We start from the raw sequence: 72,089 nt of genomic DNA on the forward strand, positions 1-72,089 counted from the left end.
AGCAAGAGTTCAGCAAATATTTATTAATATTTTGAAATACAACAAGGTTAACATTTGATTCAATATTGTATATGTCTCATAATGTAACACAGCAGAAAGAACACAGTTATTGAGTCAGAGAAATATAGATTCAGGTCCTAACTCACCACTTTTGACTTGTGTACAAATTACCTCTCAGAGGACAGATTCCTCAACTGCACATGAAGTTTAAATCTATGCTATACTGTAAATACTTCTCAATAACTCTGGCTTGTAGTGTAATGGTTAAGAACAGTCTGAAGACAGAAAGTAGAATATGGTTCTGGCTCTATCATTTATTTTTTATGTGACTTTGAGCAAGGTGGTTAGCTCTTCTGTATTTTAGTGTCCTAATCTACAAATTGGGCAGTAATAATAGTGCTTGATATACAGGCTTATGGTAAAAACTGAATGTGTTACTATATATAAAGTATTTAGAACTATCATTACCATTACATATTATATTATTATATACAATATATTATTATATTATACATATAATAATATAATATATATTATTACATATATATGATTTTTGCTAGTACTTGTGTTAATATTAATATTACATGTCATTATTTTACTACTGTTATGATACATGCAAAGTGCCCAGCATAGTATCTAGTTTATAGTGTGTACTTCATCAATGATAATTGCTAGTATTGTTATTGTGGCAACTGGCTAAGAGATTGGCTATCTCTTTGTTATCAACAAATAAGTCATTTTAATTTCTATTATAACCTATTTTGTTATTACAAAACAGAGAGTGTTTTACACTCTTATTTTACCTTTATATTTATCCACTAAGTCATCAATTGTCCAAGCTTACATTATTGAATGTAAGCTTGAATATTGAATGTAAAATAGAGTAGTAACATAGGCCTGGTCAACTGATGACTTAGTGGATAAATATAATGGTAAAGTAGGAGTGGAAAACATGTATAATAAAAAATAAGTTATAATAGCAGAAATTAAAATGACTTATTTGTTGAAGATGCCAAAACAATGTCATTTTGTAGATTAGGTCACTACATGTTCGCTGAAATCTTGCTAGGTACATTATTATTTCAAAAAGGTAATAGTGTGATGTTGATTCAGTAAAGTAGCGTATAATATTCTGGGATAAGTTAAATAAAATCAGCGCAAAAATATTGCCTTAATGTGTTTGAGTTCCTATAACCAAATATCGTAAACTGGGTAGCTTATAAACAACAGAAATTTATTTCTTACAGTTTTGGAGGCTAGCATGTTGCTATAATTTGGATATGCTTTGTTGATTCCCACTAAATCTCATGTTAAAATTTGATCCCCAATGTGACAGTGTTGGATGGTAGGGCCTAGTGGGAGGTGTTTGGGTTGTGGAGGCAGACCGCTAATGAATCACTTAGGTGCCCTTCTCAGGGTAATGAGTTATCACTCTCACAAGGCTGGATTGGTTCATACGGGAATGAATTACTTCTAGAGTTTTTATAAACCCAGGACATCCTTTGGGTTTGGTCTCTTTCAGTGTGTGCCTGCTTCACCTTTAATCTTTTGCACCATGTTTTGATGTAAGACAAAAGCCCTCACTAGAAGCTGAGAATATGCTGGTACCATACTTCTTGTATAGCCTGCAGAACCATGAGTTAAATAGAACTCTTTCCTTTATAAATTGCCTAGCCTCAGGTATTTTTTTTCCATTTTTTCACTTTTAATTTTTATGGGTACATAGTAGGTGTATATACTTATGGGTTACAGGAGATGTTTTGATACAGGCATACAATGTAAAATAACCATATAATGGAGAACAACATATCCATCCCCTCAAGCATTTATCCTTTGTGTTACAAACAACCTAACTATACTCTTTTAGTTATTTTTAAATGTACAGTTATCACTGACTGTAGTCACCTTTTTGTTTCTTAATAACAACACAAAACAGACCAAGCCAGAAGTCCAAGTTCAAGATGCCAGCAGATTCAGTGTCTGATGAGTGCTGGCTTCCCAGTTCACAGAAAGCACCATCTTGCTACAACCTCACACAGCGGCAAGAGTGAATAAGCTTTCTGGGGCCTCTTTTATAAGAACACTATTTGCATTCATAAGGAGTCTGCCCTCACGACCTGGGAACCTCCCCAAACGTCACCTTCCTACTGATATAAACTTGTGGGTTAGGATTTTCAACAAGAGTATAAGAGCAACTTGAATTTAGGCGTAGAATATTTTCATCTTCCTCAAAAGTGTCATTTTTCCTTTGTGTGGCAAATTGTCTACCCTCTTCCAAATTCATGGCTTCGGTCATTTTTTTACCACCGTTCTGTCACTGCTTACTTATCTGTCTTTTCTAGAGATTAATATGCATATGATTATTCAGTAGACTTGTTTTATGTCTGGCTTCCTTTGGTCAGCATTCATTTTTTAAAATTAATCTATGTTGCTGCTTGTATCAGTGGTTTGTTCAGTGTTTGTTGCTGGGAATGTGTACATTGTTTAAATAAAACCACCGTTTGTTTAACCATTTACCTATTTTTAGGCATTTGGGTTTTTTTCCAGTTAAGGAATATTATGAATAAAGCCAAAACAAAGTTTTGTACCAGTCTTGTACCACACATATGTCCAGTTATCTAGACGTGTGTTTCCATCTCACTTGGATAAATATCTAGGAGTAGGATTGATTAATTCTATGGTAAGTATACATCTAAATTGATGAGATGTCCCGAATTACATTTTCACCATCAGTGTGTGATTTTCATTTGAGTTTCTTTCTGTAATTTAAATTTTTAGTTTTGATATATGTTTGAATTTATTCTTAATTTTTTTAGCTGTAAAGTATTAAATATATTTATATTTTAGTTATCACTATAAATAACACTTTTATAATCCTTTGAAATTTTACATACTTGTATTTTATTTTAGCTTCATTTCAATTCTTTAAAATTTTTACTTTCTTTAGATAGCTTAATTAGCATTTACCACCTGAATGGTTTTAAAAGTTCTTTATCTATTTCAAGTTCTTTTCTATAATTTGTTCATCTATAGACTAAGCTAATAAGCTCCTAAGTATTTCTATTTTAATGTTAGTTGTCTATTATTATTTTTCGTCAGAATTATTCTTGTATTACCTTCAATAAAATGAATATTGTTTTTCAATAGTTCTGATAAACCATGTAGGTATGAAACGTTCAACAACAATCATATCTGCAGTAAATTCAAATCCATAATCATTACTTAAAATACATAGTCCCCAAAATCCTTAAATTCACTTACAAAGGAGACCCATAAAATAGTTATTTTTTACTCAGTCATTCAAAGGCTTAGTGAGATACAGGAAAATACCTGAATTAGGCCTTCTCTAAACATTTATGCAGCTCCCAAAGGGTACAAAGGACATTTTTATTAGAAGATTTAGTTCCTTCACGGGTAATCAAAGTTTAAGACATAGAAATATCTGTTCTCCAAAACTAATCTTTTTGTTTCCCCTGTAGGAATTGTTTGCAGAAAAAGATTCCTCCATTAAAAAATAAAATAGCTGTGCTACATTTCAATGCAAATAGGTAAATTTTCCATCCAGTGATGTGAAGTGTTTCCTTAGCCCATATTCAAACTCCTCGTTCACCAAACCAAGAAAGCCGGAATATGACATATATTTAAATAATATGTAAATTTATAATATTTGGACAGTAGAAAGTATCGTGGAAAATATTGATGAATTTTACATTAAAATGTCTTACTAGAATTTTAATCAGGTGATAACATAAAGTAAGCAGAAGACAAGCCATGCATGGAGAGAAGATATCTGCAACTCATGTAATTGACTAAAGAATATTATCCAAAATACACAGAGAATGAAGCAACTGGAACATAGCAGATACGGTTGCACTAGAAATGTTTAAAAAGAGTGGTAGAGTGCTCAAAATTGTCAGTATATGGAAACTTGCAACAAAATATCAGCGAATACCAAATATTTATAAGGATAAAAAGCTACAGGTAATGTATACCCTAATGACATCTGTCTACATTTGTAAATTCATTTTGAAGATACTTATCACTCTTTCAAACATTGAAAGAATATTTACTTACTATCCAGAAATTTCAATATGAGGTGCAACTCTAGAGAGGATCTTGAATGTGCACATCAGGAGCAATGTGGAAAACATCAGTAGCAGGGTTTTTTGATTCCATAAAAAGAAAAAAGTAAAACAAGTGTCTGTGGGTAGGTAAATGAACACATGCTGTGTACTCATAAGCTGGAGTGTAATTTAGAAGTGAAAATTATTTTACTACTGCTGTAGGCAGCCACATAGGTGAATTTCAGAAACAGATTATGAAGTGAAAAAATACAGAAATTGTGAAAACATTTTATAAAGTTAAAAATCATACAATAAAAAAACACTATGTGTTTTGGGGGTATACATATTAAGACATATTAAAACTATAACCAAAGAGAAAAAATGATCAACTCCGTAGTAAGATTTTTTGTTAGTGTTTGTTGTACTAAGGGAGAAGAAGGAAACTGCATGGAAAGACACAGGTGATTCACAACGTGGGTAATGTTCTCACGCTTAATTTACATGAGACATATATAACTGTTTTACTATTCATAGTAATTGTCTTAGTTTGTTCAGACTGTAACAAATACCATTAACGGAGTATATTACAGACAACATACATTTATTTTTCACATTTCTGGAGACTGGGATTCAGTGTCTGGTGAAGACCCTCTTTCTCAGTCAGAGATGTCTTCTCACATGGTGGAAAGAGCTGGTGTTCTTTAGCCTCTCTCCTGAGGGTACTCACTAATCCCCTTTGTGAAGGCTCTGCCCTCATGACGTAATGAAATCCTACAAGTTTCACCTTCCTAATATTATCACCTTAGGAGTTACAATTTCAACATATGAATGTTGGAGGACACAAATATTCAGACCTTAAGAGGAACTTACATTTCAAATTCCAAAGATTTAATCCTGATATACCATTTATTGTAAGGTACATCCTTAATTCAGATATGTTAAAATTGAAGAAAGGTACATTTTAATATTAATACAGTATTTTTACACATAATGATATACTTTATTATCAAAATTGTGAAACAATCATTTTGTCCAATTTATTTTGTATCATTAATGAATATTTTTATTAATGTATTCTAATTAAAAATGTGATATATCTTTCTATCACTCAATAAAGTGTATTTTTCCTAAAAGTCCAGTTTTTGGCCAGGCGCGGTGGCTCATACCTGTAATTCCAGCCCTTTGGGAAGCCAAGGTGGGTGGATCATGAGGTCATGAGTTTGAGACCAGACTGGCCAACATAGTGAAACCTGGTCTCTACTAAAAATACAAAAAATTAGCCAGGCATGGTGGTGGGTGCCTGTAATCCCAGCTACTTGGGAGGCTGAGGCAAGAGAATCGCTTGAACCCGGGAGGTGGAGATTGCCTTGAGCTGAGATCAGGCCATTGCACTCCAGCCCTGGCAACAGTGTGAGACTCAGTCTCAAAAAAAAAAAAAAAAAAAAAAAAAAGTTCAATTTCTGTTTTATATTATACTTCAACTGGAACACAAGAAAAAGTTATCTTACTACAATTTCACATTTAATATTCTATTGTGCTGTGCTCCTTATACTGTGCTTTTACACAAAATAGCATTTTCACAAGCCTTAGCTATCTAAGAGCATATGTGAATTTTTAAAATTTTTAATCAAAGATTTGTACCCTCAATTTTCTAAATTTCATAAGAAAATAGAATAATATCCTTTAATTTTTTGTATTCGAAGTTTTATCACCTGTCTGTGTCAGGCCCTATGTCAAAATGCAAAAAGCCTTATGCTTATTTATTTAATAAACTTGAATCTCTATACAGGCAGTTAAAATATGTCTTGTTAATTTACTGAAATGTAAGAATTTTAAATATTTTGTCTTTATCCAAAATTCTGTTAAAATAATTACAGCAGAAAATATTGTCAAATTTCCAAGTAGACATAACACAATTATTCATACATTATGGATATTTCTTCTTTTTAAAAAATCTTTACATCTCATGCATTTCTTTGTCTATTATGCAACTACAGAGCATGCTCACTCTGTACAAGTACTACAAAGTGTGCCCATACAAGATGCAGAGTTGAATTAAAGATGCAATGTCAGAGCCAGGCATTTGTGGTTGTGTATTTTACAATTAATTAGTGTAAAATGCTAATTTAAATCTGAATTAATATTCCTTTTCAAATATACTCAAAATGTAATTTCAGTGTACACAGTTCAAGTAATATAAATGGCTTGCCCAATCTATTACTCTGCAAAAGAATTAGTGTGATGACCAATTAACGTGAGCATTTAAATATAGTTATATTGCTTGGCATGCAGAACTAACTCAGAGAAGGTTAAAGGTGTTATTAGAAACATTAATTTAACTCCCTCTGTAAATGACATACTAATATCATAAAATATAATATATGGTCATGAAAGAACACTTTAATAAAGTGTTGGTATAATTAGGTAAATTATGATACTGTGCCACTAATACAACGAGAAGTCTAATAGCACATTTTCTTTTTCTTATTTTTGAAATTATAAGTGCTTTATTTTATAAAACTGATTCTGTATCTTCCCTGTATTATGTAATATACATATTCCATCTATGCACATATTGTACTGGCAATAGTCAAATTTTTGCTTCTTTTGTTGATATTTTTATTCCGAATGTATAAAGTAAATAATGACAATAAGCTCTAATATTAATACTGATTAATTTTTTGTCTTTCCACACAAAGTGAAATGAAAATCAATACGCTCAAGGAAGCTGGTTGAAAATCAGAATGAACGAAGGAAAGAAAGACCAAACTTTTTTCTGGTTTTCCCAATCTTTGAACTAAATTTACATATTTTTCTTGGTATCCAAGAAAAATAAATTAAAAATTAAATGCTTTATTTAATGTTCTTTAAAATATGTTTGCTTTTTAGAGATATCAGTTAGCATCCTACAGGAAGAAAATAGTGTTGATTTTTTTATAACCCTTTTTTGTCCTAAATGAATACAATTCAATCACTAACAGCAAAACTCCTGAGATTTTTTTGATAGTTGCTAATCATTGCATACACAGTACAATATTATAGAACAATTTAGAATACAATATAATACAATAATATACAATTCAGTAATATTGTATTTGCACATGCAATAGCCAATATAATTGGCTAATAATTCTGGATGAATTTATTCAAGAAAGAGAAGCAGATTTCATTATTTCCTGAAAGAAATTTATCATTTAAAAAGTACAACACTTCTAAGAATACTGTACATTTTAAAAGATTTTCGCAGTTTAGTTAGTTTGAATAGAAAAACATGTTCACTCTCAAATACCTAACCATTTCTACCTTTAAGCAGTCTGTATCACATATGTTTAAATATTTTGGAATATTATTTATAAAACCTTTATTCACTAAAAGAGCAACTGAAGAATGAGAGGCCCAAAGATTTAGCAATAAAATATGATTTTGAATTCTATTCTTTGCTCTTAACTCTTAAACAGCAATTTTCCAATAATTTCCAAATCTGTTATCTTTAATTTTTCTTATAATCTACAAATTAATTGGCTCAGGAAAATAAGCTGAATGCTGAAAAAGAGCCAACAAATACAGCAGGTTTTTTTGTTTGTTTGTTTGTTTGAGACGGAATCTCACTCTGTCGTCCAGGCTGGAGTGGGAGTGCAATGGCACGATCCTGGCTCACTGCAGCCTCTGCCTCCCGGTTTCAAGCGATTCTCCTGCCTCAGCCTCCTGAGTAGCTGAGATTACAGGCATGCACCATCACGCCCAGCTAATTTTTGTATTTTTAGTAGAGACGGGGTTTCACCGTGTTGGTCAGGCTGGTCTCAAACTCCTGACCTTGTGATCTGCCCGCCTTGGCCTCCCAAAGGGCTGGGATTACAGGCGTGAGCCACCATACCCAGTCTACTGCAGGTTTTATATTCACACTTTACAACCAAAAAGTGCTAAATCATGGGTGATTATGATCATAAATTACTTAAAATTACAATTATTAATGTTTAAGAGAGAACCTCATCTTTAATATATGGGTGCATAATACTCTAAGAAAATATATCACTCTGACTTTTTACAGCCAACATATTAAGAACATTCAAAATCAGATGGAGATGATCTTAGTCGCTAGATGCTACAAACAAAAAAGAGAAAGAAAAGATTCCCTGCTGAAACTCCAAACAAATGTATCAAAGCTTACCCTTCCCTTTTCTTTTAAACTAACCTCTGTTTTCTATTCTAAAGTGAGGGTTGTTTTAGTGATTGTGAACTAGAATGTGGTTATGATAGCAGTTTTAATTTAGATATGTGCTGGTCCTATGAAAACATTAAAAGCTTGATTTACTTTGGAGTCATAGATTAACCTGTGGCTACTAATTTGCAGCACAAGATCAATAATACCTAACATTCTATAAACCAAACTGTTGTTAAGTCATTACCACTTTATACAATTGACTGTAGGAAAACTGGAAAGTTGTGTGGGTTAGAAGGGCCGTTTCAAGTTCTTTGTACCTACTGTCTTACAAAAATCACTCCATTAGTGACTATGGAGGCATCATTAATAATTATAAATAATTAATAATGCTTTAAAACTTTATTTGTTATTTGAAAATAATATGACCTTGATATATTATCTGCCAAGTCTGTTTTGCAAACTTGGAAAATAAATTAAGTATTACTGGAGTATTTTATTTTAGTACTCTCAAAATTAGGGAGAGTTGATACTGTATCAAATTTAAGCTGATTTTCCTGTGCTTGGCTGACATAACACTTCTAATTTCGATGTCCAATTTTAGAGCAGTCTAGTTCACTTTTTTTATTACCAAGTTAAATATACATATAACAGAGTATCAGTTCCAGTGTGCATGTCATAGAAATGTTTTCACAGGTACATCCAAATTAACAACAGCACTGACAGAAAACAGCACAGGATTCATGAATAGTAGAGTGGATAAAGTCATTGCTGTGTATTTTTCCTGGGAAGTGCTTTGTGGAGGTGAAAATGAACAAAGTTCAGAGAATGAATCTACTTGAATAAAAATCACAGTGTACCAATTTACATTCTGAACAATAGCACTTTTTATTGAGTTGTCTTCTGTTTTTTTAAATATTTTATTTCAATAGGTTTGGGGGTACAGGTGTTTTTTGTTTTGTTTTTGTTTTTGTTTTTACATGGGTAATTTCCTTAGCGGGGATTTCTGAAATTTTGGTGCACCTGTCACCTGAGCAGTGTACACTGTTTCCAATATGTAATTTTTTTTTATCCCTCACCCCACTCCTCTCCTTCCCCCTGAGTCTCCAAAGTCCCTTATAGCATTCTATGCCTTTGCATCCTCATGGATTAGCTCCCACTTATAAGTGAAAACATACGATATTTAGTTTTCCGTTCCTGAGTTACTTTGCTTAGATTAATGTTCTCCAACTCCATTCAGGTTGCTGTGAATGCCATTATTTTCTTCTGTTTTATGGATGAGTAGCATTCCATGGTGTATATATAACACATTTTCTTTATCCACTCATTGGTTGATGGGCAATTAGGTTGATCCCATATTTTTGCAACTGCAAATTGTGCTGCGATAAACATGTATGTGCATATGTCTTATTCATATAATGACTTCTTTTTCTTTCAATAGATATCAAGTAGTGGGATTGCTGAATGAAATGGTAGTTCTACATTTAGTTCTTTAAGGAATCTCCATACTGTTTTCCATAATGTTTGTATTAGTTTACATTCCCACTAGCAGTGTAAAAGTGTTTCTTTTTTACCACACCCACACCAATATCAATCATTTCTTTGGTTTTTTGATTATGGCCATTCTTGCAGGAGTGAGGTCACATTTCATTGTGGCTCTAATTTGCATTCTCCTGATAATTAGCGATGCTAAGCATTTTTTTTCATATGTTAGATGTTTGTTTATCTTCTTTTGAAAATTTATTCATACGATTTGCCAAGTTTTTGATAGGATTATTTGTCTTTTTCTTGCTGATTTGTCTGAGTTCCTCACAGATTCTGGATATTAGTCTTTACAGATGCATAGTTTGTGAATATTTTTTCCCCTCTGTGGGTTGTTTACTCTGATGCTTATTTATTTTGCCATGAAGGAATTTTTGTGGTTTCATATCTTAGACTTAAGTGTTTGATCCATCTTGAGTTGATTTTTGTATAAGGTGAGAGATGAGAATCCAGTTTCATGCTATATGTGTCTTGCCAGTTTTCCCAGCACCATTTATTGAATAGGGTGTCCTTTCCCCACTTTATGTTTTTGTATGCTTTGTTGAAGATCTGTTGGCTGTAAGTATTTGAATTCACTTCTGGGTTCTTTATACTGTTCCATTGGTCTACATGCCTATTTTTGTGCCAGTACCATGCTGTTTTGGTAACTATAGCCTTGTATTATAATTCGAACTTGGGTAATGTGATGCCTCCAGATTTGTTCTTTTTACTTAGTATTGCCTTGAATATGTGCGTTCTTCTTTGGTTCCATATGAATTTTTGCATTGTCTTTCCTAGTTTTCTGAAGAATTATCATGGTATTTTGATGGGAATTGCGTTGAATATATAGATTGCTTTTGGCAATATGGTCATTTTCACAATATTGAGTCTACCCATCCATGAACATGGGATGTGTTTCCATTTGTTTGTGTCATTGGTGATTTATTTCAGGAGTATACTGTAGTTTTCCTTGTAGAGACATTTTATCTACTTTGCTAAGTATATTCCTAAGTATTTTGTTTTTTTATTTTTTTGCAGCTGTTGTGAAAGGGATTGAGTTCTTGATTTTTATTGTCAGCTTTCTCATTGTTGGTGTATAGCAGTGCTACTGACTTGTTTAAATTTATTTTGTATCCTGAGACTTTATTGAATTCATTTAATAGAATAGTGCCTAAAATCTCAATACTAATGTTGAATGTAAATTGCCTAAATGCTCCACTTAAAAGATATATAATGGCTAGCCATAGGCAGAAGATTGAAGTTTGACCCCTTCCTTACACCATATGCAAAAATCAACTCAAGGTGGATGACAGACTTAAATGTGAAACCTCAAACTATAAAAACCCTGGAAGACAACCTAGGCAATACCATCCTGGACATAGGAATTGGCAAAGATTTTATAAAAGACACCAAAAGCAATCATGACAAAAGCAAAAATTGACAAGTGGGATCTAATTAAACTTAAGAGCTTCTGCACAGCAAAAGAAACTATCAACAGAGTAGACAGACAACCTACAGAGTGGGAGAAAATATTTGCAAACTACGCATCTGGCAATGGTCTAATATCCAGCATCTATAAGGAACTTAAACAAATTTACAAGAGAAAAACACACAACCCCATTAAAAAGTGGGCAAAGGACATGAATAGGCACTTCTCAAAGGAAGATGTGGCCAGGAGCATATGAAAAATAGCTCATTATCACTGGTTATTGGAGAAATGCAAATCAAAAGCACAATGAGATACCATCTCACACCAGTCAGAACGGCTGTTATTAAAAAAATCAAAAAGTAACAGATGTCGAGAAAAGGGAACACTTATACACTGTTGGTGGGAATGTAAATTGCTTCAACCATTGTGGAAAGCACTATAGCGATTCCTCAAAAAGCTAAAAGCAGAACTACCATTTGATTCAGCAATCCCATTACTATGCACATATCCAGAGGCATATAAATCAGTCTACCATAAAGACACATGCACACAAATGTTCACTGCAGCACTATTCACAATAGCAAAGACATGGAATCGACCTAAATGCCCATCAATGACAGACTGGTTAAAGGAAATTTGGTACATATACATCAAGCAATACAATGCAGCCATAAAAAATAACAAGATTATGTCTTTTATGGGAACGTGGATGGAACTGGAGGCTATTCTTAGCAAACTGTTGCAGAAACAAAAAAACAAAATACTGCACATTCTCATTTAGAAGTAAGAGGTAAATAATAAGATCTTATGAACAAAAAGAAAGAAGCAACAGACACTGGGGTCTATTTGAAGGGGAAGGGAGAGGAGGGAAAGGAGCAGAAAAGTTAACTATTGGGTAGTGGGCTTAATACCTGCGTGATGAAATAATATGTACAACAAACCTCCATGACACGTGTTTACCTATGTAGCAAACATTCACATGTATTTCCAAACCTAAAATCAGTTGTTTTTTTTTTTTAAAGATACAGAATGGCAGAATTACAAAATACCACCAAGTATCTGCTGTCTTCAAGAGGCTCACCTAACACATAAAGACTCACATAAACTTGGCCGGACATGGTGGCTCACGCCTGTAATCCTAGTACTTTGGGAGGCTGAGTGGGGCAGATCACAAGATCAAGAGATCGAGACCATACTGGCTTACATGGTGAAACCCCGTCTCTACTAAAAATACGAAAAATTAGCTGGGCATGGTGGCACCTGCCTGTAATCCCAGCTACTCAGGAGGCTGAGGCAGGAGAATCACTTGAACCTGGGAGGCGGATGTTGCAGTGAGCCGAGATCACTCCACCGCACTCCAGCCTGGGCGACATAGTGAGACTCTGTCTCAAAAAAAAAAAGACTCACAACTCACATAAAGTTAAGGAGGTAAAGGGGTAGAAAAAGATATTCTACTCAAATAGAAACCAAAATTGACTAGTAGTAGATGTTGTTATACCAGACAAAACAGGCTTTAAAGCAAATACAGTAAAAATAGACCAAGAAGGACATTATATAATAATAAAGGGATTAGTCCAACAGGAAGATATTACAGTCCTAAACACATATGCACCTAACACTGGAGCTTCCAAATTTATAAAACAATTACTACTAGACCTAAGAAATGAGATAGAAAGCAACACAATAATAGTGGGGGACTTCAGTACTCCACTGACAGCACTAGGCAGATCATCAAGACAGAAAGTCTACAAAGACACAATGGACTTAAACTACACCCTAGAACAAATGGACTTAACAGATATTTACAGAACTTTCTACCCAACAACTGCAGAATATACATTCTTCTCTTCAGTGCATGGAACATTCTCCAAGGTAGACCACGTGACAGTCCACAAAACAATTCTCAATAAATTTAAGAACATCAAAACTATATCAAGCATCTTCTCAGACCACAGCAGGATAAAAGTGGTAATCAACTTCAGAAGGAACCCTCAAAACCATGAAAATACATGGAAATTAAATAATCTGCCTTTGAATGATCTTTGTGTTAACAATGAAATCAAGATGGAAATTTAAGAAATTTTTTGGAATGAGTGATATTAGTGACACAACATATCAAAACCTGCAGGATACAGCAAAAGCAGTGCTAAGAGGAAAGTTCATAGCATTAAATCCCTACACAAAAAACTCTGAAAGAGCACAACTCCGTCAAAAAAAAAATCACTCCATGGGAGCCAGCTTAGTTCTTTCCACTGTGACAGGCCAGCAACGAGTTCCAGTGCAAAGCCCTGCAATCACTGTGCTCCTCCTCTCCTAAGTGCACAGATTGCCTCTCTACACCACATGTCTGCTGCTGAAGGATGGAGGGGAAGTAGTGTCAGCAATTTGAGACACTTTCCCTACCCTCTTCAGTGCCTCTTTCAGTGATATGAAGTTAAAACCAGGTACTGTAATCGCTCACCTGATTTTTGGTTCTTATAAAGGTGCCTTTTTTTGTGTAGATAGTTGTTAAATTTGATAATCTGGTTAGGAGGGCAATCAGTGGAGCCTTCTATTTGGCCATGTTGCTCAGCCTCCTTAAAATCTTGTTATTTTCTTTGCTTTTAAAAAATCTATTCTTAATCACCTTAAATACATCAATGGCTTCTTTTAGATTCTGCACATTTCTGCATTATTTATGTGTCTGATTCTGTAGTTTGTTTTTCTTCTACTCAAACTCATTGTGGCTTGCTTTCTCATATGTTTAGAAATTTTTACTTATGAGTTTATTTTTCTTAAAATATTATCTTTAAATATTCTTGATGATTTGAATTAAAAATTTCCTTCAGAGAAGATTCTTTTTTGTTCACTTTTGTCATGTACCTGGAATCACTATCAATGAAGAACCACTTTACTATTTTTACAATTAGTTACAGACCATAAAATTTTTGTCATTTCTAAGCTCAAACATGTATGGCTTTTTGCTTGAAATGAAGAGTTATCATAAAATACTTTTTCAAAAACTTTCTCCTTACACTACACTAGAGACAAGGCCAAGTTGAGAAAGTTTCCTCAATGTCTTTCTCTATTGGATGAGTTTATTCTTCTTCTTCCTTCCTTCTTCCCCCTCCTTTCTTCTTCTTTCACTCTTTCCAATTCTCAGTCCGATTTCTCACTCTTCAAGGGCGTTAGGAATTGCCTCCTGTTCCTGAAATGTGGTGCATTGAAAGCTAAGCAATAAGCCAGCAAGCCTGGCAGTTAATGAGGAACAAATTCTAATATCAGACTTCCTTTAATTCTGTAGATTCAGACTCTGATTTTTTTTTCTGTTCTCTATTGAATTTTCATATTTTCGTGAGGTTTTGTTAATGTGGCTTAAATTATATTTTAAATAGAATTTTTATGTGTATATGTTCAGACTTTAGTCTGAACAATAAAAAACAGTTACAAGGCTTTTCATCTTCCCTTAATTAAATACAACTCCATTTGAATATGTAATATGTAAATTATCCTTAAACATTTAATTAAATGAACTTCTTGCAGCATTTATAAGCCTTTTGAAAAAAAAAGTTATTACATAAACCACAGATATTACAATAGCCTTTTTTTTAACATAGAAATATACTCAAACTACAGTTTAAGAAAAAAAAGCCAGCCAAGTGCGGTGGCTCATGCCTGTAATCCCAGCACATTGGGAGGCCGAGGTGGGCGGATCACCTGCAGTTGGGAGTTTGATACCAGCCTGACCAAGATGCAGAAACCCCATCTCTACTAAAAATACAAAATTAGTCGGGCCTGATGGTGCATGTCTGTAAACCCAGCTACTCGGGAGGCTGAGGCAGGAGAATAGCTTGACTCCTTGAGGTGAAATTTGTGGTGAGCTGAGATTGCCTCATTGCACTCCAGCCTGGGCAACAAGAGCGAAACTCCATCTCAAAGGAAAAAAAAAAAAAAAGAAAGAAAAGAAAAAAAAGCCCTACAAATTATACTTCTGGCCTTGTATTTTTAGTTCTAAAACAAAAATACAAAAAGTAAACATTCTAAATTTAATTATATAAAGTCACAATAATGTATTATTGCAACATTATTATCATAAGAGCTATGATATTTCAGAGGGCCAACAGTGCTCCCATTTTAGCATTTAGGATACTTAAATTGAATTTCTAAATGGAAGAAAGGAGTTAAAAGCTGATTTTCTGGCCTTTCCTGTAGGTTCAGATAGGTGAGAAACTTTGAACCGTTTTGAATCTTTCTTGACACATTAACTAAAGCAATTGTTAAGAGGATACCTACAACAGACACAAATAAAATAGAATCTAGTGAAGAACTATGAAGGTATTGGTACAGTCGTTAGATCACCTGCATGTAATTACTGTGTTTGCATGTTAATGATATATTACTGGTGTTTATGAGAATCAGTTGCTTCTGAGAATGGGAATAAATCTTGTACTCCAGGGGGTGGGATAGGGCATGGTTAGTTATGTATAAAAGCTGAAAGGATCCAAGAGCTGATGGCTTCTCTGAAACTTAATGGCTTGTAGCAATTCAGCCTTATCTTCTTTGACTGTACATGACCAAACTGTGGAGAGACTTAGACATCAGAAGTAGTGTCTAATGGTCGTGAAGTCACTGCTAAGTAAAGTAAGTTGTGTCTGAGGTCACGAGCTAAGTAAATTTGGTGCTGAGTGTTATCTCATATATATGGTGTCAGTCTCAAATCAAGATCACCACTCCTGCCAAAACAGAGTGGACAATCAATAACATTTTCATAAAATGGAGAATGCCATTAATTGACCATTTTGCTCAGAGACTTGCTCAAACAATTTATAGATAAAAGGTGTGCCACACTATACCTTTTTAAAAGCATGAGAATAAATGTGCAGTTTAATATTTCAGTTGAATATGAAATTTACTGGATAAAAATATATTTTAAGTAGTAAAATGAATGATAAAACAATTTATTGAACTCTATGGTTCAAATATTTAAATATTCTCAACAAACACAATACACTTGATAATGTTTCCTTCCACTGAAATTTCAGTTTTTAAAATTATTTTATAAACACTGTTGTTCTAAAGGTTAATAGTTAGGAAAATAATTTTAAGACATGACATTTATTCTTTAGGCACTAGTTCCAGGAAGATGTTTGTAGATGCAATAGAAATAACCATTAAAAATATGCCATAATGAAAATGTGAAATTTATTATCATATCTATTCTTCCACTGGCAGTTGCTTTTACTCCATTGTTGAAGAAAATTATTTCCTTCTTTGCTCTGCTGCTACTTTAGCCTAAATATCTTTGCAATCAGGCAAGTTGCAGTAACATCAAAAGAGAGAAATGCAAAATATGCTTCTGAAAATAAATATTATTTATTAAAATACATCATATTGGTTTAAAACCTCAAATTTTTAAAGCACATGAGAGAAAGGGGATAGTGATAAAATCCATGTATGAATAGAACATGAGACAATATTTATCCATTCATTTCCTTTCCTTATCAAATATTTAGGGGCAATAACTGTGCCATGTATTGATAATCCCTATGATTTTAAAGCGGCATGAAGAAAATTAAATAGATATGGTGATCAATTAAAAATTAGTGTATATAGGTCCTTGTGTTATCTGTCAATCTCTATGTTGTCTGATGTGTTGCCAGGTGTGTTTTTCTGTGTGTGTATTTTATTTCCATGTTAGCTATAACTGATCTCAGGAAAATAAAGATCACAGTATAAGGTATTCTCTTCTCTTCATTAAGTGTCTGTAACCTTTTGCACAAGGTATAATTAACTTAGAAAAACGATATAATTAACTTAACAACATCTGGACCACATCTGAAAAAAATTAAGGCAATTTTCTGCAAAAAGTTTGAGAGGAAAAACACATATTGATCAGTACTAAGTAGCAAAAATTTATTGCAATGTTGTCAGTTGCCTTATTCTAGATCAATACAAATCTCACCAAAAGCTTCTTAAATGCAATAAGAATTTGACAAGGCCCTTTTGTCACAGATTAGTGTTAAAGCAATGAAAGAGCCCCCAAGGAAAATCCTCTTTCTGGCTGAAATGCCAGCTGTATTCTGTTTCTGAAGTGTTGTGTGCATGTATGACATCTTTATTGATACTGTGGATGTCTGAAAAGAAAGAAGAGCTTAAACATTTTGTGCACTGGCTAATGTAAATGAGAACATAACCTGAAAATTTAAATTTAAATTCATTGTTTCTATCAAAAATCCACTGTTTGATGCATGTTATATTGCTGAGCAGAATTAGATTAGAGAAGCACAATCTCAATTAAGTTCTGCCACATTTTTACACTATTCCATCATATCAATTTTAAATTAATAAAAACCATAATGTAATATTTTCAGTAAGATGTAGGAATCATTTAGCAAAACATTTATTTTTCCTGAGAAGGAAAAATATTGTAAATTGAACGTAATTTTAATTTAGGTTTCACCCAAGAAAGCAACCACATAAAATAGTAGAATCTAATTTGGAACTGCAGAAGCAGTTCTCAGGCGCTTGAGACAAGCCACATTTCATGAATTCTGATAATACTGGAATTTAGTCATCTTGGCAGTATTGTAATGTCAGTTTGCATAAGTAAATCCACTGAGGCTTGCTTATTTTGGTACATGCTTCTTTTGGCACTTTCATTTATTTGGACAGAGAAAACACATGCATCTATCATGATAGTTATATGAATTTAATTTTATGAAGTATATCAGTTTAACCATATAGAGATTATCTTTTTCAAACAGAAGAAAAAATTGATTTGGGAAATGTACTTTTACTTAATTATTTTAGTGCCTTTTTTTTTTTTTACTAGTCAGATAAACTCAATTATGCTTTTGTTACCGGACTTGTTTTTTATTCTTTGTCTCTTCTCTATATTCTTGCCTTTCCAATCTCAAACAATGTCCCTTGTTAGTGCAGCTATGTAGCTCTATTTACTGCAATTTCTATCTATTGAAGTAATTGGCCTGATTTTTAAAATTATATTAATATTTGTAGGTAATGGAAATTTCACATTAGTATATAATATTGTTTTAGAAATCAGATGATATAAATTCAGAATGTATCTGATAATCATTAGAAAGACACACATACATAATAAATACATTATAAGAATATAGGTATAGAAAAATATGTGTAGAAAAATTATATACATATATTTTATTCTGTATATATACTGAATATAATACAGAATAAAATGTGAGGTGAGCCTAGGCCAGTGCCAGTCTAAGCACAGTGATGTCATTCTATTTATAACTACCATTATTTGAAGTTAATTTTTGAAGTTCACTTAATGCATACTGCCACCTCACAAGAAGTTCCAGCGTTAAAATAAGCATAACAATATGGGGACTGCGTAACAATACATTCTGCAAATAATTTAAAATAGTTTCTTAGCTTAGTTGCGATTCTTAGCTCCAAGGGAAAGACCTGAAGGGCTACCTTGAATTATTAATTGAGATGTGGAACAACACAATGCAGAGCAGTAGAGTGGCTTAGATTATTAGTCATATCAAAGAGGACCTAGTCTTATAGTCTGATGGAGTTTAAAAGCCATTATTGGTGTCATTTTCTGCATTATGGACTCCAATGTAAATATAAAGGCACATATGATTAATTACACAGAAGAGCCTGTTCCTACATAGGGCTGTCACCTGTATCAAAGCTCTAGAAAATACTTATATTTAAACACTTGAGAATTGTTAAAGGACAACTAATGATATGAAAGGAATGTGGCTTTGAGAAGAAAGTATATCAGGCTTCAAACATAGGCTCTGCAACTGACTAAGCCCTGTGCCTTCATGAAATTTACTTCAGCTCTTTGGCTCCAGGTACCTGACCATAAAAAAAGGTGGGGGGAGCATGAGTCATGATATACATTTCTGAGGAGTTTTATGCCTTAGAGACTTCATACTCTCTGTTTGCAACTAGAGAAATAGCGTTTTTATGTGAGTCCTTCATCCACTGTCATAATAAGTACAGTCCCCGCTATCACATTTATTTATTTTTTTTGTTCTGCCCCTGAGCCTTTATTTTTCTTGTCTCTCCTTCTGGCCACTAATTCCTAATCACTGGGTTTTGTGACTGTATCTTCCTGAGTTGGTCCCCTAAATGCATTCCATGGTAAAATCTGATAGACTTCCCAAATCCCAAATCTTCAGAACAGGGCTCACATTGAAGCCTGTGTTGGAACACGTCCATGCCTATTAGTTTATGCCTTATCTATAGCTGTGATCACCACAAAGGCAGAGATGGTGACAGAGACCTTATGACCCTAAAAGCCTAAAATGGTTACTATCTTGCTTTTGACAGAAAGAGGTAAAGACCTCTGAAAGAAAGACCTCTGCTCTAGACAATACAGTGGCGGTCTGCTTTTATCACAAGTTATTTCATGTCCAGTTCATCTTTCTGGAATACAGAAGATAGATTTAAATACTCCATTCTGTCGGGCAGCTATAGTGCCTCTGCTTTCATAATAGACATTAAAAAATCATTCAGTAAACAGATCAGAGCACTAACCTTTTTAAAAAAAAGCTTTTAATTGATCAAATTAAACATAATCTCCAAGATGTTTTTGACATTAAACTTATGTTTTGCTTCCTTATCCTAAAACAGTCTTTAAATGGTATTATAACAAGAACATATATACCAGGCATTAGAGCACATTTTAATTTCTAATGGTGAATTTTGTGTCCTTCTGAAATCATTCACAGATTATGATTACCTTCAATCTCAATTTCCCAAAGACCTGGATTCCCAACTCAGGTGGAGAAATCTTTAGCTAATAACCCTTTTTCCTTAAGATATTTATGTTTCTTGCACTTCACATGTACTTAATTTTGAAAAACGAAACAAAAAGAGCTGCAGTTTCTATTTTTATAAATATAGCACCTTTTGTGACTACTAAAACTGGTGTAAGAATCATTAAATAGATACATTTATTCATTGAGCTATGATGCTCCCGTGGCTGTGCACAATGGAATAAATCAGGCTGAGCAGTCATCCTCTCCCTAAGGGCCTCCAATTGGACTGAAATATCTTTCTGCCTGAAGTCATATGGTTTGGAACCTAATCAAAATGTGTGGATTAGGATTCTTGAGCATTTTTGACAGTCTCAGGAACAGATAGAAATGAAAAACTGAGTCTCTGGGTAATTTTTATGTCAATGCTTTTGCAAATACTGACAATACTGAAAGGGGGCATAGCTCATTTTAATTTCCACTAAATCGAGTATGGCTTCTATACACCATGTCTGTGTTTCCAAATGGATATTTTGTAACAGCTTTCAGAAGATAGCCTTAGAGATAGAAAGAACAAAAGAACATATTGAATTTTATTTCACAAAACATTGTAAAACATTGTTTTTGGAGATGGCTTCTGTGACTGCCCTCCTTACAATACTACTTTAAACATTGTACATCCTGCTTGCCCTCAGGTACATACTATTTCTTTATTCCTTCTGAGGATATGAAAACATGGTTTTCACAAAAGAGACTAACACATTTCTAAACAATAGTAATAAAAGACCTTTCATTATTAGATACAACAAAGATTTAGAGCATCTGCGGATGATAAATATGGCATCATACATAGTAAGCATTCTTTCTCAAAACACCATTAATTTCATTATCTTTTGCTTTGTAGCAAACACCCAAAACTCAGTTAAAACATCTTTTCTTTTGAGACAGAGTCTCGCTCTGTTGCATAGGCTGGAGTGCAGTGGTGGGATCTTGGCTCACTACAACCTCTGCATTCTGGGTTCAAGCGATTCTCATCCCCAGCAACCTGAATAGCTGGGGTATAGGCATGTACCACCACGCCCAGCCAATTTTTGCATTTTAATAGAGTTGGGTTTTTGCCATGTTGGCCAGGCTGATCTCAAACTCCTGGCCTCAAGTGATCCACCTACTTCGGCCTCCCAAAGTGATGAGATTACAGGCGTGAGCCACTGTGCCTGGCCTAAAAAAATCAATTTTTTAAATAACATATTTAGTGTTATGCATCTGAAATTTGGACTGGGTACAAGAGGAAGGCTTGTCTTGCCTCCGTGATACCTTCCCTGGGTCCTAAGCTGGGGCTGTTCATTAGGTTGCGAGGATTTGAAATGGTTTGACTGTATTCTAAGTTTAGGGCTTCAGTTCTGTCTGTCATTGAGAACCTTGGTTCATCTCTACATACTGTCTGCTAAGGCACTGGTTGGTTCAGGAATCTCTGTCACTATTCAAGCCTCTCCACATGGCTAACTTGGGCTTCCTCACCACGTGGCATTCTCAGGATAGCCAGACTTTTCACACACAACTGGCTTCTCTCTGACTCTTCCAAGATTAGCAGGTGGTCACCGCAAGGCTTTTTTCATCTGAATGTTCATCTGGATATTCGGTCTCTGAAGTCACAGAGGACAATTTTATATGCTGTAGATCAAGCAATGTGCTAAGAACAGGCAGAATCCAGGGAGAAGGGGATATAATGGCAGGAACAGAATGCACACGCATAGTGGAAAGGAAATAATGATTATTGAGAATGTCCACTTTGGAGCCCAATAAGACAGAATATTAGAGGATGAGATTCCCTGAGTACTTTGCTTCTAATCTCACCTTTGTCGCTTATCTAATGATAATAATATGAAGATGGGGAAAAAGCTTGGGATTTAACATGAGGGAGCCTTAAATTGCATTTACCAGCTATGTGGATTGGCATACCTCACATCACCTCTTTGATCTTCACTTCCTCCCTTGAATATGTAAACCATATGGCTTATGGTTGATACTATCTAAACTGGAACTGCCAGGATTTCTTTCTTAGGTTTGATGTCATTGTTCTCTTTTCATCAAAACATAATTAAAATGAACCTTGTTGTTATTGCCTTTCTCACATAATACTATTTGTTGTCTCTTTGCTTTTCTCCCGGCCCAAGTGGTAATACTGTCGGAAACAAGGGTTACAAATGTGGACTTCTTATTGTATTTGTAACCAAAGGAAGTCTTTCTATGTATGGCTTAGAGGTGTTAAAGACTAGATTATTGAAGAATCCTTATGTTACTTGATGAATTAAAAGAAGATTTGTAGCCTCGGTCAATGAAAGGCATGTAGCCCAATACCGAAGAACATATGCTATGTGCTGTTATGCCACTTGCACATCATAAAACACATAGTGGGGATCAGTCACGCTAAAAAGAGAGCTTTCAGAAGCCAGAGCAAAACAGGTAACAGATGTTCCAGTCAGATGGTTGAACTAAAATATGTATTATCATTGGCATCTGAGGCAGAAATAAATGGGATTTATTCCCTACATAGGTTTTTCATTACTCTGCATTCAGAAGAGTATTATAGTTAATTTAGTATCTCTTATTCAAAGTGAGTGGTGTTTTTCCTGAGAGTATCAATGTTATATGGTGAATTGTGTTGTAAAAATATTACTTACTATTACTGAATTTGACTGTATATAAAGTCCTGTGCAAATTAATACAGAACTCTATATTTTTATACCTGACTTATTGTTTAATAAAAATACTGTAAAGGGTATAATTTTTAAAACAACTTGTTTTAGTTATTTACTTTTTAAGATAAATTAACATATTTGAAAATATCTGGCAAAAAAAGTCACATAACAGATGTTTATTAAATGTTGCAAATCTCATTGTAACATATTGGTGACTTATCACATGCAGTGATTTCACTTATTGGTGGATTACGTTTAGTTGCTACTGGGTGTATTTCTGAAAGCTTAGCTTTTTTCTTCACTTACATATTTCTAAGTTTGCCTATGTAAAACTCATAAAGACACAGAGAAAAATTATAAAAGAAAGAATGAGAATTAAAAACAATGAGTATATGGGCTCTCTGTGCCACAGCCCAGGGATCCAGCTAACCAATCAGCAGGGGAACAAAAAGGATTGCTCCAGAGCAGCCTCTGACTCCCTTCCCTGGAGGGATGGAAGGCAAGAGCTTTGACAAATGACTTTCATGCTGGCCATTTGAGCTTTGAGTAGACCATGGTTCTGGGAGAGGGGCGACTGCCACCTATGGGTCCCCAGGGTCCCTGCTGCATGCCTGGGGTCAAGCTGTGCTCTATCTCCTTCCCACTGGCCTCTAGGGTATGGATTCAGGATTTATGTGTAGTGTCCAAGACTTTGAAAAGAAATTATGGCTAGATTTGTATTAGTAGCCTTGAGAAATCATGAGCCTCCAACATCAAATAGCACAGTCAGTGGCCATTTACTACCTAATTCACAGGCTAACTTCTCCAAGTCATATCAACCTGTCTGCAGACACAATACCAGTGTTCTCTTATTCTATCAGTAAAGATGACTTCTATGATGCTGGTGAATTCTCCCAAAGTGGTTCATTCTCAAAGTACTTTAATAGAGTCTTCTTGATCCTCCTTAGTCTTGACACAAAGTAGCTCTGGAAGTAGTCTAAAGTGCCTACTTACCACAGAATCATTTAATTACTTCATATCCAGTGGAACAAGTGATGCTCATCTTTTTTATTTACATGGTGATAGAGAATATGTTGCAGAGGCAGTCAGCAGAGGAGCGTAAGAGCATTATCATGAATGTCTTGTCACGGGTGAGGCTTGGAATGAATCTTACTAAGATAGAATGAAGATAGTTGTTCAAACATTTGTTCTCGAGAGATCTCTTAGAAATATATGCAGACTTTTTTTTGCATCTGTTTTTGAACATTAGTATGAGAAGGGTCCTAGTGAGTGAATGGTTTAGGTTGTAAAATGGTACCTCTCAGCCTTTCATGCAAGCAAAAAAAAAAAAAGAATTGGTTGCCAAAATGTCATACAATCCCATTTTCAGTGAGATTTTTTAGTATCACTAGATATTACCTAATGATATTGAAGATAACACAGAGCTAGTTTCAGAAGCACCAGTTGCCTAGGTCTCCAAAAATAGTGTAACATTCATGGCTTAGCAGGTTTCCCATCATGCATCCATTGCAGCCTTTTATTCTGAGTGTTTTAACAAGAAGATACAATTTGATGCTTATATCTAGAACAAATAAAAATTCCATGGGATGTCAATTGGGGTGCACAACTAGGGCAAGGCTACATCTTGTGTCTAGAATATGACGAGCTCTACACTTTCACATTCCCCGTGGTTATGGAAGGTTTATCCTGAGTGTGCTGTGGGGAATTAGGGAGAGAATGCAACATTAAATGTTTCAGACTGGGCTTTAGTGTCTTCTACACTTTCCGTGGGGGCAAGAAGCACAGAATTATCCCTGACATTTTTTCTCCAAATGACAAGAAATCTTTTTGCTCAATTGAAGGGAAACGGAATGATGTAATGCATGCCCAGTATGGAAAAGGGGGAAAACACAGTCTTTGTTGATACCATGAAGTTGCTTATAATCAAGAAGAAAGTGAGGAAATTGAAAGAACAGAATGAGGATAAATCCAGCTGCCTTTGGAAAGATGTCATTCAACTTAAGAATCAGAGACTTTGCTGTGTCAACTGAGGCAAAGCACAGACTTGAAGAAAGGCAAAGAGCAGAAGCTTGAGAAAGGAAGGAACAGAAAATTCAACGGGGACAAGGTACTTCATGAAGATGGAGAATGCTGGGTCTACTATGAACAATTACAGAAAGATTTTTGTGCTGCCAAGCATTAGGTTGAGAAGTATAAGTTTTACAACTGATGACCAGGTCAGTAAGCCTAATAAACCACAATCGATCTTGCTTTGAGAGAACTTGTTCAGTCCCTACTTATTGTAGTGGCTTCTATCTCAGGGATAGTGGACTTTCCAATGCACATGGACAGTTCATTTGGGAAAAGCTTTCTTTTATTCATCCAAAAAAAGTGAGTACATTTGTTCTTTAAGCTCAGAACCATGCCATAAAATATAATTCCCTAGAAATTGCAAAATTCAACAGTACAATTAAGCACAATTACTTAAAAGCACGAGAAAAGGATAATGAAAATTGGTTAATATATAGACATGAAACAGTCCAGATTTCTATTTATTTTACTGATCTAAAGAATAAAAGAAAATAAGTGGTTCACTTAAGCTCCATGGCAAAAGTGCCACATTCAAGCTGCATCTCATTAGATAACCTAGCAGCATCCTTTGTAAATCTGGTTAACCCCGAGGGTTCCTTGTACTCCTCCTAACTTGGGAACTCATTTTGAATGCTATTGCAGTGGCTGTAGCTGTCTTTTCTCATCTAAAAACTAGCACTGATGATAATTGCCTAGTCTTTACACTGCTTAGATTTCAAGGAATCTTTGACAAGCCGCCTCTGTAATGTTTTCACCAGGTGTCATTTATAGGGACAACCTTACAAGTCACAAATAATAGGACTTAATTGCAGGTGCACTTGGACTTTTACAATATCAAAACAAGAGGCTAGAAACTAATTATTACAGAATGTCACAGCCACATATTATATCAGAAAGAGAAATGAACTTACAAAAGGGAGTGTTCTTTTTAACTATGATTGTCTCATTGAGTTCATTGTAATAAGTTTCTCTTCTTTTTTTTCCCCAGTAATAAAGCCTTATTTTCTCAGAGTAGCTGTTTAATAACTGCTACACTCTGTATCCTTTATTATAATAACAGTACATCAAATCTTCAAAATTGGATAAAGTATTTCATCCTTTATTAACTCGTTTCCTCTATAGACAAAATACAGCCAGTAAAGATGTCATTCTTGTTCTTTGAAACAAGTAGATTAGTCCATTTTCTCATGGGATTTAGCAAAGTCCTTCAACAGATGTGACTGGCAGAGGAAGAGCCTGAAGATGCTGGCCCCAGGGAATAGACTGCTGACTTGATAAATCTTTGGGTCATAAAAGGTCATCTCTTGATGTTTGTGAGAAAGATTGACTTACTAACAAATATCAGCAAGAGATCTTTCTGTAGTGTAAAATATAAAGAAAGAAAACTAATATTGAAAGAGCATTTGCATGTTAGCAGTGCCAATACCCAAACAAGTGCAGGTAAAGTATTTTCAGTTACACGTTTACTGTAAATGATTTTTCAAGTCATTGCTTCAGGAAAATATATGCTTTTCTTAGTTGTTTATATTTTCAGTAGGCTCTGTAGAAACTACACAGTGAGCCTCCATACAGGCAATTTTAAGCCATAATAAAGTAATTATGACCAACTCCAGGAAATGCTACTTTGAGATCCAGAGGTAAAAAAAAAATTTGAAATTATAAGGTGCTTCATAAAAGCTGCTAGAAATTAAAAATCACATTGACAGTTGAGGTCGAGTTACTTATTATTAATGAATTCATATACCTCACTCTAATATTTGGCTGCAATATTTTCAGCTTGCAAGACAACAGTAATAAGTAAGATTTAAAAACAAAAATAAAACACGGTGATACAAACAGTTCCACTAGAACCACTCTATCACATTAGTAATTCTTAAATTTAGGAAACAAATCATTTCTTCCTTCAACTTGCTTTTAAAAATGTTAATTAGGAAATTGAATTATTCTGAGTATATGCTTACAATGATTTGTCCTGCTGTGGGGAATGATGCCAGCCATATTGCCAATGAGTCATTTCTTTTTTCTTTCTTTCTTTTCTGTATGTTTTTTCTTCTGTTCCTACCTGTCTGAAAAATAATAGTTCATCTTCCTTCCCGTTAATGTTAGAATCCTTTCCCTCATACCTAGTGAATTAATCTCATATACTAAGTTCTCAATGTGGGAGCCGTATCCTAGGAAATTTTTAAGCACTCCGTGTTGTGTTAATTTTTTGTATGAAAGCAAAAGAGAAGGATGAGTTGACACTTTTTTGTTTGTTTGTTTGTTTGTTTGTTTGTTTTGGTAAGAGGAAACAAACAGAGACTCCTGACCCATGGAACCTTGGTCACAATGATGTAAACCTTATTTTATTTATTTTAAAGTTTGATGTCTAAATTTTAATGTTATGTATCACTCACACACACAACACTCACATACATATACACACAGGCATATTGCTAGATTGTGGTGTCTGACAAGAATTTTAAAATAGAACTTTGCTTCTCACATATTATAAATTCAATAGTTGGATGTGTCCCCCAGGACTTTTTAATACATAAGGATTTATATGACTGTCCCATTCTTCTCCAAAATATTCTCAACAATATATGACTTCTTCCAAATAATAAATGTTTTTAGTAACAATTGGGGATTTCAAAAACAAATATATAGAAAACAGTCATGCAGCAATTAGGCAAACATTTTACCTGTAGACATTTTGGGGACTATAAATTATCCTATAAACTGGGCAATATGGGATTTGTGTAGAGCATTAGAGTGTAAAGACTGCAATTTCATGAAGGATTTCTGAGGTCACATAATGATAATAGGAGGATAGCTGTATTTTTTTAAAGCCCTTTGTATGCATCATTTTAATTCTTACATATCCTTGTACACGTATTACCTCTTTTGTTTCATGAATGGTGTCCATAGATATTTAACTACTCACCCTCCGTCACAAAGATTTTCAGTGGAATAGCGAAGCCTTCATTATAGATGTGTCTATCTCTAATACCAAGTGGTTTACCAATCTAAGGCTGATAGGGTCACATATTTTTACCATAATATAGAAAGTGCTAATAAGAAAATGCAGTTTTGATAAAGCAAAAGGCCCACATTTTCAAGATGTGTTTGAGTCAGTCTTTAAAAGTATGCAAGGATCCAGGGAAACATGAAGAACATAGACCTTTGGAAAAACTGTTATTAATAAATTGCATCTTGTAGAAGTGGGAGGAGCCTCGGAGTGATTATTGTTCCCGAAAGGTTGAGACTCTACCAACTAGATGGAAATAACACATAATGTTCTATTCTGTTTAGGAGCTAGATCTGGACAGTGACAGAAACTTCCAGTCAGAGAAGACTTTAAATGACTGAATGCAACTCACATAGAATATGTCTCAGGAAACAACCCACTGAAGCAACTCATTTTACACAAAGGAAATGAAGTGCTGGAGAGGTTACACAATCTTGATCTGTCATTTTATATAGATTTTTCCCAGAAAATCTCATATAATCCATGTCATATACACATCACTCACATCTAAGCCAAGCAGAACGTCTCAGCCTGCCTCCAAAGGCACATATGCTGACCCCAATGGTTAGAATTCCCTTTCTCCATTTGCTACCTGGAAAACACCAAATTACTCTTTCAAGCATAGGATCAAAGGTACAATGCATTTCTTCAGTAAAATCAATCAATAAATAAGTAAATAAGTGAATTTAAAACTGCCATTTCTTAATTGCATTGGCAATTCTTGAATGATAGCTGGAAATAAGTTTCTATAGCTTGGAAAATACCTAGGACTTGGGAATGTGATTCAGTGTCCTTGGGAGAAGAACATTTGAGCATTCAAAGCCTTCCCCATCTTCCAGCCCCCTTCCTAGTAAAATGATCCCAAGCTCTGCAAGCCCAGGTCCCTGAACTATTCACATGGCCCGCACCAGGCTGCTCACAACTGCAGGGACTGGATATTGGTGTCTGAGCACACGACTTTGAGTCAGCTTCCAAAAAGAAGACGGGTTAAGAGGGATGGTGCCTTCTGGTTTGCAATTTTCTGACTCCTTTGGGAGTTTGAACATGAGGTATGAGGGAACTGTAAACCAGCTTTGAGTGGTGCTGTGTATTAGTTCGTTTTCACACTGTTAATAAAGGCATACCTGAGCCTGGGTAATTCATAAAGAAAAAGAGGTTTAACTGACTCACAGCCCCACATGGCTGGGGAGGCCTCACAATCATGGTGGAAGGCGAAGGAGGAGAAAGGCACGTCTTACGTAGTGGCAGGCAAGAGAGTGGGTGCAGGGAAACTCCCTTTTAAAAAACCATCAGATCTTGTGGAGACTTATTCACTATCATGAGAACAGCATGGGAAAGATCCACACTCATGATTCAATTACCTCCTACCTGGTCCCTCCCAGTACACATGCCAATTACGGGAGCTAAATTTCAGGATGATATTTGGGTGGGGACACAGCCAAAGCATATCATGCTGTGAATCTGTTGTGGAAATAAAAAGCAGAAGCAGCAATGATTTGGAGGAACTCACTCACTAAGGCAGATAACTGGGAAAAGGGTAATGGACACAGACTCCTGATTGTGGGATCAGAAAAAGTAAACTGAAAGATGGCCAGAGGGACATGTCTTTGGAAGTCCTACCTGTGTGGCCTAGATGGTTTTTCTCTCGTTTTCTTAAATCCCACATCTCCATGAGTAGATCCTCACATTACTTGAGAGACCCTGATTGTATCTCCACCTCTTGTAGCTTTGCATGGGAGTGTCATGTATAATTTGTGTGGGAATGAAGTCAGTTCACCAAGTGTTCCTCATGATAAAAATTGAAGCAGTGACTTCTCGTAAAAGGCCAATATTTATTATTATTATTGTTTTGTCTTTCATTATAAAACTAAAAAATCTCATTAAAAAGCAAATAAAATTTAAAAACTGTCAACAATAGAATTAAAATGTGTCTCTTGTTTTCATGAGAAAATCAGAATTAAAATATAACTTCAATAGTTTATGTATAGTTTGTAAGCATGTTAAGCAGATGAGGAAAAATCTAAGGTTTTTTAACATTAGGAGTATTAAATTAACAAAAAAACACTAAGGTGTTGAAAATTTTCACAGGCACTAATGACCTCCATGTTACCACTCCCAATTCATGTTTTTATTCTCATTTTACTTTACATCAAATCAACATTTATTGTCTCTGTGTCTATAAAATAAAAATCCAGAAATTATATTTCCTTAAACCATTTTGTAAATTAGATGAGGTAACATATATAAAATAATACACAGATTCTTGACAATTTTTTGGTTGTCCAACCTGAATTAAGTAAAAAATTTACAGAAGAAGGAGAAGAAATTTAAATGTATTCAGTTACATTAATTTTTCTGAAGTAAGACTCTAATACTTCTTGGAATTATATAAGGAAAAGTTTATATGTCTTTAAATTAAGTTTATTCTGTAAGTTAAGCAATGAAGATACTTTAATTGTCTATTTCTAAGTTAGTGAGGCTGATAATAAATAGTAAATTTGGTGGAAAATAAAAATAATGTGTGCTCCATTTCAAAAAGTCATTGAATAGCAATGGATTTTACCAAATAAAATGTGATTTATATAGTCATATGTGTATATCCCATAATACTGTAACAAATTATTAGTAAAGCAGTACACTAAATATATTTCCCAACAAATTATAATTAGAAATGTAAATATCCCAATTAATAATAGAAGGCACAGGCATTTAGTTACTTCATAAATAGGAACTAATTTAAATATATTCATGCTCTGTAAACTGTTGCTTGGTTTCTGCTCAGAGTAATTAGGCAACCATGAAATTAAAGGGAATAATTAGATTACATTTTCCATCACATTGTAATTTTTTAAGGTTGGAACAGAAGAAGTAACAGATAATGGAGCCCAAATGTTCTCTTTCCATTAATTTAGCATGATTACTCAAAATGCATTTTATTTTTATAGCTAAATGTACATGCTCTATTCCATATACCTGTTAGCTTTTACTTAAAATAATTGTAATACTTTAAAAATAAATAGATTTTTCTGTTACCTCTAGATTTCTGCCAATTATATGTTGAAAGCATGATTTATAAAGGGAAAAAGAAAAAGCCCCCGTTATCTACTTGGCTAACGCGCTCACCTCCTTCAAGTGTATACTCAGCTTTCATCATTCTAAAGTCACCTACCATGACCGACACAGTGAATATTCCATCTTGGCACAGTCTTCACCAGTAGCATTCTGGTACCCCTCATTCTTTGTTTTCATTCTATAACATTTATCTTTCTAATACACACATGCAACTAGCTTGCTGTTTATTTTTTCTTCCTCATGGTTAACTCCTGGACAGCAAAGATCTTTGTTTTTCACAGATGTATCCCAACCTCATTTAACAGTGTTTATTTAACGAATAAATACATTTGATAAATACATCTTATTGGATTACATTTTGTTCATTCACTATGTTAGGAAAATCAAGTTTTAGTGTGCTAAAACTTATTTAGAACACTTCTTTAATCTTACTATGTATTTTAAGGTTTTTTTGGATGAATGGCTGTTTAGTAATCTTAGAATCTGCCAGTCAATCCTGCAGAAATTGGGAAGGAAATGTAATCCTGAAGTTCAATTTAAAAGCAGCACATTTACTTATTTTTTATCTATTTATTAATGTTGCTAATATGAAGCTGTCTAAAATTGTGATATGTTTCAATAAGAAAAACGTAATAAAGAATGCTTAGGAAATGCAGTCTCATTCATTGGTTGATAATTTTAATGGAAGGATAGCTATCAATATTTAAAAATATATCATGATAAGACATCCAGGAAATAGCTTCAAGTTTTAAAAAACACATTTTCAGGGTGCTGGTGACATAAATGGTGAATTTGCAAAGCCAAATACTAAATAGTTTTTCCTTCTGATTACTCGCTTAGCTAGATGTAGAATTTCATCAGGGAGAGAAATATATACATTCAAATGAGCTGTATTCAATTGTTGTATAGAAATAAGAGCAAATCTGCTGTGTGTGGGGATGGTGGGAAGTTTTGATGCATAGGTGACGTGTGTGTGTGTGCATGTGTGCATGTGTGTGTGTGCATGTGTGTGCATGTGTGTATGTGTGTGTGCATGTGTGTGCATGTGTGTGTATGTGTACATGCATGCAGTGTCCAGAACTTGCTAAAGAGCTTATAAATTGCCTGTGATTCCATCTGAAGACTTTATTAACTGGATATGGCATCACACATGACAGAGGAGAAAAATCAAACTGAACTTGTACGGAAAGCTAAACGTGAGTTCTCGCTTCTTCAAAGAATTGCAAATTGGCTAATTTGATAGAGTCTGAACTTTATCAGATTTCTTATTTGGTAAAGTCTAAACTTTATCAAATTCTGGTAGTTATCTATTTCATCCCTTTATAGTTATTCTGTCCCTGAGACACAGCAGAGTGTTAAGACAAAAATGAGTAACAATTTTGTGGTAAAAAGAAAGAAAAACAAGCTCCAGCCCTGCGTCTTACTGAATGTTAGTTGACATTCCAGTCCCATAACTGCCTCCAACTTTCCTGGGCCTGCTGTGGATGGCAGGCCTATTTTCCTTGAGAGCCACTTAGAATTTTCTTTTGTGACCTTCTGAGACTGCACTTTATTCCGCCTCCTGCAACTCTTTATTACAATTGCTTTTGCCCCTCTGACCCTGAGTTGCCTCTGAAGTTTCACCTTTTGGTCTCTGCCAATCTGGATCTCATTTTCTCTTTTACAGCCATGAGGGCTGGGAGCTTTTACTGAGTGAAGAGAGAGGGCATTTCTACGAGTATTATAGCTCATTAATTAGCCACTGTAGAATTTGTCCTCTTAGTTCCCCGCTCAAAAATCATGAAACAAGTGACAACAGGCTTGGATCAGCCCAGCGTGGTACCCAGACATCCCACAACTCACGCCTGCCCAGTCAATCAGCTTGCAGTATCAGTCAAATTGCATGTGCTCAGCTGAACCTCTTCTGATGGAAATTTCTTTTTGCACAGCACATAGTGTGATAGAACGGGTTAGAGAGTAGTAATATTACTATCTACACAGTGTTTTGTTTATAACATTTTCAACACCACTTCTTAAGAAGTAATTTAACAAGTATTTATAGAATGCCTACCATATGCTATTATACGTACAATATATGCAGAATATTTTATACAAATATTGGTTTTATCATAAAACAGTCATATGTATTTGTTACAATTAGTATTCTTTAAAAACTTCAATTCATGAGATGTTTTAGACCTTATGAAGGCAAACATTTTTTAAAGAGAAAAAATAAACACTTCAGTGTTAGCATTAGGGTGAAACTTGCTATTAACCTGTCTTCAGTGTTTTTAAGCAAACATGAATAGTACTGCACAAGGAGAATGCATCAGAACATTGACTTTTATAAAATTCACAATACAACGTCAAGATTTCCTTGCAGACAAACTGAAGGTACTGTGGCCTTTTGAAGGTTGATTACTGTGTTCACCTCTGCTCTTGGACAAGCCAGGGCTGCCAGCTTTTGCCCATGTAATGGAGCTGACTGATGTTTTCCCATCTGTTCTATTTGTTGCTGCACAGGCTCAATAGCATCTACCTAGGATTTTGTCTAGATTCTAGGCTTCTAACTTCTCCCAGGATATAAAATTTTGATTATTCTACAGAAGATTTTCAGCTTGACTAATTATCTAACAAAGACAAATAAATCTGGGAGGCCCATATTTTAAATGATATTCACATATTTATATATTACGGGAAACTATAGATGACATTGTTTTAAGGTGAGAAAGTTACTACAGATAGTAAATTGGGAAAAAATCCTTTGCAAATGCAATAGATTGATTTTATAAAGCCACAAATATAGAGAACAAGGAGAAATTATAAACAGGTATTTTAATTGTTAATCATGTAATTATGGCATTTCAAAATTTTACTTGTACGGCCTGAAGAGAATTTTGTAACATCAAGGCTACATCTTAAGTGTTGTTGGATGCTCATGGAATGCTTTTCCCAAATTTCATTTTCATTTTTTCTTCCTAGTGTTTCTGCATTTCGTCAGATAGAAAATAAAAGGGTGTATTTATATTACTGCTAGTAATTTTGACTAGTGTAGTAGCTATCGCTTTACATTTATATTTCTGTATCTGTCTGTCCTTTTCAACTCCATTCTTTTCACTGATTTCTCCCTGTGCTATTTGTTTGTTACTCCCCATTTTATTAGATGATGGGACATTGGCTGCAGTTTCTGAATTTTAAAGTTTTCTTATTTTTTTCTTTAAAAAAATAAATAAGTAAATGTTTTCAAATTTTAAGAAAGCAGTCCTCCGTTTTGAAATAAAAATATTAATTGAGGTTTAAGCATATTGCATTGATGATAAACTCTGGATAAGGTATAAGCAACAAGACAAATGGACTTTCATCCTGAACTCATCCATTAAGTAAAGGCTGCTATTCCTGATTTTCTAAATTCTGGTTAATTCTAGCCCTCAATCCCATACATAAAAGAACAACGTGAATGAAAGTTATGCTAGTATAGTATACTATACCTATTAATTTAGCAAAAATTGCCAAGTTTGACAGTGTATTCTTTTGGCAAGGCTGGGGAAAAGGAAGTATGCTCATATATTTCTGGTAGCACTGTAAGTTGGTACATGCCCTACGGAGAAACATTTGGCAATATCTGTCAACATGAGAAATGAATATACCCTAGGACCAGCAATTTCACTTCTGAAAAGTTGTCCTTTGACACACTTGGCACGCATGTAATAGACAAATGCTCAAGGTCGGTCATTGTAGTGTTGTTTGTAACAGCAAAGAATTGGAAACCACCTAAATGTCTATTAGCAGAATATTGCTTAAATGCATTATAGCACACACAGTGATACGGAAAATATTGAGCGGCCCTAAAGAAGAAAGAGGAGTCTATACACTTACGGAAAAAAATGATAAATAGCACTCTAAAATAATAAAAAAGTCATAGAAAGGCATATGTCGAATATGTTAATTTTATATAAAAAGGTCAAAAATAAGAATACATATTTGCATTTGCCTGTATATGCCTTAAAATAACTGTAAAGACACATACATTCACACATAAAAGCTGTTATCAAATGGTGACTGAATGAAACGCAGAAAAATAAGGCATGAAATGAGAAGTGAAAATTCCACTGTATTCCATTTTGTTGGAGCATCATAAGTATATTCCTTACTATACACACAGATATTTATTATAATATTATACACACATAAGCACACAACAGATCTGGTCAATGTGGAGAAGAAAATATATCAGAAAACTAACGATAACTATAATTACTACAATTGAGCAGAAAGCTTGGTTCCAAAGAAATTCCTGGGGTAATGGAAATATTTCTATGTTGATTGTGGTTGTGACTTCTTCACAGGTGTGTATTTTTCTCAAAATTCATCGATTGGTACACCCTAAGTTGATGTGGGTTATTAAATGCAAATTATACCTCAATAAAGTTGATTAGAATAGCTTTGTGCTGGACTTCCAAAGTTAACAATAACAATATTAATGTAAACTATTATATATAGACTACTCTGTCATATGGATGTTGTCTTTTGCAGAGATTTATGCAAAACAAACAGCATTCTTTCAGGTGCATAACATTAAATCACATGTGAAGATATTTCTAAAGAGTGCTAAAGCAGTCTGATTTGGTCTATGCTTTACCAGCCCTTAGAAGGCAACATCCACATAAACAACCTATCTTTTCTTTTCTTTTCTTTGCTTCTTTTTCTTTTTCTTTTTTTTTTTTTTTTTTTTTTTTTTGAGATGGAGTTTTGCTCTTGTTGCCCAGGCTGAAGTGCAATGGCACAAACTCAGCTCACTGCAACCTCCACCTCCTGGTTCCAGAGATTCCCCTGCCTCAGCCGCCCTTGTAGCCTGGATTACAGGTGCATGCCACCATACCAGGCTAATTTTTGTATTTTTAGTAGAGATGGGGTTTCACCATGTTGGCCAGGCTGTTCTCAAACTCCTGGCCTTAGGTGATCCACCTTAGACTCCTAAAGTGCTGGGATTACAGGCGTGAGCCATTGTGCCATACCATTAACTTATTTTTTCAAGGAATTTATTATCATTTTACATACTATATATTATTTATTAAGTACTACATCTGTCCCCTCCCTTTAGAATGTCAGCTCCTCGAGGACAGAGACTTTGTTTAATTTGCTGCTGGATCATTCACACCTGAGGTTCTTAGGAAGCAGTAGGTACTCTGCAAGTACTTGTTTAAATCACTATTAATAAATACATGGTTTAAAATATGTTATTTAACAATCTCTGACAAAGTTGTTATGATGGAAAGTCAGTTATTCTTTCTTATTAGCTTTAAATAACTGAGATTTCCTCCAGCTTTGGAATGATTTATCTTGTATTTGACCGAGTTCCAGAGGAAGTGGTTGAGCCTTTGGATTCCATCGTTTTAAGTTCAGGAAGAAAAGAAAGAGCAAGCCAAGGGAATTGAGGAAAAATAGCAACAAGACAGGCAAAAACAATGAGCATGTTTCCCTAGAAGAAAGAAAAATATATACATATATATGTCTATACAGACGTATATAGTGTATACACACACACACACACACACACACACACACACACACACACACACAGAGGGAGTAAATAGCTGTATTAAATCCTGCAGGAATTTGAATACATTGAGATTCAGCGATGACCATTGAATTAAACATGGATATTGGTATTTATCAATCTTGATAAAAGGGATTTATCTGGACTGCTAGGGATTTTTACCTAATTAGAATGTATTGATGAATAAAAGAGAACTAGAGATAGAGGTTTTAGTTAATTCTTTCAATAGTTTTGCGTTAAAGGGGATATAGTATAACTTTATTCCAGTTGCCTATTCAGTGACTAAAATCAAGTAACCATTGCATTCTACCTCCAGATTCACATCGGACAGATGAGCTGGTCTGGTGGTTCGAGATGGCTTCCCTCATATACTTAGCAATTTAGCAGGGCTTAAAGAAGATTGAGCTCAGTGGGGTCCCTCTCCCTCTCCACAGTGTCTCTCAACACAGTGTCTTCAGTTGGATAGCCAGGATAGTTGGCTTCAAATTCCAAGAATGTGTATTTCGAGAAACAACAAGAAAAACCAGCCAGTCTTAAGTTCTGAGCTCTGCAACTCGCACCGTGTCACTTCTGTGATATGCAATTGGTCAAAGCAAGTACAAAGACTTTCCAGATAAAAGAGCAGGGATCGTATACCCCATCTTTCCATAAGAGGGTAGATTCATCACCCATTGGTTGTATTTGGATACCTTAAAGGACATTTGTTCAAGATAGGAAATATTATTTGTGAACATCAATTGTTTCAGTTTGACTCAGACATTCTTAAAGCTCGCTTTCAGCTGCTGACGAATGCTGATGCAGCCCTTGAGCACAGCCTTACTAACTTCTTCAGCTTGAAGTCTTGCAGTTCTGCTTCTTGTACTTTATATTCCAACATTATTGAAGTATTTTCAGTCCACCAGTCCCTTGCTGCAGACCATGTGCATTTCCCCTATGCCTTTGCATACTTTCCCTAGCCCCATGTGTGGTCTTGCAAATATTATTAATACATTATTTGATAGTCCTAAATTGACTTTCTTTGTAAACATTTCTTTTTTTTATTTAAAAAAAAATGTTTATTTGACTCATTGTTCTGCAGGATACACAAGAAGCATGGTGTCAACATCTGCTTTTGATGTGGGCCTCAGGAAGCTTCTACTCATGGTGTAAAGTAATGAGAAACTGATGTGTGCCAATATCACAAGGTCAGAGGGCAGAAGCAAGAGCGAGGAAAGGGAGGTGCCAGAATCTTTTAAATAACCAGCTGTCTCTGGTTCTAATAGAGTGAGAACAAACTCCTTTCCCCACCCTCCCAGAAAGGGCATTAATCTATTTATGAATGATCCACCCCCATGATGCAAACACCTCCCATTAGGTCCCATCTCCAATATTAGAGATCAACTTTCAGCGTTAGGTTGGAAGGGATCAACATCCAAACTCTACTATATATACATATATTTATATATATACACATATATATTTATATATACATATATTATATATTATATATAAAATATAATAAGCATGGCATGATATTACCTATGAATAATTATTTACCTGTTTTTTCTTTTTTTATTATACTTTAAGTTTTAGGGTACATGTGCACAACGTGCAGGTTAGTTACATATATATACACGTGCCATGTTGGTGTGCTGCACCCATTAACTGGTCATTTAACATTAGATATATCTCCTAATGTTATCCCTCCCCCCTCCCCCCACCCCACAACAGGCCCCAGTGTGTGATGTTCCCCTTCCTGTGTCCATGTGTTCTCATTGTTCAATTCCCACCTATGAGTGAGAACATGCAGTGTCTGGTTTTTTGTCCTTGCAATAGTTTGCTGAGAATGATGATTTCCAGCTTCATCCATGTCTCTACAAAGGACATGAACTCATCATTTTTATGGCTGCATAGTATTCCATAGTGTATATGTGCCATATTTTCTTAATCCAGTCTATCACTGTTGGACATTTGGGTTGGTTCCAAGTCTTTGCTATTGTGAATAGTGCCGTAATAAACATACGTGTGCATGTGTCTTTATAGCAGCATGATTTATAATCCTTTGGGTGTATACCCAGTAATGGGATGGCTGGGTCAAATGGTATTTCTAATTCTAGATCCCTGAGGAATCGCCACACTGCAAATCAAAACCACAGTGAGATACTATCTCACACCAGTTAGAATGGTGATCATTAAAAAGTCAGGAAACAACAGGTGCTGGAGAGAATGTGGAGAAACAGGAACACTTTTACACTGTTGGTGGGACTGTAAACTAGTTCAACCATTGTGGAAGTCTTTGGAAACATTTCTTGAGATGACTCTTGGTAGACTTGAATACCCACTACTCATACACAGTTCATTCTTGTAATTATATTCCTTCACATTTTATACTCCAATATAATTGTACTCTTACGCCTTCCCCATTGATGTATCCTTCATAAGATCAGGGACTATGTCTTTTGAATCTTATGTAGTGCCTAACATAGAAATGTGTGTGGAATTAATGAATTGTACCGCTAGATTCATTTCTACATATTTATGTTGATTACATTTTAAAAGTACAAAGACACCAATTTAGTTACTGAAATGTTATAGCAAAGAAGATTGCTCCAGATGAATGGTATAGGTTGTAGTCATTGCTCAGTTATAATGACAATAATTGAGATGAATTTTATTTTCCATCTTTTATTTATTGTTATTAGATCATGTTCTTCATAGATCTAATAGGATAGGGTTTTTCATTTAATTATAATAAACCAATACTTTCAATGCCAAATCCTTTAGATACATAATATTTTTTAAAAGTAAAATTGTATAAAATCATAGCTATAAAAATCCATTTCCAATGTAAGAAAAATTACTGAAAATAATAGTTGGATGGTATCATACTCATACAGCAATGATAATAAATAATTGCTTTGAGCTCTTTCATCACTCAGCTTAAATAAATCATTTCACATATATATGTGGATAAAATTGTTTCTATATTATCTTTAATTGTAATTTGTTTTCTTAGACTAAATAGTCTTCAAAAAGGCAATGTAAGGTTTGGTAATTTTAAAACTATGTATCTTAGAATCATTAAAAGTATTCCAGATATTTACATTTCCAGCCACTTAAACATAGAGGCAGTTACAGTCCATAAAAGAACTGCATTTACTGATTCATAATGAGAGCGTCTAGTAGTAAAGTAGTATCTATTTATTCCTATATTTGTGGATCCATATTTTAATATTTTAGCAAGAGGTAAGAGAAAAATGAAGGAGGATGTTTTTCCAAGATTTAAATTATGATACTGTTTAAAACAAAAAACAGGTTTCAAGTCATAGGCCATCCTGGTTTAGTTGGAAATGGGCAATGCTCAGTAACACAGTGTATTAGACTTTAATTCATTGAAAAACAAAATTGTTTGTGGGGAGTGAATGTAAACACTTTAACACATAAAGAAGTAAACATTGTATCTGATCATATAGTAATTTACTGCCAAATAAGTAAAAGCATGAGTCTTTGCTTTTTGTGTAAATAACTGTCTCTTTCAACTAAAACCTGCAAATGTTTAGATTTGACTAAAAATTTTATTTGTCCTCTTAAAATACAAAACTTTAAAATAAAACAGCTTTACCACTAGTAACATAGTTCTTTGCAAATAATGTGTGCTCAATATATATTTATCAAAAGAACATACTATTTTACTCTCATAAGTATTTAAATCAAAATGTTAATATTTTTATACATGAAGTTGAAACACATATAGAGAGAAGATCATAATTATTTTTATTGTAGATTGATTAGCCACAGGTGTAGCTCTTTACACTCTTAAGTGGTTAGTAGGAAGGTGAAGGTTGGTTGACACCTTTACACACAAGGTATCCAGGCGTGAATGGGAATCTTGGGGAAGAAATGGATAATTATTTTACTGCAGTTAAGGTTTGATGACAGTTCCGATAACATTTAGTATATCTTTAGGGTTTCTCTACAGAAAGGAAAAGGTAGACTATGAAAGCAAAGAAGTTCTATCTGTTGATAATTGTTTTCCTGTTATAATGGTCAAGGAAATATACAGGTAAGTGGTATATTATTGCTAAAATATAAAAATATATCTGATTTAAGCCATTATATATAATTTTCCAAGTTATTCTATGATTTGAAGAAGGAAAAATAGCTTTGTCACTATCAAGTCATTTGTGTGATAATTTTTTCTGATATCATTAAGAGGCAAATCATTTATTAAACGTCTTCAGATTTTAGTGGTAGCACACATCTCACAGGAGAACACTGCTTCAACCCAAAACTGCTCATTTTGAGTAGGGCTCAAAGCAAGGAATGATGCAGCAGGACTAGACTGTAGCTTAAAGATCCCTGCTACTTAGGTAATGTGACCTGGTAAATCCCATATATTTAGAGTCATCTAGACATTAAGCAACCATATGCAGTTTCTAGCAAGTTCTAGTGGGTGATTGTGCATTGCAGACTCCTACAGTTTTCGTGCAAGGCTACTCCATGTGCAGCAGGGATCTACAGCCATTTGAAAAGCAGCTCCTGGAAAGCTACCAAGCTCTAATAGAAACCAAGCATTTGATCATGGTGCATGAAGTAGCCATGTGACTAGAGTTGAGGCTCCAGAGCTGAGAACTGTAACCCACAAAATCATAAGCTTGAGCTGGCCCACCAATAATCTATTATGCAAGGGGAATGTTGTATTCAAATATAGAAATGAACAAGTTCACGGTTTATAGTCAAGCAGCATAAAGGAATGTCTCAACCACCATTTCACCCACCAGAAATGCTCTGGCATCTTCCTGTCAGCTTATACTTACGGTTTCATGGGAGTTCTCTAATCCAGCTGATGGAGGAAGGAAGAAACAAAACAAAAAACAAAAAACACAACAGATCCTGGTACATGGCTGGATTTGATTGCTGTAATATACTACTACTGCAATATAATCCCATGTAAAGATGGCCCTTAAAAGAAAGTTGTGAATGGAAATTCTCCTCATGGGCAGAGCTTCAGTACATGTGGTCATCAGTTTTGAATGAAGAAACAAGTGACACGTTATGAATATATGTGAACTTATGGGTGAATTGCGTGGCTAGTTGTCAGTGATTTAGAAAAAATAAAAGACTGAAAATTTAGGGCAAAGAGATTATAAAATAAAACAAATAGCTGGATCTTTGGGAGTGGGTATAAAATGTAAAGATCTTTGTATGACACATTGATGCTCAAAAAAACAAGATACTCCAAATGAGTAGATGGCAAGAGTGGTAATCAGGTGGAGACCTCTTGCTGATGTCCTCAAGCAATGCAGTGCTTGCGTGATAGAGTCATGAATGAAGAGGCCATGGTGGGGAAAATGAAGGCTACTGCATGATTCCAAAAGATTTATTTTCCACTCCCCAAGGGATTTATTCATTGCCTCTGTGTATATCTGATCTGCCGCCGAAAGAAACCAACACTGAACACTTAATTCTGTCCTTTAAGAAGAGAAACAAGGCATTCGGAAGCAAGTTCATTATATTGGAACCCTCATTCTGAGAAGGTTTCACAAAGTAAGATTGAAACATATTTCCATACTGGTTTGCCTTTCTTGCCCATAGTGCTTTGTCTAGCATCACAACCCAAGGGCTCAAAATGTGTCCCACTTACTGGACTATCACATCACATTGTTCCAAGGTACTCACTTTATGGTAGGTTGAGCACATCACCATGGAATCTACTGGCTCTGCAGCAAACTGTATCAGCCAATGGCTGCTGCCTCAATAGATTATTGGAATTAGTTTTGAGGGTTGCCAATGTGGTGCAGGCATGACGACACCACCAACCAAATTTGGGTTGATGTTCTTTATTATTTTGTGGACACCTTAAATCATTACACTTTATATGATTCTATGTCCCTCATAGGTAGATCATGTGAATGTGGAATCAAGCAAGTGAAAGTAGTAGTAGACTGTTTATCGTCACTCCTAATGAATCACTTGGGGGATTCTGATTTCCATTCCTACAGTTTTTGGCTTTGTGGGTCCAGATAGTCTTCTTCCCAATTCTCTCAATAGTGAACAGAGTTAGAGTTCCACTAAATGTAAACATTTAGATACCACCCAGGTTTTTTAGGTCCCTCATGGTGGTAGACATGAAGGCAAAGAAAGTGACAATATCAGCAGTGTCGCTGAACCAATTGTCATGAAGAGGCAGAAGTGCTAGATCATAATTGACTTTCATATTATTCCCTGCGGCATCATGTGGTACTTCCATTTCAAGTATTAACTGAGAGTGAGCAGCGTCATTAGTTTGGGCCCATAAAAATACAGCACCTAGACACTCAGATAACTTAGGGATGAAACTCTGATTAATACCATCAGAAAAGCCTTTTAGACTATTAAACAGCCTAGCTGACGATGAGGTCTCTAGTATGGGTGGTAGAGGAATCAGATAGTAAGCATAATTAATGATGTTAGGAACAACTGCAGTGGTAGAGGGTGGGGTATCATCCATATAAAACTACTCCATTGTCCCCATCCCAAATTGTAGCCAACTATAAACTTAAAGAAGCTAGGGTTGAATAAACTTAATGTGAAAAGCAAAAGAATCTCAGCAAGTGTTGAAAGTGTATGGGACACTGAAGGTGTCCAATCCATGTCTCCTTGGATTCCTTTCACCATGTTTGCATGTCCATTCTGCCCCATCATCAGCTTGTTTTGCTACTATTCACACTGTGATCTCCATACTTTATGGACCCTGAAGCCACCTGGTCCACATGAAGTGATGAGAGTTTTATATACTCTCCAGTCAAGCGCTGAGGTGGCTGGTACCCAATGATTGACTGCTAGAGAAATACAAAAAGCCAGTTCTTTTGACTCGAGACGTCAAGACAGTCTCCATGAGATAATTCACTTTCCAGAGCTTTACAGAGCAGCTGGCATCACAATGAAACTTACTTTGTTTCTTTCCCCTTCCCTATCTTGCCTCCTCCACTCTCTCACTTGCTTCCCCTGGAGCATTTGCTAAATATAACACTTGCGCCTGAAGTCTCGGTGCTCCAAGAGTTCTTCAAGTCTATTCCAAAAAGGCTATTTTTCATGGAGAACTAAATGCAAACCCCAATTGCTTTATTTTTGTCATGGTTAATATCTTGGAATAAAAATTCAGTATATAGAAATCAAAAAATCCTATAATGCAACACTTTTATTATTCACAAAATATAACTTCAGCATATGTTTATGTGGTTTACTTGTCCAGACCCATGTTCTTAATTGTAACCCACAGTACTTGCCCAATGTGTAGAGAGTATAGATCTGTTTCATGATATAAGCAAGAAGGAAAAGAAGATACTCAATTTATATGCCAGTGAATTAATGATAATTTGATTTTTTCTTACTAGCATTTTCCTCCTTGACTCAAAAACCTTATATGCAAAAAATTATTATGGAAAATCATATAATATTACAATCATTGAAATATATAATATTTGTAAGTGACATGTTTTCTCTTCAAGTATTTTGCTAGTGGTATTGATTGTGAAACTGATTGGCTCTACAAACAAAAACATTGGCAGTGTCTTTATAAGGATAACTAATAAAACAAGGAATTATAAGTATGGATATAGTTTAATGAATAAACTTCACTACGTTTTAAAATTTTAAATTTTACTGATACAAAATTTTATTTTTAGTTTACCAGCACATCAGTTACAATTGAAAATTCACAGTCTTGTTGTTACAATTTCTCAGAATTATAATAACCTGCAGAATAATTTTTTCACTGAGAAATTTTTTTTACAATTTTTCTTACAAATGATCTCATATATTCACTTATCCTGAAATATCTATTTTTTTCTATAAATTTACCTCCATCTCTACCCTCACCGTATATCTTTCTTGATTATCAGACCAAACCCCTCTTACATGTTCTATTAATTTTCTTCCTTATGTTCTTTTCCAAATAAATCAATCATCCTCTTTCTAAAAAATGTATTCTCCAAATGAGAATAGATATTTGGAAAAGGCATATGTAGATTCTTGAAGAAAGAAGGAGAAATCTTCTGGTATATTTACTATGTGAATCAATCCTCAGGGACAGGGAGTAATAAAGTCATAAGGAGACTATTTTCAGACTTAATCACAGTTTGTATATTTTTCCACCTAAATAGCATTATAGAGCTAGGATAATTTGTTTTAAAATACTATGCTGCCTGAAGTAACCACTGAAGTTATCTTTTTTTTTTTTTAAGTGGAAGAGCAAATCCCCCACAGACACTAAAATTAAATACAGCATTTAATAAATATTTGTTAAGTGAATTAATAGATAAATCGTAATTATATAAATAAAATATAAATTTATTATTCTTCGCCAACTGTGGTGAAAGTTAACTCTCTGCAGTAAGCTCTCAGATTTTAAATTGGTTTTAATACAAAAGGAAAACACTGATAATTGAGGCCAGGTGAGGGCCAAGTGATAAAATCAGTTTCAGGTAATAATTAAACGGGTGAAAATTGGGTTGTTAGAAGATTCCTGTTGAGGAGACGTATTTTGGCCAGTGTGAAATATATTCATATTAAAAAATATGGTGATTGGGTAAATTACAAAGGCATAACCTAAAATTCATTTCACTTAAGGTGAGACTTGTTTTGAATTCATAATCATTTTTACAGCTATGTCTGCTAAGTTAATGGCATTCATAGAAAAAAAAATGTGAATAAACCCAAGTTTCCTAGAAAAGATAGCCATTACAGGATAATCTTGTTGTTAATGTAAGGAAAAAAGTATGAAATCACCATTTTCCACACCACCTTTCAAACACAAAATAGGCCATAACTTATACATTACTGTGATAATATTTTATTTCTTGCCACTAATTGTGTGTTTCATCAATGTGGGGGAAGGGCTCCCTATGTAAACCTAAATGGCTGAAGGATTTTTCTCAGTAAACCTCAAAATGTAACAGGAATGATAATGGAAAAATAATATTCAGTTGGAAATCTCTGGAGACTCTGCTACATGAGGTATAATTGGACAGGCCCAGCAACCCAGTATACCAATTTCCAAATAAAGATTGTTAGTCATAAGAAACATGGATACTCCAAATCCGTCTTGGGAGTTCAATCAGTAACAACAGGGGGTAGGAATACAGAAAATCGTCTTAATTTCAAAAGTTCTATTGGAGAACAAAACCCCATAATGTTCATTATTTAACTCTTTCCATTTGCAGATTTCACATTTTAAGAACAAAGCATGGGAATGTTGATTTCAAGTAATTTCTTGAATTTATATTATTGTTAAAGCCCTTTGACTTTAAGATGTAAACTTTTCAGAGTCAATATGAAACTGTAATTATGAAACAAAATGCAATTTAAGATTTTAGAGACAGCTATACTCCCTGCAAATATGTATTTAAATATAATCAATAAATACGTAGGATAATCATATTCTAAATACCAACTAATCATTTTGGTCAGCAAATCATAATTTTTAATTTATAGTTACATTAAACAAATCTAGCACAGTCTTCTTGAAAATATTTTCTCTCAGGCTATGTGAAAGATCTTCTTTACCAAGTATTATACACTTTCATAAAAATATAATACATCTCAACTTACACGCACACATAAATTATTTGGTCCAAGATTTTAAAAAGCAATCAATTTTTAAATGTTTAACTCTAGCTAACATTAAATAAATCAAAGCCTAATAATGTAAAAAGTGAGAATCTCTGCAAAATGATGCAAGTATTACAAGAGTGAGCATTTGCTACTTTGAGAACGGGAGCCTGGGATCTAATACTCCCAACTTAAAACATACCCTTATACTCAGTGGCTTTTCTATATATAAGCACTGACCTTTTCTCTATATTGCCCGCTCTCCTGTGGTACAGTGTGAAGTGGTTCGAAAAGAGATGACAATACCAATTCACAACCCTGGAACCCAACTGGGATCAGCTGCTAAAGATATTTCTGATCAAAAATAAAGAAATAACCTGTATCAGTGGGGCTTTTCAGCTTTAACAACAGGAAACCTCTTCATATCTGTAATCTGTAATATCCACAAAAATAATTGGTTCTGCAATACTCTGACTTAAAATGTGGTTTCAGTAATAAAACATAATGCATTCTCATGATTTTATGTTTTTTACTCTTTATGTATTTAGTCTATACTCTATGAATTTACTTCCACATATGCTTACTGAGTTTCAAGTAACAAAACGTGCTAAACCTGATGGTGTTCCCTTTAATAGTATTACTCCCCGTAGAAATTTAGTTGTGTACATTTGGCAGCACTAATTATTATTTTTCTCATTTATATATAAATGATTTTTTCCTGTTTTCTTCAACATATTATTTTTATAAGAACTTTTTTTCTCGAGAAGCAAAGAGAGGATGCTTGTATATTGATTTCCAAATCTCCTTAACTATGCTTTGCTTCTTGGCTAGAAAATGATGTGACAATTCTGACAAACTGGTTGGATTAAAGTGTTAGTGCAAATATTATTAAAACTGCTCCCAAATTTTCTGTCGTCTACGTGAATTCTCACAGGAAACTTCTTCCCCAAAGAACTTACCAAACACTAAAGACTTAAAGACTTCCTAATATTTAATACTATTGTTGGGGTTATGTTTGCAACTCTAGGAAAAATATATTATTCTTCACTCTTTTCTCTTTTTGCTGTCTGTCTTTAACCTTCTTACTACATTTTTTTTTTTTTAACTTTAAGTTCTGGGACACGTGCAGAACGTGCAGGTTTGTTACATAGGTATACATGTGTCTTGGTGGTTTGCTGCACCTATCAACCCGTCATCTAGGTTTTACGTCCCCCATGCATTCGTTATTTGTCCTAATGCTCTGGCTCCCCTTGTCCCCCACCCCCCAAGAGGCCCAGGTGTGTGATGTTCCTCCCCCTGTGTCTATGTCTATGTGTTGTCATTGTCCAACTCCCACTTATGAGTGAGAACATGCAGTGTTTGGTTTTCTGTTCCTGTGTTAGTTTGCTGAGAACGATGGTTTCCAGCTTCATCCATGCCCTTGCAAAGAACATGAATTCATTCTTTTTTATGGCAGCATAGTATTCCATGGTGTATATGTGCCACATTTTCTTTATCCATCCTATCATTGTTGGGCATTTAGCTCGGTTTCAAGTCTCTGCTATTGTAAATAGTCTGCACTTCTTTTTATAAAGAAAAAACACAACAAAACAAACACAAACAAGTAAAACAACAAAGCAACAAGGAAAACCCTCATAGGGTTTTGGGCCAGTTTATGATCTTCCTCTTCACTGCTTCCTAAATGGGTGCTGGCAGCAGTGTTTATACTTAGAGGCCCACACCTTCCTGTCACAGTAGATTGGAGTAGATAAACACATTGATCTAAGTTGTTCTTAGCAAATTCTTTCTCACGGAAAGAGTAGTTTCCTTCAAGTAGGGGATATATTATCTGAGAGAATATATTGGAATCTTTGGCTTTGTGAATACAGAAACAGAGTAAGCTGGACTTCACAGGAAAAGAAATAGACACAGAAAAGCAGTGAAAAACAACAATAATAACAACAAAACAAGCAAGCAAAAAATGAAAAAGAGAATATTATCTACTTCTTTCTCACATTATTTTCCAAACCTTTTGTTTCTTCTCTGGGCCTGGCCACATCCTTGTCCTCAGCATCAAAAGATACTCTTATAACATAATATTTATTGCATTTGTTCCTTGACTTGTCTTCTATATGCAACCCAAATTCTTACCGCCACTGCGTATTTCTAGGGCAAGGAATAGACAGATAAATTCTTGACTCCCAAAATTATTAGATTGTGATAATAGAAAATGATCTACTTCCTCAATCTTAGCATGCTCAAATGTAACAGGAGCCTCACGATACAGATTGCAGAGGATGGCTGTTGTGGGGAGGTAAATTCTGCGGTTTATGCAAACCGCCTTACACAGCACCCATCATGCTTATAAAAATGTCTGTCTTCTTTCTTTCCAAATTTTCTCTGCATTTACTCATCTTTCGTGGTCCCCAATAAAACAGCAGTTTTCTCCCTGTTGTATCTTATAGCCAGAGGAGTTTTTGGTTCTAGAACTGAGAGAGTAGAACCAGCATGCATCTTTTTTTATTTTTATTTTTTATTTCATTTTATTTTATTTTTATGAGTCAGTGTCTCACTCTGTTGCCCAGGCTGGAGTGCAGTGGCACAGTCTCTGGTCACTGCAGCTTGGACCTCTTGGGTTCAAGTGATCCCCCTACCTCAGCCTCCAGAGTAGCTGGGCCCACAGGCATGCACCACCACACTTAGCTAACTTTTGTCATTTTTTTTTTTTTTTTTTTTTTGTAGAGACGGGGTTTTGCCATGTTGATAGGCTGGCCTCAATCTCCTGAGCTCAAGCAATCCAACCACCTTGGCCTCTGAAAATGATCGGATTAGAGGCATGCACCAGCATCATTTTAAATATTGAAAATAGGAAGCTGACAACTCTGGGCAGCACTTTGGAAGCATTCAGTTTCCATTAACGAGTTGATTTCCCTTCCCTCATCCCTATCACTCATTTTCTCCCCTTCTTAGGTGTTTTATAGTCTCTGTTCTTTGTATCTACTCTAGAAAATTCTATCAGGCTGCTCTAAAACAGGTCTCTATAATGAATATGGCTAGTTTCAGAAAATATACTAAAAAAAAAGATATAAATATACTGGAGCCCAACTGGGATCAGCTGCTAAAGATATTTCTGATCAAAAATAAAGAAATAATCTGCATAAATGGGGCTTTTCAGTTTTAACAGCAGGAAACCTCTTCATTTCTGTAATCTGTTATATCCACAAAAATAATTGGTCCTACAATACCTGCAGTATATTCTTACTTGTTATCTATGTTTCTTCATTAGATTTTTTACAACAGAAACAAGAGAAAACTTTACAAAAATTGACCCAAAAAAAGACAAAATGTAAAAGAAAATATAAACTTAGAACCAAGAAAATGTAAACCAGAATAAAATGAAAGATCAAGAAAAATATATGTAGCAGCTATGTAAAATGAGAAGATGACATATGACACAGTTGAGACTCAAATTTGATTCTGAGCCTGATTCTGATTCTGAGCCTCTTAGCCGAGCAAAAAAAAAAAAATAATAATAAGTAATTAAATGAATGAATTACAGCATATTGTTAACAGATATAATTGATTTTGGGGGGTGCCAGTCAAATTTATATGTTAATGTATTATTTTAGTTTTTAGAATGGTAATATTGAATAATAATGGTTATATTGAAAGATCAATTTCCTATTTATTCCACTCTTCATTTAAGTCATATCAACATATAGAATAGCAACATATTCAAGTTATAGCTTTACCTTTACATCCTTTATATCATCCATGATAAGACACAATTGAAAATATTGTCCACATTTACCCCTTTCAAGATATTTTGTTATTTTCTGCAGAGTTTTCATTGAGGTCAAATCTGTTCATTCTGACCCTGTGTGTCCTTTTATTTTCATTTTATTACAACAACCTCCTAAATGCTCTCCTTTCTTCCAGTTCCTTCCCAAAATTGCCAGCAGAATTGCTTTTTTTAAAAAAAAAATCTGGTCATTCCAAGGGTTAAACTTTTCTGTATGTTATGCATGGCACAAAGTCTAAAATCCTTAGAATTTCATGTAAGCATTTTTCAATATTTCATCCACTGCTCCTTTAAAAAAAAAAAACCGCAATGTATTATTTTGGTATAAAACATATCACCAGCTGATACACTTACTGCTATGTTGGTTTGCTTCTTTACTGTCTGTTCTCTCCCTCTTGTCCACACAAACCTAGAGAAGAATTACTAACAATCAGTACAACACACAAGTTTTGTTCCTACTTTCTGATACTCAGTATGCACGCACTTTTCCATTAACAGGCGACTTAGTGGAGGGGTATTTATTGCCTGATTGGCCGTGCAGTTTGGCAATAAGCCCACTACATATTTCCGAGGACTTTTCTGAAATTCCATTACTCAGCTGGCAGGAAAGTCTTTGTCTTCCTTTTTCAGAAAGCCATGAATCTGTCACTTTCATATCCTTGTAATCAGAACTGCCAAGAACTGTGAGTAACTGCAAGAGTAATTGCAAGCTAACAAGTTCGCTTGCCACAGGTTCATGGATATTGGTAGGAAAACAAAACTCTTGTGTTAAAGACAAAGGACAGTTTGTTAACCTCCTCTCGAACTTCTTATTTTCCTTAATCCTGCCCCTCTTTACACTTTTTCCTCGGGAATATCTTGGATATTTTTGACCTTTGCTCCTAGATTTAAATTTTAGAGACAGCTCATCGACATACTTGAAAACAATATGCAATAAACAATTCCTTTAAAACCATAGATAAATATGGGGAAAATTGGCCTTTTTAACCATATTTAGTTTTTCTAGTAAATAGCTTGATTTGTGTCTCCATGTATATATGACTACTTTTATTTCCATCAATAAGTTTTCATGCAGAGCCTAAATATCTTTTGTTTGATATATTCTTATTTAACTTTTGTTTTGGTTGCTGTTATATGTGAAACATTTCAACTTTTTATTTCTAGTTTAAAGAGATATAATTTGTTTTGGTTCTTCCTTTTCAAAATTGAAATTTCTTTTTTATTTACTTTTCTACCTCAGACTTCTGACTCTATGAAAATACAGAGCTGTGACTATAGAAATGAGTAGAGAAGAATAAAGATTTATAAGATCTTAAAGCTAAAGGAAGGTAGGTAATATATTTAAGTTCCTTTTTTACACGAATAAATAGATAGTTTTTCATTTTTTAAATTTAAATGATTTTGGTTTTGCTTTTGTCCTAAAACCCATTTTGGTTTATATAAGAGTACAGTTTGTCTTTCTTCATCATACATTTACGGGTTAATATTTTACGATGAATGGGTATGTGTTTTGTAGTTAGAAAACTAATTTTTTTTTTTGTCATTCGGAGAACAATATAAATCACCTTTCAGTGTGCTTGTATTAAACCATCTTACACTTCATCATTACTACACACTACATTGATAAACTGTGAAGCTCTAAATTATACAATAAGTGTTTGCATTCTTATTGTATAAGCTCTAAATAAATGCAATAAGTGTTTGCATTCTTCCTAGAGCCCAGCGTGAGGGCATCTCTTTGAAGTTTTTTTGTTTTGTTTTGTTTTTGTTTTTTTTTTTATAATGATGTCGTGATATCCCTAATATTCATTGGTCCAGCCTACACTCAAGGAAAGGAAATTTATTTCTTATTTTCTGTTAGATGTTTGTAGTATCTTAATTTTATTCCTATAGTAATAATTTGTATCTTCTCTCATTTTTCTTGATCCATTACCCTACTCCTTTTCAAAGGATCAGTATTTTGTGTTATTCTTTTCTTTGTCCTTCTCTTTTATGTTGATATGTGCTCTCATCTTTATTATTCTTTCCTTTTACTTGCTTTTGGTTTAATTTGCTCTTCTTTGTACAATCTATTTCTGTATACATCCCACAAGGTAGTTTCAAAATAAACTGCAAAAATTGACAGGCTGGTAAGAAACAGGCAAATCCACAATTTTAGTTGGTATTCCAGTGCTGCTATCTCATTGATATATGAAATAAGTGGACAGAAAATCAGTAAAGAAGTAGAAGATTTAAACAACACTATCAAACTGAGCTAATTAACATATACTGCATGTTCCATGCAGCTCCAAAACAAGATTTCTGTGAAGTGCTTATGCAATAGTCACCAAAAGAGACTACATGCTAGGCATAAAAAACTCTCAATACATACAGAAAGACTGCATTCACAAATGATATGTTATTTGTCCACAGGCAATTATGTTAGAAATCAGTAAAACACTGAGATCTGGAAAATCCTCAAATATTCCGAATTTATACAATATAGTTCTACCCATTTGTAGTAGTCCACTAGGGCTGTTATAGACTGGGTGGCTTAACCAACATAAATTTACTTTCTTACAGTTCTGGAGGCTAGAACCCAAGATCTAGCTACTGGCAGAGTTGTTTTCTGGTGAGGGCTTTTCCTGGTTTGCGGGTGGCTGTCCTCTTATTATGTCCTCATAGGACCTTTCCTCTGCACATGTGCACCTCTAGCGCTTCTATCTCTAATGAGGACACTAGCCCTATTTAGTTAGAGTCTCACCCTTACAACTCCATTTAACTTCAATTACTTCTTTAAAGGCCCATATCTCCATATACAGTCATCTTGGGAAATCTAGCTTCAACATACGAATTTGGGGTGACATAATTCAATCTATAATACTATAATACCATTGCACTTTTTAATCCTTGAAAATTTTGAATATATTGATAGAAGTTTAAAAAGCTCATACATCCTATATTTTTCATCTATATAACTTCTTGTAATTTTTTGACTGAATTTCTTTGAACTTTGAAACACACTGTCTTCTTAGCATGCCAGGAGATTTTTTATTAGAGGCTGAGCACTGTAATATAGAAAATCTATATTTTGATATCTACCTTTAGAAGAGTGCTGTGCTTTGTTCTAACAGATTGTAAACTTATTATCAACTTTGCTGTCTTTTTAACTAATTGCCAGTGCTATAACTTGTTCTAGAGTAGCCTTAATTCTAGGGAGATTTTCGATATATTATTAAGGTATGGTGTTTTGAGGTATCCACTTAATTACACATGTTATTAGGGAGAACTTACTATTCTTGTTAGAAAGACCTCAGAAATTTCCAGGCTTATCTGAACTTTGTTTACTTGTATTTAATGTGGTCATTTGTTGTCTGGCCTCATAGAATGAATATCTCTCTTTTAGCGGGCTGCGCAAGCATAGCTCAAAAATATTGCAGATTTGGTTTCAGACCACTGCAAGGAAGTAAATATTGCCATAAAGTGAGTCACACAAATTTTTGGTTTCCTAGTGCATAAAAAGTTATGTTTACATTATACTATAGTCTACTAGGTATGCAATAGCAAATGTTAAAGAAAAATGTGCATACTTTAATTAAAAATACTTTATTGCTTAAAACTGTTAACAATCATTTCAGTCTTCAGTGAGTCATAGTCTTTTTGTTGCTGAAGAGTCTTGTCTTGCTGTTGATGGTTGCCAACTGACTATGGTCGTGGTTGCTGAAGTTTGAGTGGCTTTGGCAATTACTTAAATTAACACAGAAATAAAATTTGCCACATCCATTGACTTTTCCTTTCACAGAAGATTTCTCTGTTGTATGTGATACTGTTTAACAGCATTTTACTCACAGTAGAACTTCTTTCCAAATTGGGGTCAATCCTCTATATATCTGTTGCCGCTTTATCAACTAAGTTGATGGAGTATTTTAAATGCCCTCTCCTCCTGCCTCAATATTTCTTAAGACACAACAATATTGAAAGTAGGCCAATTAATTTCCCTGCAATGGGCTGTAAGTGTTTAAACTAAAGCAGTTCTCTCATGTCTCTCACTTTAAATAAAAAGCTAAAAATAATTAAGCTTAATAGAGGAAGGAATGTCAAAAGCTGAGATGGGTCAAATGCTAGACCTCTTGTGCAAAATAGCCAAACTGTGTATGTGAAGGAAGCAAATTGTGTAAGGAAGCAAAGCAGCCCAATTGCTGATGTGGAGAAAATGTTAGTCTGAATAGAAGACCAAAACAACCATAACAACGCCTTAAGGCAAAGCTTAATCCAGAGCATGAAGGCTGAGAGGGGTAAAAAGCTACACAGAAACCCAGCAGAGGTTGGTTTTTGAAGTTGAAGAGAAGCAGCTGTCTCTGTCTCCATAACATAAAAATATAAGATGAAGCAGCAAGCGTCCTTTTTTTTTTTTTCTTTTTGTTGTTGTTGTGAGAAGGAGTCTCACTTTGTCACCCAGGCTGGAGTGCAATGGTATGATCTCAGCTCACTGCAACCTCTGCCAGCCAAGTTGAAGTGATTCTCCTGCCTCAGCCCCTTAGTAGCTGGGATTACAGGCACACACCACCATGCCCAGCTAATTTTTGTATTTTTAGCAGAGATGGGGCTTCACCATGTTGGTCAGGCTGGTCTTGAACCCCTGACCTCAGGTGATCCACCCACCTCAGGCTCTCAAAGTGCTGGGATTATGGGCGTGAGCCACCGCGCCTGGCCCAATGAAGCAGCAAGTTCTAAAGTACATGTTGTAGAAAGTTATCCAGAAGATCTAGCTAAGTTCATTGATGAAGACAGCAACATTCAACAACAACTTTTCACTGTATGCTAAATAGCCTTATATTGGCTGGTTGATGGAGCAGTCAGAACACACACGACATTTATGAATGAAGTTTGCCATGTCATATGGGCATGGTTTGTGATGCCCCAAAACAATTACAATAGTAACATCAGAGATTACTAATCATCTAGTACCATAACAGATATAACAATAATGAAAAGAAAAATGAAATATTGCATAGATAATCCAAATGTGACACAGAAACATGAAGGTAATACTTGATTTTGGAAAAATGGCATCAGTAGACTTGCTTATTGCAGGATTGTGTGATGCTTCAGTTTGTTAAAGAAAAAAAAAGACACATCTGCAAAGCATGGTAAAATTAAGCACAATAAAATGAGTTATGCCTGTATTCAGCAAACACGAAAGATGAAGCCAATGCACATTCCTGGGTCTCTTTTTCTGTATAGATTCCTATTCTTGGTTGTTCAGTTTCCAGTTGACTAGCCTCCTGGAACACTGATATCTGTGTCTTCAATTCAAAAAGATCCTGTAAGACATTTTCATTCTATCCTAAAAAAATTCCTCCAGATAGAAAACGAATATTTTTTAAGCCCACCTTGATTTTCTTCTCACAGAAATCGCAGAACTTCACTGACTTTTGTTCAATGTGTGAAAACAATTGTGTTGCATAATTTATCGAGTTTTGACCTGATGAATATCCCGGTTACCCAGATTTGATCATATTGTATGCCTGCATCAAGATACCACATTACCTATAAATATGTACAACTATCATGTAAGTATTAGTTCTCTCACTGCTACAAAGAATTGCCATAAACTCGGTAATTTATAGGGAAAAGAAGTTTAATTGACTCACAGTTCCTTATGGCTAATAAGGCCTCAGGAAACAAAATTATGGCGGAAGGGGAAGCAAGCACGTCTTAAATGGCAGCAGGTAAGAGTGAGTGTGTGTGTGAAGTGAATTGGGAAGATCCCCTTATAAAACCATCAGATCTTGTAAGAAGTCACTCAATATCATGAGAACAGCATGGGAGAAACTGCCCCATGAATCAGTCACCTCCCACCAGGTCTCTCCCTCAACACCTGGGGATTACAATTCAAGATGAGATTTGGGTGGGGACACAAAGGCTAACCTTATCGTATATGCACAAAAATAAAAAAAAATGAAATAAATCCAGTTTTATGTTTATAATTACCATATGAGGGTGATTCTGGTCATTGTCTCTTTAACATGACCAGAAGCAAAAGTCTCAGACAACTGAAGTAAAATAGGAACCGAATATAAAACTTTAGTAAGTAAATTGGATAAAGCAACATAGAAGATAAGAGAGGTTTATTATTATCCCATATGTGCCAGAAGTGAATTAGATAACAATTAAAGATGGTTGTGTAAATTGGGAAAGTTCTACCAGGCAAGCAGTTTAATGTAATCCTTTGTTAACTGCAGAATTCAGTCTTCAACTGCTTTGTCTTTGTTTGAGGATTCACTTTGAAATATTTGCCCCTGAATCTATCATTCTCTTTGATAATCCCCATTTTGATTCTACTTGTTATTCACTTTCAGAATCCTGGAATTAGTCCCTCTCTTTGAATCTAAGCCTTATTCCTATCACCTTTTAAAATCTGGCCTCGTATTTGTATTTTAAAAATATAAAAATTAATATCTAAAAATAACATATTTTTCAAAATACATTTTGTGTTAAAATTGTGACTTACCAAACACATCAGCAAATGGAATTTACTAAAAAAACTTAAAGCTGAATTATAAAAATCAACCTGTATTTAACTTACTGTTTACTGTATTTGTAAGTTCCCAGTTTTGACTACAGTTAAGTCATAAAGGGGAATATCACATAGAACATCTTCTATAACTGCCTATTAGAATTTTTTACATACATACATTCTTTAGTTTAAAAAGCTTAAACATTAATAATATATTACTGTGGCAATTCACCTTTTATAACAGTTGGATTTTAAAATAGTATTGAAATATATGTACATTTTAATTTTGATTTTATCCATTTTTTGTCATAGTGTATATTAGTCAACAATACAGGCCAATTTTTTTTGTATATTTAAAATTTTTATTAGCTGGATTTTCAAATGGTTTGACTCAGACCTACAATACATATGTACACTTAACATTGTTGCAGTAACTTTCATTTGTTAATATGTTCATATATAAAAAAACTATAAGCTGCTTTAAAATACAGTGTTTTTACTTGTGCATTTTTACAACTGTAGTTGAACTGCAGCCATTTTATACTGCTGAGATTAAAATTATGAGATAATCAATATTTTATATTCTATTCTGAACAATACTAGTATTTTTTCAGTTAACTCTGAAACAGAAACATTCAAAAGTGAGTATTTTTGGAAAAGATCTGAGATATTCTAAATTTCAAGATGGTAAGGAGTGGGTTATCTTCATATAAACATTGAAGGTATATGTAACACTTCACTTATTTTATTTGATTTTTTTTGCAGTATTGTTTCTTATCATCCACCATGACTGAAGTTACACTTGAGCACTATATTGTATGATTGACACTTGAAACACAGAAATGGCACATCTAAATTACAAAAAAGCAAAAATAAAACATGTGATTGAATCTTTCATTGAACAAAACCAAAAAGTAAATTAAAAGAAAGTAAAATGAAAACAATTAGCCATAGACTTTAGGATTAGATTTAAAATAAGTATTTACATGTTCAAGGAAAATAATGCCAGATTGTTATATTCAGCACATTCAATATTCCTCCTCCTTTTTTTTTTTTTTTTTTTGCTTTGTATTAAGCAGAGTTGAATTAAATTAAATTTGGTCTAAGTCTGCATCCATATATAGTAAACTCCAACCTAAGTTAGTACGTAAGCAAACTACTACTTAAGAAGATATTCTGGTTAACAGATAGTTGAATCTCAGACGACCACAGCAGCCAAGCTTTAGCCAATCACAGACTGGCAGCTGATCAGACAGTGTCCACGTAAGGCAAATGCACCATCATATCATGCTCAAATAAAGCAAATACTGAGCTGTATCAAATCAAGCTGTTTCTGTGTTACTTCCTTTTTCTATCTACAAATGATTTCTGCTCAAAATGCTATATGAAGTGCTCTGAACCTCTACTGGTACAGGATAATGTCTAATTTATGAATTGTTTTTTGCTCAAATAAATTTAATTTTTCTTTTCTTTTTTTTTTTTTTTTTGAGACGGCGTGTCACCATGTCGCCCAGGCTGGAGTGCAGTGGCACGATCTCGGCTCACTGCAAGCCGGGTTCACGCCATTCTCCTGCCTCAGCCTCCCGAATAGCTGGGACTACAGGCGCCGCCACCACGCCTGGCTAATTTTTTGTATTTTTTGTATTTTTTGTATTTCACCGTGTTAGCCAGGATGGTCTCGATCGCCTGACCTTGTGATCCGCCCGCTTCGGCCTCCCAAAGTGCTGGGATTACAGGCGTGAGCCACCGCGCCCGGCCAATAAATTTAATTTTTCTAAAGTTTTTCTTTAAAAATGTTGACATAAGATGTGGGATCTAAAGCAGACCTGCAGCAATCACCAGGACGGCCCAGTGAGTCAGCAATGGTATCCAAGAGGCCCGTCATGCCCATTGCTCTCTTGTAGCACCTGGATGGTGTGGGCGACTTTTCTCTCAGATTTGAGCTCTATACGTTTGTGTTTTGAGCATGTTTAATCTGGGGATAGTTCTAATGTCACGACAGAAACAAAACTGGTTCCTGTAGGGAGGCATCAGATGTCTGACTGAGACTCAGGGTTCAGTAGGTAAATAAGGTTACTAGAAGACAAGGCATCATGCATTCATCTTAATCACAAGGTTCTATAACTCCTCCATCTGGAACACCAGTCAATTTTATGTATAAGAACTGTGGACCCAGAACTTACCCTTTTCTAGAGAAATGGGTGAAACATACCAAAGATAACTTACAGTTACTGTGGCCATAGTGAAGAAGCTCTTTACAAAAGGCAAACAGGTACAAGTCTTGATAGCTACAGCTGCTACACAGACCATGAGACATTTTTGAACATATTTTATACTCAAATCAAAGGGCCCCAAAATAAAGAACAGTGTGTCATGAGATATTTGCCTTTATTATAAACAACTAAGCCATCAGAAAAGCACTTGTCCACTTTTACACCAGCCTTCTGGTGGACCCAGTCCCTTTGGCTGGGACTATTTTCTCACTAGAGAAAGCCCCCAGAGCTTTAATTTCTGGGACAATAATTAACAAATCTTTCAGAGAGAAAAATTAATATTTATTTGGTGGGAGATCAAGTCTAGTCTAAAATGTCCCAACGTCTAAATCTGTCTAATCAATACTTGGAACATTTTTAGAAAAATATTTATAAGAAATTGTATCTTGGTCTTTGAGGAATTACCAACCAGTTTCTGCAATGATTTAACTAATTTACACTCCCAACAACAGTCTGTAAGTTTTTCTGTGTCTCCACAACCTCACTAGCATCTGTTTTTTTATCTTTTAATAATCGCCATTCTTACTGGTGTGTGATGGCATCTCAGTGTGGTTTTGATTTGCAATTCTTTTTTTTTTTTTTTTTTTTGAGATGGAGTCTTGCTCTGTTGCCCAGGCTGGAGGGCAGTGGCACCATCTGGGCTCACTGCAAGCTCCGCCTCCCGGGTTCCCGCCATTCTCCTGCCTCAGCCTCTCGAGTAGCTGGGACCACAGGCGCCCGCCACCACACCCGGCTAATTTTTGTATTTTTAGTAAAGACGGGGTTTCACCGTGTTAGCCAGGATGGTCTCGATCTCCTGACCTCGTGATCCGCCCACCTCTGCCTCCCAAAGTGCTGAGATTACAGGCATGAGCCACCACGCCCAGCCTTGAACCTTTTTTTATGTGCTTGTTGACGGAATGTATATATTCTTTTGAAAAGTGTCTATCCATGTACTTTCCGCACTTTTTATGTAGTTGTTTGTTTTTTCTTGTACATTTGTTTAAGTTCTTATAGATGCTGGATATTAGACCTTCATCAGACACATAGCTTGCAAAAATTTTCTCCCATTCTGTAGGTTGTCTGCTCACTTTAATGATAGTTTCTGTTACTGTGCAGAAGCTTTTTAGTTTAATTAGATTACATTTGTCAATTTTTGTTTTTGTTGAAATTGCTTTTGGTACCTTCATCATGAAGTCTTTGCCTGTGCCTAGGCCAGGCCCTGAATAGTATTGCGTAAGCTGTCTTCCAGGGTTTTTATAGTTTTGGGTTTTACATTTAAGTCTTTAATCCATCTTAAGTTAATATGGTGTAATGAGGGGGTCCAGCTTCAGTCTTCTTCATATGGCTAGTCAGTTATCACAGCACCATTTATTGAATAGGAAATCCTTTCCTTGTTGCTTACTTTTGTCAGGTTTGTCAATGATCAGATAGTTGTAGGTGTGCGGTCTTATCTCTTGGTTCTCTATTGTGTTCCACTGGTCTGTCTGTTTTTGTACCAGCACCATGCTGTTTTGGTTACTGTGGCCCTGTAGTATAGTTTGAAGTTGGGTACCCTGATGTCTTCAGCTTTGTTCTTTTTGCTTATGATTTCCTTGGTCATTAGACCTGGAAATCCCATTACTGGTTATATACCCAAAGGAATGTAAATCATTCTGTTATAAAGATGCATGCCCATGTATGTTCATTGCAGAACTATTCACAATAGCAAAGAAATGGAATCAACCTAAATGCTCATCAATAATAGGCTGGATAAAGAAAATGTGGTACATATACACCACGGAATACTATGCAGCCATAAAAAAAATTATGTCCTTTGCAGGGAAATGGATGAAGCTCAAGGCCATTATCCTTAGCAAACTAAAAGAGGAACAGAAAACCAAATACCACATGTTCTCACATATGAGTGGGAGCTAAATGATGAGAACACATAGAAACGACACACACTGGGGTCTATCAGAGGGTGGAGAGTGGAAGCAGAAAGAGGATGAGGAAAAATAACTAGTGTGTACTAGGCTTAATACCTGGATGATGAAACAATCTGTACAACAAACCCCCATGACACAAGTTTATCTACGTAACAAACATGCACATGTACCTTTGAACTTAAAAGTTAAAAGTATAAAAAATCAAGCAAAATGGCAGTGAGGGGAAAAGGAGAAAGGACAAATTGTGAGCACCAAAGAATCCCTTGGTATTATATCCACAACCATATCAATGAATAAAATACGTGCAATCTAAAAAAATTGTCCTCTCTGGTTTCTGTATTCAATCCTATTTCTCACATGAGGATCTTCCAGTTAACTGAAATCCCTCTTATAGTCTCCCTGCTGATTGTATACCCTGCTAACTCTGTCCACCTCTTCCTTGTTGTCATGATCCTTTCTATGTTGTGAAACTCTTTCTTGGAAACAAAACCAACAAACAAACTGATAGATCTGTCATTAAATCTTCAACACAACAAAACTAAACAAGAGTAACCAGTTTCTGACCATAAGGCAAAATAAGTACTCACTCTTAGTCCAGTGGGCATGGTTTGTGATGCCCCAAAACAATTACAATAGTAACATCAGAGATTACTAATCATCTAGTACCATAACAGATATAACAATAATGAAAACAAAAATGAAATATTGCATAGATAATCAAAATGTGACACAGAAACATGAAGGTAATACTTGATTTTGGAAAAATGGCATCAGTAGACTTGCTTATTGCAGGATTGTGCGATGCTTCAGTTTGTTAAAGAAAAAAAAAGACACATCTGCAAAGCATGGTAAAATTAAGCACAATAAAATGAGTTATGCCTGTATTCAGCGAACACGAATTCCTGGGTCTCTTTTTCTGTATAGATTCCTACTCTTGGTTGTTCAGTTTCCAGTTGACTAGCCTCCTGGAACACTGCCATCTGTGTCTTCAATTCAAAAAGATCCTGTAGGACATTTTCATTCTATCCTAAAAAAATTCCTCCAGATAGAAAACGAATATTTTTTAAGCCCACCTTAATTTTATTCTCACAGAAATCGCAGAACTTAGTCCAGTGTTCAACACTAAGTACAGTATTACTGTACCTGGATGATGACTAAAACTTTTGAATAAAAGGCTATAAGATCTATTTCTGTCTGTATATTTATGTATGTCTGTATATAGTATGTGTATCTATAAATATTTTTTGTCTTATGATATTAAATTATAAAATTACTTTTTGTCCTATGATATTAAATTATAAAAGTACTATTTGTTTAAAGAAGACTAAGTGCTTATATAAATTATTTTTTCAGATAAATAAGTAACAACCCAAATGCTTTTCAAGTTTATGTGATTTGAGTAATGTTTGGTAAAGAAGAATATTGTTGGTTTGACTAAAACTGGCATAATTCAGGGTTGTCAACATTAAATATAATGCAGATGCATGAATTTTCCTTAGATTTATTGGCAAAATAAGCTTATGTTATCTCTATATTAAAAAATTGTCAGTAAAAATAGTATAAGATGGTTGCTAGCTGTTTAATGTCTCATCTTCAGGAGTAACACAAACCCAATAAAAACAAGTAAGTTAAGTAGATGTAAGTAAAATAAAATTTCTATTTGAAACATGTCGTTCCTCTTCCAGAATGTTTTAACTTTATTTTTATCAAGAATACAAAGCTGAGGCTGAGGAAAATCTATATGAAAAACAATTTCCAGGCATAGCAAAACAAACCAAACCAAGAACAAAATAGCATGCAGGCATGTGCACATCCACCCACACACACTCACACACACAAACACCTAAGAAGACAGAGAAAATTTTTTGCCTCTTATTATTTCTTATTAGAGAGAAACTAAAGATATTTGGGACGTTAGTAAACATGTTCTGTGTCACACTGGCAATTGTACTATGAGAAAGCAGCAGATGCTTCTAGAAGTGATTCATAGATTTGCCAGATTGCTGGTGTAACAAACAGTTCATAATTGCTTACTTCCTATTGTTCACTGAGAATTAAGGTCACCTAAGGTTTACAAATTCTTATTAATGCATGTGACTAAAATTACTAGAAATAATAAGGGAGACAAATCTACATGTAAATATACAAAGAGGGTAAGACATGCTGTTGATACAGAGAAGTTATAAAATATGAGCATATTTCATTTTATTTATCAAGGGTAAAAGAGAATAATTTTTTTCTAAAATAGAGTAATTCCTTGTTTCAAAATGAGAAAAGAAATAGTATAGGACTAAATACTATAAATATAAAAAAGCTATAAATTTGTAGAATATGAATCTTGTGAACCAATTTTATGTGCGATCAAGCTGGCTAAGAATACCAGGGAATTACAGGTGGTTCTCAATTTACAATGGTTGGAATAATTTTCTGACTTTATGATAGGTTTACTGAGACATAATCCCATTGTAAGTCGAGGAGCTCCTTTTGACTTAAGATAAGATAACAGCTCTCGCTGAATGCATGTCACTTTCACACCATCATAGAACGGAAAAATCGTTAAGTTGAACCATCATAAGTCAGAGACTGTCTGCTGTGTTGCCAGCATTAAATGCCTTTTTGACTTATAATATATTCAAACAATGACGGGCTTATTGAGATATAACCCTATTATAAATCAAGGAGATTGTGCATTTTTAAGTGTTTTTTTAAAATAAACATTAATATCAAAAGTACACTCATGCAAAACTAGAATTTGGTTCACTGGGTTAAAACAACAAGAATATCATGGAGAACTGGTCTACAACTCTGACAGAAGATTGTAATTTTAAAAAATCATTTAGATAATTGGCAAAGCAAACAAAGATTCTGTGTTTTACTAAGATAATTTCTTGTGTTTAATGTTGTCTTTATTAAGCTTTTGATCACCTAAGAAAACTGAGTCTTTTCTATTAAAAGAGTGATATTATTCTAAAAATATGTAACTTCCTGCATTTGCCCTTGAAGTCTTTTTAATTATCACTCTAGTTAAATAAATGATCATCTTTCACAATGACCTGCAATCCTATTTTGATCATGTGTTTTAAACACTTGATTTTTTTTTTACAAATGTCCCTAAATCAAATTCTAAACTTAGTATTTTTCTTGACCTTGAATTAACTTTGACATTTTCCAGATAGAACTTTAAAACATTTCAAAAGGGTATCTCTTCATATATATTAAAAAGAGAGATTAAACTAATTGGGTTTATTTGACATAATAAATTATATGGGAAGATTGTCAAATAATAAGTAATGCTAAATCAGCTTTGAGTTAATTTGTATGGATGTCTAATTAACATACGCTCCAGGCCGGGTGTGGTGACTCATGCCTGTAATCCCAGCACTTTGGGAGGCTGAGGCAGGCGGATCACCTGAGGTCTGGAATTCGAGACCAGCTTGGCCAACATGGTGAAACCCCATCTCTACTAAAACTACAAAAATTAGCTGGGCATGGTGGCGGGTGCCTGTAATCCCAACTACTCGGGAGGCTGAGGCAGGGGAATCGCTTGAACCTGGGAGGTGGAGGTTACAGTGAGCTGAGATTGTGCCACGGAGCTCCATCCTGGACAATAGAGAGAGACTCAGTCTCTCTCTCTCTCTCTCTGTCTCTCTCTCTCTCTCTATATATATATATATACTCCAGAGGATTGTATGAAATTCATAGAAATTTGACCATACTATTAGACTAGGTAAGAATTCCCAGAACACTAATGGATAAACTATAAATAAAAATTCCCAGAAGGCTAATGAAGAAATGAAAAAACGCTAATGAAGAATTCCCAAAACACTAATGAAGAATTCCCAGAAAGCTAATGAAGAAATGGTTTCATAAAACTGCTAATCCAGCATCAAGTATGACAAGAATTGATTGAATAACAAAGACATGCTTTGGCAGATTTTCATGCTAAGTCACTCAATACTGAAATTATTAAGATACGCAGGTTGAATGAACTCCATTAGATTCACTCAAGGAAATTACCCAGATTAACCTGTTTATTAATTTTCTCTTTATAATTTGTATTGAGGTATAACAAATGCACATAGTTTCAGGGTAGATATGATAATTGGATACATTTGAATAATTTGTAAAGATGAAAACAGTGTCCTTGAGATATTCATCACCTTAAATATTTGCATTTTCTTTATGGTAGAAACATTTAAATTATTATTTTCTAGCTACTGTGAAATGTACAATCCATTATTGTAAGGTATTGTCTCCCTACTAACTAAACTGTATAATTTTACCCAATAATCAACTTCTTTTCTTCCTTCTGTCCGCTAGCCTTTCTAGACTGTGGAAACCACCAGTCTACACTCTATCTTCATGAGCTCCACAATTTTAGCTCCCACCTACGTGTGCAAACATATGATATCTGTCTTTCTGTTCATAACTTATTATACTTAGTGACATCCAGTTCCATTCTTGTTGTTTCAAATGACAGGATTTTATTCTTTTTATTGCTGAATAATATTCCATTGTGTGTATATTCCACATTTTCTTCATCTATTCATCTGATGATAGACACCTAGGTTGATTCTGTATTATGCCTGTTTTGAATAGTGCTGCAATAAACATGAGAGTGTATCTACCTCTGTGATATGATATGCTGATGTGCTTTCTTTTGGATATATACCCATCAGTGAGATCGCTGGATCATATGGTAGTTCTATTTTTCATTTGTTAAGAACCTCAATGTTTTTATTCATAGTGGCCGTAACTACTTTACATTCCCACCAGCAGTATATGAGGGTTCCTCCTTCACAGCCTCACCAGCATCTGTGATTACATGTGTTTTTTTTTAAATATAAAATCTATTTTAACTGGGATGGAGATAACATCTAATTGTGGTTTTGATTTGTGCTTCTCTGAGGGTTAGTGATGTTGAGCTTTTGTTTCACATATCTTTTGGACATTTCTATGCCTTCTTTTGAGAAATAGCTATTCAGGAATTTTGCCCATTGTTTAATTTATTTATTTTTTGCTATTGAGTTTTTTGAGCTCCTTATATATTTTAATTATCAATCCCCTGTCAGATGGATATATTGAAAATATTTTTTCCCATTCGTGGGTTGTCCCTTCACTTTCTTGTTTCCTTTCCTGTGGAGAAGTTTCTTAACTTGATGTAATTTGTCTATTTTTGCTTTGATTGCCTGTGTTTCTGAGGACTTACATTAAAAAATCTTTGCACAGTCCAATATCCAGGAGCATTTCCCCAATGTTTTCTTATAGTAGTTTCAAAGATTCAGGTCTTAGATTCAAGTCTCTAATCTATTTTGATTAGATTTTTGTGTATGGTGAGAGACGGTCTAGTTTCATTATTTTGCATATAGTTATTCAGTTTTTCCAGCACCATTTATTGAAGAGACTGTACTTTTTCCAATTTGTATTCTTGTTGCCTTTGTTGAAAATGAGTAGGCTGTAAATATGAGGTTTTATTTCTGTGTTCTCTATTCAGTTTAATTGACCTTTGTGTCTGTTTTTATGTCAGTATCATGCTGATTTTGTTACTTTTGCTTTGTAATAAGTTTTAAAGTCAGGTAGTGTGATACCTCCAGCTTTGTTCTTTTTGCTCAGGACAGCTTTGGCTATTCTGTATCATTTTTGGCTCTATATCAATTTTAGAAATTTTTTTTATATCTCTGTGAAGAATGCCATTGGTATTTTTAAAGGGATTGCGTTGAATCTATACATTGCTTTGGATAGTATTGTCATTTTAACAACATTAATTATTTCAATTTATGAGCATGGAATAGCTTTGCATTTTTTTATATTCTCTTCCATTTCTTTCATCAATTGAAAGCAAATCAATTGATGTTTTATAGTCATTGTTGCATAGATATTTCATCTTGGGGTTAAATTGATTCCTAGGTATTTTATATTCTTTGAAGCTATTGTAAATGGGATTGATTTCTTGATTTCATTTTCAGATTGTTCACTATTGGCATTTATAAATATTACTAATTTTTGTATGTTATTTTTCAATCCGGCAGTTCTAACAGTTTTTTTTTTTTTTTTTTTTTTTTGGTGGAGTTGTCAGGTTTTTCTCAGTCTAAGGTCATGTAATCTGAAAACAAGGTTATTTTGACTTTTATTTTCCAATTTGAATGCCCTTTATTTATTGATCTTACTTAATTGCACTGGCCAGGACTTCTAATACTATGTTCAATAAAAGCGGTGAAAGAAGGCATCCTTGTCTTGTTCCAGATCTTAGAGTAAAGGTCTTATTTGATGTGACTACATCTAAAAGGACACGGATTTAGAAGCTAATTGGAAATTAGACCAAAGAGACAGAGAATATAAAGATTACAATTATCTTTGTATACTATGCTGTTAGAATTTTATTTGAAATGAAATGAGGTTGTTTTGTTTTCAGTAATAGCATCATAGATTTGAATTTTAGAAAGAGAACTTTGACAAATAATAGAATCTGAGACCATGTGATTGAAACCTGAAAGAGGTGTTATTTATTTTATTTTACAACGCATAAGCAAAATCACAAACCAATGAAATGGTAATAGGAGTGAAAGGGTCAGACTTGAACTGGACCAGAAGGAAAGAAAAGGGAGTAAAGGAACACATTTCTAAAACTTCCTTCTTTAGGCAATGTTTACAATCATATGTAAACATAAAGAGGGATGAGAATAAGATAGAAATGTGTCAGAGAACTTAGAGAGGAAAGCGATCTCTGGCAACTAGAGAAAGTAATTAAAGAATGAAATTTTACTATGCTAATTCCACGATCACCCACTGTGTTCTTGCTACAGTTTGCACCAAGTTCTATATCTATGATCACTCTCATAGTGTTAGAATCTGCTTATTATTCTGGAAGATACAGGAAAATTTAGTGGCCATTTGTTGCCTAATGTTAAAAAGAAAAATTAAAGAGAAATATTTCTAATTAACTGAAAAGATGTACATTGGAGAAGATAATGTATTTGACCTTTTGCCCGTCTTTGATTTCAACAATTCAGGTGAGCCCTATCCAATGGTTTTGTATCACAAACTGACTTATACTAAAGGGAGGAAATGAATTAAAACCCCTCTAGTGACTATAAATGGTTAGGGTTTTTATTTATTAGCTCACATTTTTGACTTCCAAAATTAAATCTCATAACTCATCCTCAAATTATTTTAGAATAGTTAGAAACACATTACTATAAATAATAGCAGAGAATTGGCTAGGAAACTTTTATTCTTAGAAAACCAATGAACACTTATCAAGATGTAATATTTCCCAAGATCTCACTGATCTTATATAATAATTATAAGTATTTGATTTTAAAAATTAAATACGTCTGCTAATAATGTGTGTCACGCAGAACACCAGGGCAACATGATAGTAAAAGTTCTGTGAGATTTTTAATAGAAACCAAACAATTTCCCCCTTTATTATCAAAACAGAGAGGCCAGTTTCTACTGAGGAAACAAATAAATTCAAACTCATAATTTTGTAGGGAGATTTCCTTAATGAATCCTGCTATGTTCTTAGTTTTTCTGTACAATATCAGCTTCTTGACATTTGTGTTTAGTATGTCCTGTTATACCTGAGGTATTTTGTGGTCTTACCCTATGCCATTTAATGAATACCATGTTGTTACCAACTATTTAACAAGAAATTGTCACTTAAATTTGCTTTATTCTTCCCTAGATGCCCTCATAAAATATTACCTGAGTGTTTCTAAATAAATATTTGTAAGGGGAGTGGAGACCAAAGGGCACTCTAGTGCAACATAATGATTCTCTCACCTCTACCAGCTCTGGGAAACAGCCATTCAATTCTGGTATTAGTTTTCTATTGTTGTCTTAATGAACTGTCACAAACTTGTTTGCTTACAAAAGCAGTCCGTCACATTTGTGTATGTCAGAAGTTCTGTACTGCTCTAAGCAGACTAAACTCAAGATTGCAATAAGCTTCATTTATTTCTTTTTATTTTATTTTATTTACTTATTTTTCTTTTTTCTTTTTTTCTTTTTTTTTTAATGATACTTTAAGTTTTAGGGTACATGTGCACAATGTGCAGGTTAGTTACATATGTATACATGTGCCATGTTGGTGTGCTGCACCCATTAAGTCGTCATTTAACATTAGGTATACCTCCTAATGCTATCCCTCCGCCCTCCCCCCACCCCATAACAGGCCCCTGTGTGTGATGTTCCCCTTCCTGTGTCCATATGTTCTCATTGTTCAATTCCCACCTATGAGTGAGAACATGCCTTGTTTTGTTTTTTGTCCTTGCGATAGTTTGCTGAGAATGATGGTTTCCAGCTTCATCCATGTCCCCACAGAGGACATGAACTCATCATTTTTTATGGCTGCATAGTATTCCATGGTGTATATGTGCCACATTTTCTTAATCCAGTCTATCATTGTTGGACATTTGGGTTGGTTCTGAGTCTTTGCTATTGTGAATAGACTGTAGCAAAATTTAGTTCCCTGTAGTTGTAGGACTAAGGCACTGAATTTCTGGCTGACTGGAAGCTGAGAGACTTTTCCAGCTTCTAGATGTCACATTTTCTTGGCTCATAGCCCTTTTCCAACTTCATAGCCCTCTTCTTCTTCATAGCCAGTAATAATAGGTAAAGTCATTCTCACATCACATCTCTGAGTAACTTCTGCCTTTCTCTTTCTCGTTTTTTGTTGTTGTTGTTGTTTGCTTGTTTGTTTTTTGAGGGTGTCTCCCTCCATCTCCAAGCTGGAGTGCAGTGGTGCAATCTCAGCTCACTGCAACCTCCGCCTCTCGGGTTCAAGCGATTCTCCTGCCTCAGCCTCCCGAGTTGTTGGGACTACAGGTACACGCCAACACGCCCAGCTAATTTCTGTATTTTTAGGAGAGACAGGGTTTCCCATGTTGCCCAGGATGATCTCAATCTCTTGACCTCGTGATCCGCGCATCTCATCCTCCCAAAATGCTGGGATTACAGACGTGAGCCCTGCCTTTCTCTTTCTTGCTGTAGAAGTTAATATATTCAAGGCGTGCTATCAGTGGGCAAAGATTTTGGAGACCAAAACCCTGCCTACCACACATTTTCTACCTCTATTCTTGCTGTCTCTTCTATGAACACTTGCTGCATTGAAGGACATCCACATATATAATATTCAATTCTCTTGTAATTATACTATATTTTCTCAATAAATCCATATAAGAAAATACATTTACACACATATTTTTCAAGGCCCAGTGCAAAGCCTACCTTTTTTTACAAAAAAATGTTTTTACTTCTAATTGGAAGCAATACTTCTGCCTCCTAACTTCCTTATTGGAAAGTAGGATGGATAGGACAATTAGGAAGGGGACTGAGATTTATTTAGTGCCCATGCTATACCAGGTGCTTTAAACGCATTTGTTGTATACATCTATCCAATGAAGTTAGCCTTATTAATCTTATTTAACGGGTGAGAAGCATGTCCCAGAGAGGGTCATTCCCTTCCCAATACCACATAGCTTATAAATGAAAGTAGGATATAACTGCTGATCTAGTTGCTTCTAAAACATCTGTGTTCTTCCCGCTGCCTTAGTGCACTTTGTACTTTTATTACATACCTTATCAGGGAACATATATTTTCAGATCCCACATGTCAATGACCCCTCCCATTAAAAAAATTTAAGCCTTCATTCCACATATTATAAGAAGCACGATGCCTCCTCTGCAATTTTGGAATGATGTTCTGCTACCTCCCCTACGTGTGTTAGCTCACATGGAGCTCATGCCATGTGTTACCAGCCCTTAGCAGCCCCAATTCGAGTGTAAGCTCATATTGGTATTTTAGGAAATAGCTCATATCTGCTGCTGTTTTGAATGTACAGCAGCTTTCTTCTCCACTGTCACCTATGCCTTATCCATCCTCCTTAAATCCTGCAGCTGCTGTGTGCTCTCTTCACTACTTCAGCACATGCCAGGTGCTATTTCCATAATTTTGCAAAACACGAGAGAGTCATGATTACTGTATTTAACATGCTTCCCTTAAAGTTTAAGATAAATAGAGAAACATCTCAGAAAAGCACAGCCAATGGCTGAAAAGGAAACAGGAGACATGGCCATTCTTAAGAGTTCCTTAGTCATCTCTGTCATCATACATTTCGCACTTGCTGTGTACCAACTTGAGCCCAATATACTGTCAAGTAGCTGAGAGTCGGATTCACTCTCCGCATATCCTCCCTCCAAACTCCAATTCTCTGTCTCCTTCACCCGTAAAGCCTTGTGTTTTATACCAGTCATGGAAAAAATGAAACATCGAGTTCATTCATTATTTAAGCATTGAATTTTGGGGGTATGTGAAAAACATTCCCATCCTATTCCCAGTAAGGAGATGGGCAAAAGGGAGCATACTATACTAAAGCAAAAAGATCCACTAAGATGTTTTCTAAAATAAAAAAGCCAGTTACCTTTAATACAAGTTGTATACCCCACCTGCTAAGAGTTGAGTGCCTTGTGGTTTTACCAAATGATTTTAGGATTCATGACTTATTTAACTGTGCCTCTTTCATCAAACTACTTACTTTAACTGCAATGCCTTGTTTTATTTCTAACATTTTGTTAATACTTGCAATGAGGAGAATAGGTTTCTGAAAATATACTTGCTTTCATGTTGTCATCATGAATGTAAAATGTATATGTGTGTGTGCACGTGCATGAGCCCACGTGAGTACACACAAGTATTTCCACGATAGAATGGGGGCACTTAACTTTTGGGACAGTATCTTACTCTTCTTGGTCTTTGCACGTGCTAGCTATTTAGCCAATGCTTTGCATGCTGTAATTTTAGAACGATCAGCACTTAAAATATTCTCTTGATAGTTTGCTCCCAAAACCACCTGGGGAAAGACAGAGTTGAGTGCCTTGTGGTTTTACCAAATGATTTCAGGATTCATGACTTATTTAACTGTGCCTCTTTCATCAAACTACTTACTTTAACTGCAATGCCTTGTTTTATTTCTAACGTTTTGTTAATACTTAAGATGTCATTATATTACAAAATAAAAGATTTTTGGCAAAAATAAATTAGTCTCAATAGGTATTCTATTTTAAATGGACTTTACATATTACATATGGATTAGATTTTTTCACATAAAAGTAGCACATGCTCTAAGATATATATTCTTGAAAAAAAGATGTCATTAGGAATATCTGGACATATTTAGTCACAGCTCTAACAAGGAAAAAACACGTTAATTATTTAAAGGTTGCTATGGTTCATTTTTTTGAGTGTATTCCTAATGGTGCCTGAGGAAGTAAAAAATCTAACCAGTAATTAAAACCTACAGAAAATTAATTATCTTCAAGCTCTCCATACTCCATGATTCTAAGAATTGAGGAAAACATGAACATTATATCAGCAAGTCATTTAATTTGTTTTTGTCTTGTAGATAAGAAGTTGACGTAAGGTATTTACAAAAAATTATATGTGAACCCATTTAATATCCTCAGATTTACAAATTTTAGCTAGAATTGTTTTGACTTAGGCAATTTGCTGTGATTATATTGCCTCTATAATGCTTACAAAGATGGCGAATACCTGAAATGAATTTGGAAACCATTGCACATAGAAATTGTAAAGCTCATGTACTTACATGTCTTTGGAAAACTGCCAAAGCATTGGGCAAGCAAACCGCCAAATATGTGCATAGGGCATTCGTGAATGACAAACTAAAGTGCATATGAGTATGTGAAAACAGGTGGTCTGGGATGCCTGGATCAGCAAAGCATCTGGGCCCTGAAGTGT

The sequence above is a fragment of the Pongo abelii genome, chromosome 2 (assembly GCF_028885655.2).
Source record: "Pongo abelii isolate AG06213 chromosome 2, NHGRI_mPonAbe1-v2.0_pri, whole genome shotgun sequence".
NCBI classification, from domain to species: domain Eukaryota; kingdom Metazoa; phylum Chordata; class Mammalia; order Primates; family Hominidae; genus Pongo; species Pongo abelii.